Here is a 72,089-nt window from a genome sequence, read left to right as displayed (position 1 = left end):
ACTGAATTGATTTTTTTTTTCAATAAAAGTTAAAATAAAGCTGTAGTGTTGTTTTCTTTAGGCAACAAATTCTATCATTCTACCCTGTATAAGGGGGAGTGTTGAGCATTCACTCAGTCCTGAACGTAACGAAAGAGTAACGATCAAATAGGCAATGCCAGGTTGAATCAAATAAGAAGAGTAGAAAGTGAACCATTCGTTTACTTTTTCGACAGCCTTGTTTCTCTTTATCGTTTGCTCCTCACATTTCATATTTCTGACAAAGAAAGAATTGACGTTTTCTAGGTCCTAATTAGCGCTATGACAACAGCATATTCTTTTCCTTGTTTTGATTCTCACGTATATATCCATTGATATCTTATATATTATATGTTTTGATGTAGACTGATGTGGTTCGGTCAAACGAAAAATTGCAGTGACTAGTTTAAAACTTTTTCTTTTTTCTGTAACCAACAATTTTTTACAGAAATGATGAGAACCTATTTTAATGTGATGGACGGACAAAGCTTCTTATCCAGATGCAAGGACGAAAAATTTAACAAATACAAATTTAATCACAAATATGTTCAAATATATTAAAATAGAGAATGGATGAAATAAAATGTTTATATAATATATAATAATACATAATGCCTAGTTCTTGTTATTCTAGAAGATTCTATTCTAGAAAACACTAAATGCATTATTTTATACATTTCAATCTATAATATAAAGCTGAATGTGTGTGTGTGTGTGTGTGTGTGTGTGTGTGTGTGTGTGTGTGTGTGTGTGTGTGTGTGTGTGTGTGTGTGTGTGTGGTCACGAATATGGTTGACTATTTTAAAAAACTTTTTCTCTTGCCTGCAATCTGTTTCCTAAAGAAGAGATATTGTGTGCGTTTCCCTGCTTTATCGTTATTTTCATGGCAAGTGCTCGTCTGAGCTCCTCTTGCAAAACTGTCACAAAGAACACTCGTCTAACTGAAACCACTATCAATAATTTCCTCTACTCTTTATCTGTGCCTAAACCTAAACGTAGATTCCATGAACAAAGCTTCTTTCTTGGAACTTCACGCCTGTGGAACTCTCTTCCGATTTCCAGTTTACTAAAATATGGTCGTCTTCAAGTCCAATGTGAACAAGTTCTTGATAAGACGTTCCCTTAAGTAATTCAATTTACGAAATTTCCACTAATGATGGTTACTATGATATTATCCCATTTAATACAGTACACTCATTAACCCTTATCCTCGTGTGGTCTCCGGACCTTGATAAGTGGTGACTCCTTTGTAAAAAAAATACCATTGAACTTCTGCATGTCAGTACAATCAGGGAAGCAGAGGCCTGGGAGGAAATTCTAGCAGTTCGAGGGAATAAGCTATTTGAGTAGAAGGCTTTACGTCATCTGGGTACCTCTTCAGTGGAGGGGTGGAATTTTGTTTCTTGTCAAGTTTGTCGTGGGTGTGAAACGTCTCTTGCGCTGAGGTCAAGCGACTGACCTCTTATCATCTTCAAGAACCGTGCATCGTGATGTCTAGTTCTCCAAGAGACCTCCATATTAAATTCTGAACGCCTCTGTGTCGAATTCTTCTGAAAGCAAACCGCGAAGCTCGCATACGCCAGAAAGAGAAGACAACAATAAAAATTCTATTCTACTAAAAATTAATTTCACAAAAATGACAATCTTTTTCCAGATATGTACACGTTCAACTCTTCTTCGTAAATGGCATTCAGGCGTAATGGAGAGGGGGTGTGGTCAGGCGTTGGGAGCGGTGTTACTATCTCAAGATTCCACGCAATCTCTCTCCAATCTCTAATCTGTCTAAAAAAAAAAACTGGGCGCTTGTTTTTATATTCCCGGTGTCCTTATTCAACCAATCAGAGCCAGCTATGTATCTGGGGAAACCCCAGATACATTTGCGTGCGTGCACTTCAGCAATATTACCAGTTTTGTAATCTGGGACCAAAAATTACATCCGTTCGCATGACCTCCGGGGTTAATCCCTGTCATTCAGAAAGCCATAGTCTGAAGGTGTTCTCCATGCCAACAAGTACAATCTCGTTTCTACTTTATTCTGACGTTTCCTGTTATTGGATTTTTAAACAACAAAATATATCTCTGGCTTTCCAAACAATAAAATATATATATCTATATATTTCAATTCAAGTATTTTCGATATCCGCTATGGTCCGGGATTAATTTAAACAATTTTAGCATATATTTGCGATCTTGTAACTTTGTTTCTTAAGCACTCTAAGTTGACATAAGTTGGTCACTTAAGCTTACATACGCAGATCATGATGTTATAATCATGGAATAAGAGATGGGTTCGTGATCGGGTTCGAATCTCCCAACTGGTTGTAATTGTAACAGCTTGCACTGATGATTCCCAAAAGGATGAAACACTAGTGTTTCTAGGTATTTAAAAACAATGAGGGAAGGAGTGATAAATAAATTAACAGTTAGACATTTCTCTACTAGAACATACCTGTCTGTTTGTTTTTCTTTTCTTTACTCTTGTGGCTCCAGTCCTTTCTGCATTGCTCTCGGCTGTTAAAACTTCCATATATCTGAATAAAATAAAATACGCATCAAGTGCGTTTGAAAGCCAAATACAACGAAATATTAGGAAAATAAACAAATATTTTACTTGTTTGGAATTTATCACAAATAAATTTCAGAGGTATACTCCATCTTCAGTATGTTTTGTTTTGTTTCTTTTTTTCCTTTTCTTCTTCCTTGCCATGTCGTAAATTTGGAGAAAGAAGTCTGTTTGTAAAGAGCCGCGCGTTGTTTACATATATTCCTTTACCAGCAATGCTTCAAGAAAACTACCATTTATTTTCATATATATATATATATATATATATATATATATATATATATATATATATATCTGTAGTAGAATGGGGACAAAAATGGATGGTCACATTCAATGCTGCCAAGACTAAACTGGTTTCCTCCAATGATTACAAGAAACCTTCTATGCCACGAATAGCAATGGCCAGTGACTCCCTATCTGAGAGCACATCTTTCAAACTGCTTAGCCTAACGTTCACAGGAAACATGAGTTGGAACAATCACATTGAAAACATTGCCAGGGCCGCTGCGAAGAAGGTAGGTTCTGTCTACCGTGCTAAAAACTACTGACACCTGAAAGTATCCTTTACCTCTATAAGGCCACCATTCGCCCATGTATGGAGTATTGCTGTCACATTTGGTGCATCTGCTGCTAGTCTCTCACTCCTAGACAAGGTCCAAAAGAGAGTCGCGAATCTGATAGGTTCTGAACTGGCATCTAAGCTTTAGTCTCTGTCCCATCGACGAAATGTTGCATCCCTCTGCCTTTTCTACAAGTATTTTAGTGGTGAATGCTCTGACGAACTGCAGACACTTGTACCCCCACAACGTAAATACCCTCGACAAACTCGACAAGCAGCAAAATCCCACTCCTTCACAGTAGAGATCCCTAGATGCAAGAAAGCCTTTTACTCCAGTAGTTTCTTCCCCAGAACCGCGAGACTCTGGAATTCCATTCCAGGATCCTGCTTCCCAAACTGTACTGACATGTAGAAGTTCAAGTGCAACGTGAACCGACATCTTGCAGCCCAAATCCCAACATAGTGCCCCAGTAGTTGCTGTCCCTGATAGTAATCCCCTACACCAAAGTGGCAATTTGCCTTATTTTGGGTGAAAATGTAATAATATATATATACATACATATATATATATATATATATATATATATATATATATATATATATATATATATATATATATATATATTTACCAGTGTGCTAGAGTGCTCAATATATATACATACATATATATGTTTAAAGAAAAAATAGATCGTGCGAAAAAAGACAGTTTTTTTCGCACGATCTATGACTTTTTCTTTTATCACATTTTTATTTCAATTATCCTGAAGATGTCCTCTGAAACAAGGACGAAACGTTGATTTTTTAATAATTTCATTCGGTTTTTTTCTATTTTTTCTTTAAACATAACGTCAACCACCGCTGGTATATTTTTTTCATTCCTTATACATACATATATATATATATATATATATATATATATATATATATATATATATATATATATATATATACAGTGGGGATAATGAGTATTCGGTACATGCTGGAAAATTTTATTTTTCATTTTAATAAACACTTATAAAACGGAATTCAAAACAAAATTTTAACTGTATAAAGCTTGTATCATAACGAGAATATTACTCCTCGGGAAGTTAACAGATTCATTTTAGAAAAGATATCAAAACGAAAATTCTGTACAGTAACGAGGATGACCAATTTTTTAGTGGCCTTGTGCCTAATATTTTGTTTATTTCTGTTTTGTTTGTAAACTTTCAGATTGAATTAAAAATACATAACTCAAAGTGTAGTATCTTTTTTTTATTATTATTACATTTTCACCCCAAACAAGGCACATTGCCACTTTGTTGTAGGGGGCTACTATCAGGGGCAGCAACTACTGGGGCACTATGAAGGGATTTGGGCTGCAAGATGTCGGTTCACGTTGCACTTGAACTTCTGCATGTCAGTACAGTTTGGGAAGCAGGATCCTGGAATGGAATTCCAGAGTCTAGCGGTTCTGGGGAAGAAACTACAGGAGTAGAAAGATCTTTTACATCTAGGGATCTCTACTGTGTGGGGGTGGGATTTAGCTGCCTGTCGGGTTTGTCGAGGGTGTCTGCGTCGTGGGGGTACAAGTGTCTGCAGTTCGTCAGAGCATTCACCATTAAAATACTTGTAGAACAGGCAGAGGGATGCAACGTTTCGTCGATGGGACAGAGAGTGGGAGCGAGAGACTAGTAGTAGACGCACCAGCCCAGATGTGACAACAATACTCCATACATGGGCGAATGGTGGCCTTATAGAGATACAGGATACTTTCAGGTGTCAGTAGTTTTCTAGCACGGTAGAGAGAGCCTACCTTTTTCGCAGCGGCCCTGGCAATGCCTTCAATATAATTGTTCCTGCTCATGTTTCCTGTGAACGTTAGGCCAAGCAGTCTGATGATGTACTTTCAGAGAGGGAGTCACTGGCCAATGCTATTGGTGGCAGGGAAGGTTTCTTGTAATTATTGAAGGAAACCAGTTTAGTCTTGGCAGTATTGAATGTGACCATCCATTTATGTCCCCATTCCACTACAGATTGGAGGTCATCCTCTAGTGTTTTTGCCATTTCTTTAGATATGTGTTCATTTGTTTTCCTGTCATGCCTGTTATAGAGTGTAGTGTCATCAGCATATATACCCATCTCAGAGACAGTTTTGTCGGGGAGGTCATTTATGAATATCAGGAACAATAGAGGTCCAAGAATAGACCCCTGAGGCACTCCCGCATTTATATCATATTGTTTAAATGTTCGACCGTCGAGGACAACCTGGATTTTTCTCTTATCTAAGAAGGATTTAATTATGCTAAGTATTCTACCAGTGATACCGTATGATTTAATTTTCCTGAGGAGACCCTTGTGCCATACCCTGTTAAAAGCCTTAGATATATCTGGTCTCGGTTAATGGAGGAGAACTCCTTCATGACTGATACAGAGTGCCCCCTTTTGTAGAGCTGGTTCCCCCACATTAAAACCGATCTTGTGTCTAACTTTGTAGGAAGACAAGTAAACGAAAAAAAGAAAAAGATTGGCTAGTCGGAATCGAATTTGGTCTCTTTGGGGGATCTGATTTGAAAATCTGACAATGTTGATATGAATGTTAGATAATTAGAAGTTTCTGTATTCTCAGAGCACCTGCTGACGGACGGCTGCGGCTCCCCACGTAACCATGTTTTTTTTTATTCAGTATTGGGTACAGAAACTAGTTCTTAGTGACCTAGATAAAAGATCTGACCGTCAGCTGTCCATAATCCCAACCAGTAAAGCCAAGTTTACCCTCAGTACTCCCCCCCCTAAAAAAAGAATGCGGTAATCTTGCCTCGTTTCCATTCAAGAAATCGTCAAAGCCTAAAGAAGGAAACAAACACGTTCAGATGAATAAATGCACATCTCCATCGTTCAATAAATAAAGACAAATGGCGGCGAGGTCTTTGTTGAAGCACAGTTGGAGAAAAAAGAGAGTTGGGAAGGAATTTCGAAGCTAAGTTTAAAACAAGCACATAGATGCAAACTGCCGTGATGGGACAGAAGTTGGAGATTGACCGACAGTGCGGGACTTATTAGATTGTAGATTCTCTTTTTGACCCTGTTTAAGAGTGAGAATTTTGGCTTTGTATTTTGAGGGCGCTGGCAATGGTCTTGTTTTCATGACTTTGATCGGTAGAGAGCATACGTTATATGATGGCGCATCTCTGATCTCGCTTGTTGAACACTGCTTCCTCCTCCCCCGACCTGAACCAAGTGGACTACTTTATTTGGTCATATGTCGAGAACATGACCAACCTGGCCTCCCACAACATCAAAGTCACCAAAACCTATCAAAATGAGAGACTAGTGATTAATGCACAAATCCAGATGTGACAACAATATTCCATGCATGGGCGAATTGTGGCGAATCTAAAGATGCAAGATACTCTATTCATTACGTATATCTCGGTATCTCGGCGTATATATATATAGTAAAAAATAATTATGACAGCCCCTTTAAGAAATTCGTTTCTTATCGTTGAGCACTTTCAGTTGAATTAAAAAGTCGGTCAATTTAGCTCTTATGCAGAGATCATCGTATAACGATTAGATCACTGTCTGACTGACGTAAATGAACATTTAAAATTAAGATGTTTAAAATTCAACGTTATCCCACGCGGTTAATGGTAGCCGAATGGATACGGTCTCCGCTAATCAAGTCAGAGATGTTCCGGGGTTCGAATCGTTCGACTGGTGTTAATCGTGACACCCTGCACTGAAGATTCCTGAAAGGATGAAACACTAGTGTCTGTAGGTATTTAATTATTATAGTAAAAAATATATATATATATATATATATATATATATATATATATATTATCATATAAGGCGACCGTCAGATAAGACAAGGTACAAAATTGGAGCAAATTTTCATAAATTTATCCTACACCGGTTGGATAAGTTACACAGTCATAGTCATTCTGAAGCTAACTTTTTCTCACTGTCCCCCTTCTCCACCGACCTGAACCATGGCTACCGAGAGTAAAGAAGGCCGATGCACGTGACAGTGTAACGTCACTTCCTGATTAACTTGTAGGTATAGACAGCTTCCGGTATTCAACCACGTGGTGACGCTAACAGGCATAAAAATATGGCTACCGAATGTCCATGGCTGCCAATATGTGTTACCGATTGTCCATGTATGTTCTAAAGAGAAAAAACAATTCTCTATTTCGATAATAATTATTATAATTGCACATTGGGATAATTTTAATCCAACAAAATATAGTAAATGAACTATTTTTGAACCTTTAACTTCTATCGGAGAAAGTTGAATATTTCATTTTTTTTTTTTTACTGCAAACAATTTTTATACAATATTTTTCAGTCCATTCTTTTAATGATAAATTAAACTTTTCACTAAGTATTTCCAAATATTTTAAAGTTAGCATTTTTCATGGCATTTTTTTTTTTACGATCGGTGAATTTTCAATATTTTAGCACCCGGCGTAATTTATTTCTTTGAAATATATTTAAAACTTCAATTTTTTGTTTTTTATAACATTTTAACTGCAAATAATTTACATGACGGGTTTGTTTTACTATACACATTGATTTGTTGTTGTTATTATTATTATTATTATTATTATTATTATTATTATTATTATTATTGTTGTTGTTATCATTATTATTATTGTTATTATTATTATTGTTGTTGTTATTATTATTATTATTATTATAAGGGTGCTTGTACGCACGTGTATTTTAAATATTAGTTTCAAGTTAAATTAAATTTTGGGTGTGTATTACTGTTCACATAGATTCGAAAAAATTGTCAAAAAAAATATATAACAAATAAATGTTATCAAAGGTAAGATAAGTTACTTTTCTACATAACTGGATAAGTTTTTAGTGTTTTTATTTAATGTAAAGTGTTTATTTGGCTCGAAAACCATACAGTGTTTACCGATGTATTGGAAAAATGCAAATGGTGGCATGCTCGCTATTGAACACGGTAAGTTTGGGAAAATGAGTTTAAACAAAACAATTATACAAAATACTGTTAGAAACTCGCTCAATATATGTTACCGTGACATAGACGGACATATATTCGGTGGGTTTTTAACAGTATTTTGTATAATTTGTTGGTTTTAACTCATTTTCCCAAACTTACCGTGTGCAACAGCGAGCAAGCCAACATTTTTCTTTTTAAAATATATCGATAAACATTAATAATGACACGTTTTAAAGTGAGTAAACCCACAAAAACCTTTCCAGTTAGGCAGAAAAGTAACTTATCTTGCCTTTGATAACATTTATTTGTTATATATTTGTTATTTGACAACTTTTTCGAATCTATGTGTACAGTAAAACAAACCTAAAATTTAATTTAACTTGAAAATAATATTTAAAATACACGTGCGTACACTGCACAAGCACCCTTATTATTATCATAATAATAATAGTAATAATAATAAAACACTGGTGTAGATGACATCGACTGGCGCCACACCACACCAACTAGTTGTGAAGGGTCAGGGGGGACGGAAAGACCGAGGTGGGAGAGTACTAACCAAATCTCCACTGGAAGTGTGCAGTTCAAATTGGTACCTTGGGGAGACACTTTGTCACCCAAAACCCAGGAAACACCAATGGCTGATGCCAATGAGAAATCAATGACAACAGCTGTTGCGATAACGCGCAAACATCTGCACAAGTGGTCAAAAGGTGGAGAACACTGGAAATCTGGGGAGACTTGTTGTCACTTGGTCTCCATGGAACACCACAGGTTATTGTCAGTGAGCGATCACTGATGATGGCCTGTGAGACAACTAATACGCTATACATTTTGATGAAAAACATGGGGACAAAATGGACATAAAAGAACAGAAAAGCAAAACTTTAAATATAATTTCTGTATTTAAAGTAATAATTATTTAAATATTTCAACATATAATCTTGTGGGCAAAATCCAGCTCCCCAATAAGGGGCACTCTGAATAGGAACAAAACTAAAAAATTGTCTCAGCCATGAAAGATTTCTCCTCAATCGACCGAGGACAGAAAAAGGTAAAGTGTAGCATCAAAACAGATACTACACTGTGATCTTGGTCTGAAGGCCAAAAATATTTGTGTTTAATGTTTCTTTGATTGTTTGTTCCCTAAATTCATAATTCAGTTTTATCAGTATTAAATTGTATATTGCTTTAAAATTACTTAATTTTACATAGATAATATTTATATTTTATATTGAATAAAGTTCAGTTTCAGTATTAATCGAACTGTGTTCCTTTTTCTTTTTAAAAATGTTTTATTGATCTTTTGTCATATAGTACTGACAGTCTGACAGTCTAACACATCTTACCTACATTGCCTGCAGACATTTTTCAGTTAACAGGCCTTCTTCTTACTCTCGGCTGCCATGGCTGAACTACTACTGATAAACTACTTCGTCATACGTCATATGTCGAGAAACATCACCAACATGACCTCCCACAACACCAAAACCAATCTGATCGCCGCCATTTGATGAGTATTCACTGGGATCCCACGGCACTTGTGGAAAACGCATGCTCCCAGTTCTGACCCGTATCGAGGTGGTGATTGAGGCTGAAGGCGGATACATTGAATAGGTATCAGCTCTATTACATAATCAAGTTACCTAAATTGATTTTTTTCAATAAATGTTTTTAAGGCATAAAATTTATTGATACTTTTTTAAGGCGTAAAATTTATCGATAAGTGGTGACTTCCGTATGTTAAATAAATAAATACCATATATTTCGTCGTATGAGCAACCGTCAGATAAGACGAGGTACAAAATTGGAGCAAATTTTAATAAATCTTATCATATATCGGTTGTATTTGCTAAACTGCTAATTCATGAAACCATGTGTGTTTAGCCTAGGCTAGAGATTGCAACACCTGGTATCTTATGAAATATTGGTTTTCAAGATGATTTTTTAACTTCAAAGGGCCGTCTTATACGCCGAAATATACAGTACTAATTTTATTTTTATTTCAGACTATTATTCTCATCTTTATTAGTTGTTGTTTTTCATCTTTTATTGGTTGTTGGTTTTTAAAGATGGTTTTTTAAAACTTTAAAGGTCGTCTTATACGTCGAAATATACCGTAATTATAGACAACTAGTTGGCGTGAAAACGGTCTATCAAAAAATAACCCTGACACAATAAATTGATCCAAAATCCACCTTGACGCGGTCTTTAGATTTACAAACTTACTTATTCTTTACATAAGGAATCTGGGTGCTAGTGCACTTATTGATCCGCGCTATTTTTTAATAGTATTTTCAAGTTTAATTAAAGTTATATATTTGTTTTTATTAAATTGTAAGGTTCAAATACAGAATAGGTACAAAACACCATCAGTAACAATATAAGAAATGGCATTGCTTAATATTCAGATTCTGTATAAGCTCCCCTCTTTGGTAGAGCACTCTCGTAAATTATCTTACTCGCTACTTAATTTAGCTGAAATAATGCGAAGCTCGCGATTTGTTTACAAACAAACGTTTGAGCCCTCTACGAGTAGCGGACGAATGTTTATTTAAATAATCGTTCGGACAGGTTAATTTCGGCCACCGATTCCGTAGTCAAGGGGGTAGGACTGCCGACTGTCATCACGACGGTTCTAGGTTCGATCCTCGGCTTGGGAGAGGTGTTAGTCTAGCGGCACTGATGAGTTGTGATACAACGAAACAGGTCTGTATGTCGATGACTAAAATATATTTTATAAAGCTCCCCTCTTTGGTAGAGCACTCTCGTAAATTATCTTACTCGCTACTTAATTTAGCTGAAATAATGCGAAGCTCGCGATTTGTTTACAAACAAACGTTTGAGCCCTCTACGAGTAGCGGACGAATGTTTATTTAAATAATCGTTCGGACAGGTTAATTTCGGCCACCGATTCCGTAGTCAAGGGGGTAGGACTGCCGACTGTCATCACGACGGTTCTAGGTTCGATCCTCGGCTTGGGAGAGGTGTTAGTCTAGCGGCACTGATGAGTTGTGATACAACGAAACAGGTCTGTATGTCGATGACTAAAATATATTTTATAAAGCTCCCCTCTTTGGTAGAGCACTCTCGTAAATTATCTTACTCGCTACTTAATTTAGCTGAAATAATGCGAAGCTCGCGATTTGTTTACAAACAAACGTTTGAGCCCTCTACGAGTAGCGGACGAATGTTTATTTAAATAATCGTTCGGACAGGTTAATTTCGGCCACCGATTCCGTAGTCAAGGGGGTAGGACTGCCGACTGTCATCACGACGGTTCTAGGTTCGATCCTCGGCTTGGGAGAGGTGTTAGTCTAGCGGCACTGATGAGTTGTGATACAACGAAACAGGTCTGTATGTCGATGACTAAAATATATTTTATATATATATATATATATATATATTATACACCGTATATTTCGGCGTATAAGGCGACCGCCAGATAAGACGAGGTACTAAATTGGAGCAAACTTTCTTAAATTTATCATATAACGGTTGTATAAGACGACTGCTAATTCATGAAACCATGTTTGTTTAGTCTAGGCTAGAGATTGCAACACCCGGTATCTTATGAAATATTGTTTTTAAAGATTTTTTTTTTAAACTTTAAGTGTCGTCTTATTCGCCGAAATATACGGTATTTTCCATGAAGTACGTTTTACACGTGTTTTGTTGAATAGCGGAAGCAACTCATCAGAGAAAAAAATGCAATTCCTTAGAAAATAGTCGAAACGGGATGCAACTGACTTGGAATGTTAATAACAGAATTAAATATTCAAATCAAAACATGCATTAAATAACAAAAGCAACTCATCAGAGACAAAAATGCAATTCCTTAGAAAATAGTCGAAAAGGGATGCAACTGACTTGGAATGTTAATAACAGAATTAAATATTAAAATCAAAACATGCATTAAATAACAAAAGCAACTCATCAGAGACAAAAATGCAATTCCTTAGAAAATAGTCGAAACGGGATGTAACTGACTTGGAATGTTAATAACAGAATTAAATATTAAAATCAAAACATGCATTAAATAACAAAAGCAACTCATCAGAGACAAAAATGCAATTCCTTAGAAAATAGTCGAAACGGGATGCAACTGACTTGGAATGTTAATAACAGAATTAAATATTCAAATCAAAACATGCATTAAATAACAAAAGCAACTCATCAGAGACAAAAATGCAATTCCTTAGAAAATAGTCGAAAAGGGATGCAACTGACTTGGAATGTTAATAACAGAATTAAATATTAAAATCAAAACATGCATTAAATAACAAAAGCAACTCATCAGAGACAAAAATGCAATTCCTTAGAAAATAGTCGAAACGGGATGTAACTGACTTGGAATGTTAATAACAGAATTAAATATTAAAATCAAAACATGCATTAAATAACAAAAGCAACTCATCAGAGACAAAAATGCAATTCCTTAGAAAATAGTCGAAACGGGATGCAACTGACTTGGAATGTTAATAACAGAATTAAATATTCAAATCAAAACATGCATTAAATAACAAAAGCAACTCATCAGAGACAAAAATGCAATTCCTTAGAAAATAGTCGAAAAGGGATGTAACAGACTTGGAATGTTAATAACAGAATTAAATATTCAAATCAAAACATGCATTAAATAACAAAAGCAACTCATCAGAGACAAAAATGCAATTCCTTAGAAAATAGTCGAAAAGGGATGCAACTGACTTGGAATGTTAATAACAGAATTAAATATTAAAATCAAAACATGCATTAAATAACAAAAGCAACTCATCAGAGACAAAAATGCAATTCCTTAGAAAATAGTCGGAAAGGGATGCAACTGACTTGGAATGTTAATAACAGAATTAAATATTAAAATCAAAACATGCATTAAATAACAAAAGCAACTCATCAGAGACAAAAATGCAATTCCTTAGAAAATAGTCGGAAAGGGATGCAACTGACTTGGAATGTTAATAACAGAATTAAATATTCAAATCAAAACATGCATTAAATAACAAAAGCAACTCATCAGAGACAAAAATGCAATTCCTTAGAAAATAGTCGAAAAGGGATGCAACTGACTTGGAATGTTAATAACAGAATTAAATATTCAAATCAAAACATGCATTAAATAACAAAAGCAACTCACCAGAGACAAAAATGCAATTCCTTAGAAAATAGTCGGAAAGGGATGCAACTGACTTGGAATGTTAATAACAGAATTAAATATTCAAATCAAAACATGCATTAAATAACAAAAGCAACTCACCAGAGACAAAAATGCAATTCCTTAGAAAATAGTCGAAAAGGGATGCAACTGACTTGGAATGTTAATAACAGAATTAAATATTAAAATCAAAACATGCATTAAATAACAAAAGCAACTCATCAGAGACAAAAATGCAATTCCTTAGAAAATAGTCGGAAAGGGATGCAACTGACTTGGAATGTTAATAACAGAATTAAATATTCAAATCAAAACATGCATTAAATAACAAAAGCAACTCATCAGAGACAAAAATGCAATTCCTTAGAAAATAGTCGAAAAGGGATGCAACTGACTTGGAATGTTAATAACAGAATTAAATATTAAAATCAAAACATGCATTAAATAACAAAAGCAACTCATCAGAGAAAAAAATGCAATTCCTTAGAAAATAGTCGAAACGGGATGCAACTGACTTGGAATGTTAATAACAGAATTAAATATTCAAATCAAAACATGCATTAAATAACAAAAGCAACTCATCAGAGACAAAAATGCAATTCCTTAGAAAATAGTCGAAAAGGGATGCAACTGACTTGGAATGTTAATAACAGAATTAAATATTCAAATCAAAACATGCATTAAATAACAAAAGCAACTCATCAGAGACAAAAATGCAATTCCTTAGAAAATAGTCGAAAAGGGATGCAACTGACTTGGAATGTTAATAACAGAATTAAATATTCAAATCAAAACATGCATTAAATAACAAAAGCAACTCATCAGAGACAAAAATGCAATTCCTTAGAAAATAGTCGAAAAGGGATGCAACTGACTTGGAATGTTAATAACAGAATTAAATATTAAAATCAAAACATGCATTAAATAACAAAAGCAACTCATCAGAGACAAAAATGCAATTCCTTAGAAAATAGTCGGAAAGGGATGCAACTGACTTGGAATGTTAATAACAGAATTAAATATTAAAATCAAAACATGCATTAAATAACAAAAGCAACTCATCAGAGACAAAAATGCAATTCCTTAGAAAATAGTCGAAAAGGGATGCAACTGACTTGGAATGTTAATAACAGAATTAAATATTCAAATCAAAACATGCATTAAATAACAAAAGCAACTCATCAGAGACAAAAATGCAATTCCTTAGAAAATAGTCGGAAAGGGATGCAACTGACCTGGAATGTTAATAACAGAATTAAATATTCAAATCAAAACATGCATTAAATAACAAAAGCAACTCATCAGAGACAAAAATGCAATTCCTTAGAAAATAGTCGGAAAGGGATGCAACTGACTTGGAATGTTAATAACAGAATTAAATATTAAAATCAAAACATGCATTAAATAACAAAAGCAACTCATCAGAGACAAAAATGCAATTCCTTAGAAAATAGTCGAAACGGGATGCAACTGACTTGGAATGTTAATAACAGAATTAAATATTCAAATCAAAACATGCATTAAATAACAAAAGCAACTCATCAGAGACAAAAATGCAATTCCTTAGAAAATAGTCGAAAAGGGATGCAACTGACTTGGAATGTTAATAACAGAATTAAATATTAAAATCAAAACATGCATTAAATAACAAAAGCAACTCATGAGAGACAATAATGCAATTCCTTAGAAAATAGTCGAAACGGGATGCAACTGACTTGGAATGTTAATAACAGAATTAAATATTCAAATCAAAACATGCATTAAATAACAAAAGCAACTCATCAGAGACAATAATGCAATTCCTTAGAAAATAGTCGAAAAGGGATGCAACTGACTTGGAATGTTAATAACAGAATTAAATATTCAAATCAAAACATGCATTAAATAACAAAAGCAACTCATCAGAGACAAAAATGCAATTCCTTAGAAAATAGTCGGAAAGGGAAGCAACTGACTTGGAATGTTAATAACAGAATTAAATATTCAAATCAAAACATGCATTAAATAACAAAAGCAACTCATCAGAGACAAAAATGCAATTCCTTAGAAAATAGTCGAAAAGGGATGCAACTGACTTGGAATGTTAATAACAGAATTAAATATTCAAATCAAAACATGCATTAAATAACAAAAGCAACTCATCAGAGACAAAAATGCAATTCCTTAGAAAATAGTCGGAAAGGGAAGCAACTGACTTGGAATGTTAATAACAGAATTAAATATTAAAATCAAAACATGCATTAAATAACAAAAGCAACTCATCCGAGACAAAAATGCAATTCCTTAGAAAATAGTCGAAAAGGGATGCAACTGACTTGGAATGTTAATAACAGAATTAAATATTAAAATCAAAACATGCATTAAATAACAAAAGCAACTCATCAGAGACAAAAATGCAATTCCTTAGAAAATAGTCGAAAAGGGATGCAACTGACTTGGAATGTTAATAACAGAATTAAATATTCAAATCAAAACATGCATTAAATAACAAAAGCAACTCATCAGAGACAAAAATGCAATTCCTTAGAAAATAGTCGAAAAGGGATGCAACTGACTTGGAATGTTAATAACAGAATTAAATATTAAAATCAAAACATGCATTAAATAACAAAAGCAACTCATCAGAGACAAAAATGCAATTCCTTAGAAAATAGTCGAAAAGGGATGCAACTGACTTGGAATGTTAATAACAGAATTAAATATTCAAATCAAAACATGCATTAAATAACAAAAGCAACTCATCAGAGACAAAAATGCAATTCCTTAGAAAATAGTCGAAAAGGGAAGCAACTGACTTGGAATGTTAATAACAGAATTAAATATTCAAATCAAAACATGCATTAAATAACAAAAGCAACTCATCAGAGACAAAAATGCAATTCCTTAGAAAATAGTCGAAAAGGGATGCAACTGACTTGGAATGTTAATAACAGAATTAAATATTCAAATCAAAACATGCATTAAATAACAAAAGCAACTCATCAGAGACAAAAATGCAATTCCTTAGAAAATAGTCGAAAAGGGATGCAACTGACTTGGAATGTTAATAACAGAATTAAATATTCAAATCAAAACATGCATTAAATAACAAAAGGATTAAAACATACATTTTTGTCCCAAAAGTTCGTAAAAAACTGCAAAAAAATTGAAATTTTACTTGACACGTATTAACAACAACAACAACAACAACAACAACAACAACAACAAATCCTCAAAATAAAGACCATAATTTCTTTCAAGTTGATTTAACTCTCAGTGATTTCTCAATTTGCCAACTCCAAGCTCATCAGCCAATTCTCGGATGCCGATGAAGGTGCAATGTTCAACTCGGTGTGCAAGTTTCAACCATCCAACTTTAACGGCCGTCTCATTTATAAAAGTATATGTATATATATATATATATATATATATATATATATATATATATATATATATATATATATAAGAGTAGGTAGTAGTTTGCTTGAAACATTGTTGGTAAAGATATATATATATATTTAAAGCCAAAAACAATGCGGAGGAAAAGCTGAACGTCCGTGTATGTGTCTGGTCACGAGTAGGCTTCTATATGGTTGACTATTATAGAAAACTGATCACATATAATGATAGAAGATGTATCGGGACACAGGAACGGGTATGTTTGATTTGGCATAATGGTAATTCATTAAAATTGTGGGTTCTGCATATGCACCTGGTCCACAAATATATATATATATATATACATATATATATATACATATATATATATATATATATATATATATATATATATATATATATATATATATATATATATATATATGTAAATAAATGTTTAGAGGTACAGAATATATAGAAGTTTTAAAAATGTAATAGGCGGAAGTTTATTAACGGTTAAAAAACGATTAAAATATTGGCACAACAAGGGAGAAAAAGAAAAGAAAATGGTAATAATTTATTTTAGTGTCCCCGTACTTTTGGCACATTTAATAAGTTCCCCATTAGAACTCTTTATTTTCGACATAATATTTTTTAGGTTGCTATCGATTTTCTCCTGACGAGATGATAGCCGAAAGAGCTCTCGAGAAACTTCCGCCTATTACTTTTTTTAAAACTATATATATATATATATATATATATATATATATATATATATATATATGAGCAAACAGTTAATGAAATATGTGTTAAAAAACACTTTGAAATGAATTAAAAACATATTTAATCTGAAAAGGAAACACAAGATCAATGGATTTCATTTGTAAATTTGTAAAAACCAAGGAAATCTCGTAATTGGAATTTCCTTGTACACATTTTTGTGAATTATTTCATGGATTTCTGCCTTTGGTTTATTATGGACCATCTTCTTCCAATTACGGAAATGTTTACAAGGAAATTCCAATTACGGGATTTCCTTGGATTTTACTTGTACAAATGGAAATTCTTTTAACTTTCTTGAAGTTTTACATTTGGATTTTACCGTCACTGGATTTTTTATCTTCCACCAGACTATCATTTCATGTGTAATCACCTTTTTCTTCACCATATTCCCTCTGCTTCACTTTTTTTGTTTTCAAGTAAGATCTTTGACTTACTTGTTGTTTCATCAAATACTTTTTCATGCAAAATCCGTTCCCGCATTTTGCTAATTCCTACCCTCTGATGAGAAGGAAAGTATTTCTTCGAAACACCGCGGATTAAGGACTATCCATTTATCTAGTGTTTCCTTTTCAGATTAAATATGTTTTTAACTCATTTCAAAGTGTTTACCATATTTTATTAACTGTTTGCTCATATTATAAGCTCTATTTCCTATTTGTATTATCGAGCTTTTACATCTGCCTGAGATAACTTATAGAAGATGTATCGAGACACAGGAATGGGTATGTTTGATCTGGCATAATGATGATTCATTAAAATTGTGGGGTCTGCATATGCGCCTGGTCCACAAAGTATGGAAATAAAAAATTAAAAAAAAACGTTTACAAGTGTTTTTGATATAGATGTACATAATAATTCTTTGATAAGTATGTTTTAACTTAAATAAGGATGGTATAATAAAATTGTGGGGTCTGCGTTCACGCCTGACTTCCATAGAATGGAAATAGGCACAAATTTTAATAAAGACTTTTCATATCTATCTGCGTAAGTATACTTTGATAATTATGTTTCAGTTTGAAGAAATATGGTATAATAAAATTATGGGGTGTTCGTTCGCACCTGACCTCCATGGAATGGAAATATGTCACAAATCTTAACAAGGTTTTTTAATATACAGGGTGGTCAAAAAGTCAGGTTACACGTTAAAGGTAGAAAAAACAATATGATCCATTATAATCTCTATTCGTTTAATATTATTTCTTGGATGAAATTTTTCCACAACGTTGGATTGGCCGCCGTGGCCCAGTTGAATGGCCAGCCAGATCTCCGGATCTTACCCCTCCTGATTTCTGGCTTTGGGGCTATGTAAAGGATAGCGTTTATGGCAAGAAGCCTGATACAATAGCGTCTTTAAAGTTATTTATTGAAGAGGAGATTGCGCGGATATCAACTGACATGATTACACGTGTTACACAATCAGTGGTTAATCGCTTCCAGCGATTGATAGAGAGAAATGGACGACAATTAACAAAATAAACATATTTCATGTTTGTTTCATTTTATATTTCAATGTATGGACAGAGTGGAGGACGCTGGGGTAATGGAGGACAGAACGGCGGGAATACCGGTGGACAGACTGGGGGTCAGACTGGCGGACAAACTGGGGGAGGCATTTATGGTAACCGCGGTTAATGTAACCTAATATGATGCTTAAATTTGGATTTTTACGTTTTATTAGCAAAATATGTGTTCCCTCTGGAGAGCGCATATCTCTGCTAGTTTAACAATTTACAAAAGGCGAATACACCTGAAAATGTTATTTTTATTTATTTTTAATGGCAATCACAAACAACTGCATAAAAAATCTGCTACTTATATGAAAAATAAAATAAAATAAAAAATAAACTTACAACTCAATAAGACTTGTCAGTTGTTTATTTCAAATGTTTTTTGTTTTTTTTAAGAATTATGCAAATTAGATATTTCGTTTAGTTAGCGCACTTTCTCACTCGCTCTCTCTCTCTCTCTCTCTCTCTCTCTCTCTCTCTATATATATATATATATATATATATATATATATATATATATATATATATATATATATATATATATACTAGCAAAAGTACCCGTCGTTGACTGGATTCAAACACAGCCTACAGAAAATGGACTCTGATTTATGAAAGTATGATAGGTTATGAAAAGGAAGGGTTGTAAATTTGGGTTGAATTTGGGGGTATCAAAACCAAAGCAAAATATGATGAAAGTAAAAATAAAATAGATAAACCCCATAATTTATTATACCATACCTGTTCACACTGAAACACTTATCACAGTAGTCTGTGGATCTATATTAAAAAACCTTGTTAAACTTTGTGACATATTTCCATTCTATGGAGGTCAGGTGCGAACGAACACCCCATAATTTTATTATACCATATTTCTTCAAACTGAAACATAATTATCAAAGTATACTTACGCAGATAGATATGAAAAGAGGAATATTTGGCCGAAATGTCGTGAAAGAACAACTAAAAAAATGAGGATAATAGTCCACAATAAATAAATTAAATAAGTAATACTCATCTCAATAATGAATTCCAATTAAATAATATAAAACTAAAAATATGAAGTAAAAAATAACGGAAAGACAGTCCTTCCTAGATAAAAACATTTTTGTCATGATATTCATAATGAAAACATTATGTGCTTAACAGGTGCTTTATATCAAAAGTGTGTTGCGGGGCCGGTCGTCCGGGCAAAATCGACCCAACAACTAACAAGGTAGACACTGGCAAAAAGTAAACCGCAAAAAGGCAAAGACGCATGGCTTCTTTAAGGTAAGTGTATGTGAGCTAACCCTAACCCTAACCCGACAGACACAAGTTATTTGGTTAAAGACGAGGGTTCGCCTTTTATTTGCAAACGAAGCGAAAGCACGTATTTTCTCTATCTATATAAATGCCAAGTACGTCCAAGGATGGAATACTGCTGCCATATCTGGGCAGGAGCTGCTAAAAACAGCATATCCTGCCTTGACAGAGTACAAAATAGACTTTGTGGCTTAGTGGGGGATGCCCTTTTCTCTACCCTGCAACCTCTCTCCCACAGAAGAGACGTTGCGAGCCTATCCTTGTTTTATCGTTATTTTCATGGCAGGTGCTCGTCTGAACTCCAATCTCTGGCACCCCCCTCGCCAATCCTTCACGAAAAACACCCGTCTAGCCGAATCCACTGTGAAAGATTTCCCCCACTCTTTATCTGTGCCTAAATCAAAACGTAGATTCCATGAACAAAGCTTCTTTCTTAGAACTGCACGCCTGTGGAACTCTGTTTTTTTTTTTGTTTTTTTTTACACAGTGATCACCACTTATCAAGGCCCGGAAGCCACTCAGGGATAAGGGTTATTGCAAGTACATTACGTTAGTGAGGAGATTTGCTGAAATGTTTACTTAAGGGGCGGTTCATTAGGAATTTGTTAACATTGGACTTGAAGACATCCAAGTTGTAGTCCGGAGGGAAGCATGCAGCCGGAACAGAGTTCCACAGGCGTGCAGTTCTAAGAAAGAAGCTTTGTTCATGGAATCTGCGTTTTGATTTAGGCACAGATATAGAGTGGGGGAAATTTTTCACAGTGGATTCAGCTAGACGGGTGTTTTTCATGAAAGATTGGCGAGGGGGGACCAGAGATTGGAGTTCAGACGAGCATCTGCCATGGAAATAACGATAAAATAAGGACAGGCTCGCAACGTCTCTTCTGTGGGAGAGAGGTTGCAGGGTAGAGAAAAGGGCATCCCCCACTAAGCCACGAAGTCTATTTTGTACTCTGTCAAGGCAGGATAGGCTGTTTTTAGCAGCTCCTGCCCAGATATGGCAACAGTATTCCATCCTTGGACGAACTTGGCTTTTATATAGATAGAGAATTGCATCCGTAGTGAGATATCTTCTGGAGCGGTAGAAGGATCCCACCATCTTTCCAGCGACCTTGGCAATAGACTTGATGTACGTGTTCCATTTCAGATCAGGAGTAAAGGTCAAACCCAGAAGCTTGTCAAAACACGGGGCCTCACCCAGACGAGAGCCATCCATCACAATTGATGCCAGATGGGGATTAGAGCGTTGATGATGTAAGGATAGCAGTTTGGTTTTGGATGCATTAAAGGTTACCAGCCACATCTTCCCCCACTGAACCACGCGCTCGAGATCAGAGGAGAGAGAATCAGAGAGAACTTTGTCATTTACAGCCTTTGATGTGTTGCCGTAGATGGTCGTGTCATCAGCATAGATGTCAACGAATGATTTAAGTATGTGTTTAGGGAGGTCATTGTGTGACGGGACACCGGACGATGCCGGGTGTCCCGTTCAGCTAGGTGAAGATAAGAATGCTTATGGCCGGGGGGGCGTGCTGATACTGTGTCAAAGATTAAGACAGGCGGTTGTTCGGCAGACATGATATCTGTTTTAATGGCGGAAAAAAAGGAGATTATTCTTCTAGTTGGATCTGGTGAGAATGAGTTTTTAATTGATTCGGACAGTCTCGAGAATTGGGCTCCAAAATGTCTGCTCGGAGTCGGGGACCCCGCGGTGTGTTAACTCAGAGACCACCAAGCTAGTTTGACAGATATGTTCACAAAACAATAGAGAAAGAGAAAAGAATAAGATAACAGAGGGATAGAAAAAGAAATTCACAAGAGAAGAAAGAGGGGGGAATAGAAGATAATGGGGAAAAGGAAGGAAGATGCTTTTGATATAAACAACGATCGCCTACTCGAAAAAGGGTTAGAAGGGTTTTGGCAGTCTTTGGCTAGCGAGCAAAGCGTACACATCGGCTCTCGCCCCGCCTGGGGTGAGAGGCAGGGGCAGAAATCTCAGTAAGGACTAACTTAAAAAGATATTGTTCTTAGTTAGAGAGTTAACCTGAAATCTCAAGTATACAACCTGCATCACGAAGCGCGGATAACGAAAACATGACTTTAAACAAATGTAGAATGATTGCAAATAATTATTTTATTTGGTTTAAACGAAAATGACCTCAGAGTTTTTTCTTTGTTTTTCGATTGCCGGCATAAGTGAAGATGCAGTTTATTTCAGGTATGCCCTGACGCCAGACGACGAAGACACCGACACGAAACCAGATTGACGGCCGAAGAGGAAAATGTTGCCACACGGACTTGGGGTCATGCACGTTTAACGTGCCCTGAGCAGCGGAGGTATGTTTTCCAGGGACCAGTACGAGTCTGGTCACGCTGGAGGGGTCCACCACTAGACGACGCAGGCCCGGGACATCGTTCTCGTTACAACGTGATGCACGTGAGATGTCCCGTTACAACGTGATGCGCGTGACGCGTCCGTTACAATTGATGTAGATCAGGAAGAGAGTTGGGCCCAGGATTGACCCCTGAGGGACTCCAGCATTTATATTGCAGGCCTCCGATTTTTGTCCATTTACCACTACTCTTATGAGCCTATTGGAGAGAAATGATTTAATGATTGAGAAAACATTTCCAGTTATACCGTAGCTGGAAATCTTGTGAAGTAGACCCTTATGCCATACCTTGTCGAAGGCCTTTGATATGTCAAGAGCAATTGCCCTTGAAAGGAAGCCTTTGTCAAGAGATTCACTAATCCTGTGGGATATAACCGTCAGCACATCTGCGGTAGATCTTGCAGAGCGGAAACCATATTGTGTGTCACTAAGAAGGTTATTCCTGCTGAGGTGGTTGACTATTTCTCTATTTAATATGGATTCCAACAACTTACTCATAACACACAGGAGACTTATTGGTCTGTATTGAGAGGGAGATGACCTATCACCGGAATTCTTAAATACAGGGCAAACTGATGAGGTCTTCCAGAGAGTCGGAAAGCACTTCTCCTTAAGGCAGCGCTTAAATAGTTTCGTAAGTATGGGAGCAAGTTCTGGTTGAAGCTTTTTTAACACTATAATTGGGATGCCATCAGGGCCAGTTGCTTTACTGGAATCTAGGTTCTTTATTAGCTTGGCGACCTCATGCACGGATATTTGTATGTTACCTAGCTTGTTCTGTGTTATAGGAGGAAATATGGGGAGTTGATGGCCTTCGTCGCATAGGGTAGAATTAGCTGCAAAGTTCTTTGCAAATAGTTTGGCCTTGTCTGACGCTGACGAGATGACCTCTGATCCATTGATAATGGTTGGGATAGAACGCACACTTCTGTTCAGGATCCTATTTGTTATTTGCCAAAACTGGTGGGATCCAAGCCGCTGATCAGCTACCTTAGATTTAACAGACTGGGCATATAGCTCTCTTGCATTTTTTATTACTCTTTTACATTGGTTGCTGGCAGACCTAAAATTTCAAGTGCTTTCATTGAATTTACTATACTTCGATCGATCTTTGGATAGACACAGGTTTCATCATGAAAAATTAAATGGAGACGTACCCCTTGTGTGTGCATATACAGGGTGGAACGATATTGTAATTGTAATACCCTTTGCCAGAAAATCTATTATCATCCCTTTGTCTTGGTCTCCTGCCTTCAAGTTCTTAAAGGAAAGAAGTTTAATCTTAATTGCATTGGTTTTTACCATCCATTTACGGATCCATTTTAGTATGGACTTCAAGCAACCACAACATCCTTCTTACATGCCAATCTCTTTAAATTATTCAGAAAATACGAAATGTGACGTAATCCCCCATTGAGGAGCTTTAGAACTACGCTGAGATAGCTTATCATTTCCGGATGACGCCAGATAACCCGAGGATTTAAGATAGAAAAGATAAATATATATATTTTATTTCATGTCCAAATAGATATTGTTTTAAACCAGAGAAATATATTTTTACAGCTAAAAGTTGATGACAGGAAATTTCACGTATAACATTGTCTGGCCTTAGTGAACTCAAGGTCGGATGTCAGAATTGACATCTGGCCTTGGAAATCGTGAGACCCAAAATTCAGATTTCAGGTATGGGAATTGTGCCCACGAATGGATCTGGGGCTTTCGATTTCGTTGCGAAATCTTATTGGCTGGGGGTAGTTTCCACCCCATCCACATACCTTACCATATATACAACTGTCGTGCTAAAATTAGTCAGTTGGAGCTAGAGAAGAAGAGATCGCTTGTTGACTTCGAGAAGAACAGACTGTATAGAGACGTGACTCCTCCACCTTCCTCATCACAACCGTCTGTCACTGTGAAGAGATTTGAGACTTTGAAAAAAACTTACAAAAAACTGAATGATATTTGTAAAAACAAAAGTTGTGAAAATTAACACTGTAGATTAGACTACATGAGTTTGCCTGCTGCTTCGATATTCGCTTCCAGCATACCAGATTTGATGTAACAACCTCAAAGAAGACTAGACGACACGAGCCGAGAATTCAGATAAACAGAGAGAGGTTACAAAAAAAATTTTTAAAAAAATGCTTTTTTGTTTTATTTTGTCGATTAAATATATTGTTCAGGGCCATTATACTTTTAAAAGCCTTTAACGCATCCGACCCTTCAGCCCCGTTAAAGATAAATTTCCCAAGATCTCCGATTAACAGAAGGGTCCTATCACATCACATCTACTTCTATACAAATTTAAGAAGATTAGAACAACTTTGGAACGACATTCGAATAAGAACTCGAGATCATGGCTGTAGATGTAGGAATATCAATAAGTCTAAACTGGTTGAATATCATTGGAACCGTTAAAGATAACTTTCCAAATATCACAGATTAACAGAACGGTCCTATCACATCACATCTACTTCTATACAAGGTTTATAAGATTAGAACAACTTTGGAACGACATTCCAATAAGAACTCGAGATCATGGCTGTAGATGCATTAATATAAAAGTCAAAACTGGTAGCATATCATTGGGACCGTTAAAGATACATGTCCAGAGATCTCCGATTAACAGACGGGTCCTATCACATCACATCTACTTGTATACAAATTTAAGAAGATTAGAACAACTTTCAAACGACATTCGAATAAGAACTCGAGATCATGGCTGTAGATGCGGGAATATCAATAAGTCCAAACTGGTAGCTTATAATTGGGACCGTTAAAGATATATTTCCCAAGATCTGCGATTAACAGGAGGGTCGTATCACATCACATCTTATACTAAAGAAATTTAAGAAGATTAGAACAACTTTGGAACGACATTCGAATAAGAACTCGAGATCATGGTATACCACTATCAGCCGGTCACTGAGGTGTGACCGACAGACGTGTTACAGTAAATGTCTTAAAGCGGTCTCATGAAGATATGAAGATGGGCCAGTCATTAGGGTTTGTGTAGCAAGAAGAAAATCATACCTGAGATGTTGGATCTGGGTGTGGCTCCTTTCTTTTCTCAAGATGATCTCTTCACCCTGGTGGCATTCTGGTGGGAATCTTCATCTCTTTGTCCTCGGGGCCGCCTTTCGACTTCAGACATTTATGAAGGCATTCATGGCAGACACAAGAAAAACGATACGCGACACAATTGTAATATACATAAGGTATAACTAACTATTTTATTTTACAAAATATATATTACAATAAATATTACAATTAATTTTTACAATTAAAACTGGATAATAGGCTTTTCGAAGCTAACTAACCTACCCTAACTAGTGTTGAGGGAGGGGGTGCCCCCTCCCATGTACGGAGAGACAGACTATGCGTCCTCACATCATGGTGGTCGTGCAGGAAAGAGACAGAAAGATAGCAAGGGAATTATGGGAAGGGATTTCTTTGTATCTCTACGCTCATGGACAATTTACCACCCGTCCATGCTGCAGAGTGTGTTAGAAACAGTGGCACAAGGAAATAGTGCCACAACGTAAGGCAAACGAACGATGAAAACAGAAAAAACGAACACGTGAAAAATGGCTTAAATAAGCCTGTTTCGATATCAAAATTTAATAAATCGAAAAAAAAACATTTTACACCACGATTCGTACCCAAAACGTTTAGATAATGAACCAAGGCCTTAACCAACTGAGCTAAGGCGACGTTCACGAAATTTGTTCGGTTTTTCAACTATTTAAAGTAAATCAGGTCACGACGTCATCTGACGCATGCGTAGAATCGGTCATTGTCACGAGAGGACAATTTTTTTACCCCCCCCTGTCGAAAATTGTCGATTTGGGGGTGAAAAAGCTAACGTTTTTGGCCAATTTTTCGAGCAAAGGATGGAGCTTCGATGTGATACTGAATTTTCGTCGCGTCTGTCGAAAGTTTTTAGCAGACATCCAAGCATACGCACAAACATTCATACATACATACATTTTCGCTTTTATATATAATTGATAATTGCTGGTCTTTTAGTAAGAGAAAGAAAATGAATGTTGTTAACGAAATGAACTCATTTTATATATATATATATATATATATATATATATATATATATATATATATATACAGGATTGACGATGAAAGAGACATTTTTAACAAAAGATGGGAATTCCTTATTGAATGAACGTATAATACTGTTCTTTTACATCAGAAAGGTGAATCATTATTTATGATGGCGGAGGGGAACACATTACTTGGAAATGGGTTATACAAAGTTCATATTAAGATGATTCGACTTCGACTGACCATGTCAGCTCTTTCTGACCGACTCTACTGACTGCTCGAACCTGACTGCCCGACTGCTAATCCTAGCTCCCATTATTGAGAATTCCCTTTTTGCTATGACGTCAGATGTGTGGTTCCAAAACGTGACCAACTCACATGGCTAAGCACATGTTTTTCCAAAACACACTTCTGCAAACAAAGAATTCTCAACTAACCTATTTTTTTAACCTAACCTATTTTTTCACAATATATTTTTAATTAGTATTGTTCATTCTTTTTCGCTGACATTTTTAATTTAGTTTTCATAAAAGAATGAACAATCAATTCTTTTTACAAAACAAACAATATCTAATCTATTTATAATAGAATTTAACAATAGCGAAATACTAACATTCCAATTCTAAATCTATTTCTGAGCCTTGCTTACAAGGTTCGAGTCTCGGTCTATCCTAATCTCATTTTCCACTTATGTAATGTTTTTCTTATTTACAGGAAAAGGGGGCATCCCTTTTTCCTGTAACACAGTTCTTTTGCAATAGATGGGTAGTAATTTGAAATATCGAATTGTATAAAGGCACATCTATCTTTGTCCCGGAATTTACTAATGATGTCAATTTCGTCCTTGGAAATGTCGGTAAGGTTCTCTAGAATAAAAATGTTTTAATTAGTAGAAACGATTAAGAATCAAGCCGGACCTTTTGATGTTTCGATGGGGTCTCTTGACTCTGCAGAAATTACAGACTTACTAGGACTAAGGATGGAGTACTGCTGCCATATCTGGGCAGGAGCTGCTAAAAACACCTATCCTGCCTTGACAGAGTACAAAATAGACTTTGTAGCTTAGTGGGGGATGCCGTTTTCTCTTCCCTGCAACCTCTCCCACAGAAGGGACGTTGTGAGCCTGTCGTTGCTTTATCGTTATTTCCATGGCAAGTGCTCGTCTGAGCTCCAATCTCTGGTCCCCCCCTCGCAAATCTTTCATGAAAAACACCCGTCTAGCTGAATCCACTGTCAGTAATTTTCCCCACTCTTTATCTATGCCTAAATCAAAACGTAGATTCCATGAAACAAAGGTTCTTTCTTAGAAGTGTACGCCTGTGGAACTCTGTTCCGTTTGGCTGTTTCTCACCTGACTACAACTTGGATGTCTTCAAGTCCAACACAAACAAGTTCCTGATGAACTGCTCCCTTAAGTAAGACACTTTATCAAATCTCCATTACTAACAATTACTACGATACTATCCCATTGATTACTGTACACGCAATAACCCTTATCCCCGAGTGGCCTCTGCGCCTTGATAAGTAGTGACTACCATGTAAAAAAAAAGACTATACATCCTATAAACTCTAACTAAGGACACAGAAGTTGACACGATCTCATGGCAAGAAAGAAGAAAAAAAAGAAACAAAATACTGAGGATGGCGTGTGACTCCGAAATATATTTAAATTATAAATTTCAAACAAGTAAAATATTTATTTTCATAATATTGCGTTGTAATTTGGCTTTCAAGCGCGCCTGACGCGTATTTTATTTTATTCAAATTAAATCAATGCTTCTATAACGGAACTCACACCCTGACATATACAGATATATTTTTATTAATATACACAAATTGCCAAGGTTGTGACACTGGGAATGCTAATGTGTCGGACTTAATAAATTGTTGCTTCCCACAGAAGAAACCAATCCTCAAATGAAGTAAAATAAAAAGTTTTTTCTTTTGCCCTTTCTTTAAATTAATAATATTTTAATTTAAGTAAACAGAACACATCACCAACATGACCTCCAACAACACCAAAGCCAGTCTGATCTTTTTTCTTATGTCATATGATACTCCCCTCCTCTTTTTTTTAAATATTATGAAATTTTATTATTTTTTCTTTTTTTTACATAGGCGTCACCACTTATCAAGGCCGATAGGCCACTCAAGGATAAGGGTTAAAGAGTGTAGAGTAGTCAAAAGGACAATATAGTAATCGTTAGTAATGGAAATTTGGTAAATTTGATAACTTAAGTGGAACGGCTCATCAGAAACTTGTTCACGTTGGGCTTGAAGACAACCATATTATAGACAGCTGGAAAGCAGGAAAACGGAAGACAATTCCACAGGCGTGCAGTTCTAAGAAAGAAGCTTTGATCATGGAATCTATGTTTAGGTTTAGGCACAGATAAAAAGTGGGGGGAATTATTGATAATGTTTTCAGCTAGACGAGTGTTTCTCGTGAAAGTTTGGTGAGGGGGGACCATAGATTGAAGCTCAGTTGAACACTTTCCATGAAAATAATGATAAAGCAGAGACAAACTCGCAACATCTCTTCTGTGAGATAGAGGTTGCAGCGAAGAGAAAAGGACATCTCCCACCAGGCCACAAAATCTATTTTGAACCCTATCAAGGCAGGACAAGTCTTTTCTAGCAACTCCTGCCCATATGTGGCAACAGTATTCCATCCTTGGACGTATCTGGCTCTTATATCGATAGAGAATTGCATCAGCAGTGAGATATCTACTGGATCGATAGAAGGATCCGACCATTTTTCCAGTGGCCTTGGCAACAGATTTGATGTACGTATTCCATTTAAGATCAGGAGTAAAGGTCAAGCCCAGAAGCCTGTCAAAACTTGAGGTCTCCCCAAGACGAGAGCCATTCATTTTAATTGATGCCAGATGGGGATCAGAACGTTGATGATGTAAAGATTGAAAGTAACCAGACACTCCTTAAAGACTGGTTTCTTTTCTGGAAAGCAACATTTATGACGTCATCTGGCGAGGACTTGTGCTTTTAACCGACCATCTGTTCGAAACATTAGCATCTCCAGTGTTTCGCCCTTATTGTAGAGAACTCTAAGTTGATATAAGTCGGTCACTTAAGTTTACATGTGCAGATCATGATGTTATAATCATAAGACGACTTGATATAAATGCTAATTTCAACTGTATTTATCGCGGTTAAAGTTGTCCGTGTGGTTTGTTTCTTACTAATGGAATAAGAGATGGGTTCGTGATCGGGTTCAAAACTCCCAACTGGTTGTAATTGTAACAGCTTGCTCTGATGATTCCCGAAAGGATGAAACACTAGTGTTTCTCGGTATTTAAAAACAATTAATATATACATAAAGACACCAATCAAAGTTCCATACCACCAACGGACTTTATATACACCGGACATAGCAATAACTTGGTTGCAAATTAATTATGTAATGAGAGAAGGAGTGATAAATGAATAAACAGTTCAACATTTCTCTACTTGATCATACCCGTTTATTTGTTTGTTTTTCTTTTCTTTACTCTTGTGATTCCGGTCCTTTCTGCATTGTTTTTGACTTTTAAGACTTCCATATATTTGAATAAAATAAAATACGCATCAAGTAGGCGAGGACTTGTGCTTTTAATCGACCATCTGTCCGAAATATTAGCATCTCCAGTGTTTCGACCTTGGAAATCTGTTTCTTTCTTATTGTAGAACACTCTAAGTTGATATAAGTCGGTCACTTAAGCTTACATGCGCAGATCATGATGTTATAATCGCTTTATATAAATGTTAACTATTACATGTAATTTTTTTTTTTTGTTTTTTACACGGTGGTCAGCACTTATCAAGGCCCGGAATCCATTCAGGGATAAGGGTTATTGCAAGTACAGTACGCTAGTGTGGAGATTTGATGAAGTGTTTACTCAAGGGGGCAGTTCATTAGGAATTTGTTAACGTTGGACTTGAACACATCCAAGTTGTAGTCAGGTGGGAAGCAGGCAGACGGAACAGAGTTCCACAGGCGTGCAGTTCTAAGAAAGAAGCTTTGTTCATGGAATCCACGTTTTGATTTAAGCACAGATAAAGAGTGGGGGAAATTTTTCACAGTGGATTCAGCTATGCAGGTGTTTTTCGTGAAAGATTGGTGATATGCAGATAAACATTCCTTTTAATTAATTCGCTATTAGTTTTGTTTTCGGTTTTCTTATAGGACTAGCGAGGGGTACCCGGCATTGCCCGGGTGTTTGGAGGTGTGTGTTGGGGAGGTGGGGGGGTTAAAAACCGTTGGCCGGGTGTTTGGAGGTGTAAAAGAAAAAAAAAGTTTTAGTAGGAAGGTAGGCTTGAACCTGGAAGCTATGACGCAAAGGTGAAAAGGAAATGCGGAAAAAAACCTGAGACCTCTAATTGAAGGAGATCACATGCATTAAGATTTTAATTAATGCTTTGCGCTATTCACAAACCCAGAGGTTATCTAAAACTACCGCAAAAGGAACCCATTATTATATTCAATCGACTATGGTTTTCTTGGCCCTGCTGGTGCCAAAATGTTCATTGTATGTTTTGTTGCGATCCAATACGATAATCGATCTTAATGGCATATCTTGCTATTGATTGATCGATCGATAGGGAATAACCGGAATCTTCGTTACCCCTTTTTTACTATTCAAGCACATTTCGACTTTTTGCATAGTATATAATTCTGCAAGACAGACTACAAAAGAAAATAAAAGAAAAATCAACATTTGCTAAGCAAATATTGAAATAAAAAATATCAAAAATATATTCTTCATGAAGAGATAAAAGCGAATCAAACTTTTTTTTTTTTTTGAAAAAACAAAGCATGACTTTGATTTCAAATCAGGAATTATAAGCAAACCTCTCAACGAAGTAACAGCAACGTTTTCAATTAAGGAATTCGACTGCAGTGTTTATGCAAACAAAGCTAATACCGGTGAGAGGAATTGATAAGCGTGTTAAGTTAAGGGTTATAAAGTGAAATTGACAGGAAGTTAAGTGGCGTGATGTTTGACCTAGTTTTGCGCTGCAAGCCAGTTACTGTTCCGCCCGCCCCATCATTCGCTTTTCAAAAACGCAGCGATGGAAAAATAGCTGGTAAAATTCGGGTAAATTAAATACACATGCGACCTCCGTTCTTAACTCATAGATATTACGATTTAGACGTGATATAAAAAGTTTTAAGAAGAAGCGAGCCGACCGAGAAGGCTGACGAAAAAAGCCTTTTGCAGACATATACAAAAAGTGCACACACACACACACACACACGTTCGCTTTTATATTATAGATGATCATCGTTAGTTAAGTATTACGTGTAATTATATTCATGCACATATTCTACATGATTTATACTTGCGTAATATTTGTGTAAAAAAATCTATAGTTAACTCAAAACTCTTTCTATATATATATTTATGTATGCATATATATATATATATATATATATATATATATATTTGTTTAAAAATTTGGCGAACAAAACTCCTCTGTCCGTTTTACGGCTACAGACATCAAACTTAATATATAGGGTATTTGAACCAATGCAAAACTTTATATTTGAGTTTTAAATCGGTGCAAAAATGCGAAAATAAAAAAAAAATTAAATTTGCCAGGTGAATATCGAACGACAGCATTATGTATGGCCTCGTAGTTTTTATGAAAAGGATAGAGGTGGGAAAGGATGCCATAGAGGCCAGAACCAAGAATACATGAAATGAATAATGTTGGAAGTGTGTAGATTATAATTAAAGACAGACGAATGTTGAAGATTGAGAACCGACTTTATTTACTACAAACAATTTGTATTAGGAGAGGCAAAGTGTTCGTAGCATGGAATGTGATTTAACAATGAATGTTCGTAAAATGTTTGTAGGTATGTATGAATTGACAAGGAATGAATGTTCGTAACCTGTTACTTATCGTTTTCTTTTTTTTTTTTTACACAGTGATCACCACTTATCAAGGCCCGGAAGCCACTCAGGGATAAGGGTTATTGCAAGTACATTACGTTTTTCACAGTGGATTCAGTTAGACGGTTGTTTTTCGTGAAACATTGGCGAGGGTGAAACAAAAATGTAGTAGGCAAAAAAAAATAAATAAATAAATAAATGTTCTGTCAGCAACAGTACAACTTCAAAATAGTCAATATCGCCCACCTCCAGAAGAGAGGGAATTCTTGTCCGTGATAACCGTGGTAAAAGAAGACACACTCCAATCGCCAGAAACACCCACACACACAGTTTGCAGGACACTGCCGACTCGTCTCTAGCCTCCTGCTTTTATAGTGGCCGGGAATTATCCATTTGCATAATCACATGAGACAGAAACGTGATTTTCCGAGAGTTGCATGGGGTAAATGCTAATAAAAAAACCCGGACGCCATCTTGGAATTCTCTTTTTCCCCCCAACTGGTGACACAACAGACGTACCCGAGGTAAGCTCTTTTTCCCCTCATTTTAGTTATTGCTACTTCTGCTACACTCCCCCCTGATCTCATGATCACAAATGGGGCAGGGGGGCAGTCGTCTCTGTCTGGTACTTCTCCGAAGAACCGGAGGCAGCACTTCCTCCCTGCCATCCTCCTCATCGCCATTATTGCCACCAGTCTGCTCCATAGGCGGTGTTTCACAATCAGGGCAGGGGGGCAGTATTCGTTTCTGTCGGGTACTCCTTCGTAGAGGCAAGACGGGTGGTCCTTGCTCCGCTTCTTCAGTATGTACATTATATGGCTCAAAATCCTCTTCGTCGTCCTGCATCATACTCTCTGTCTTTTCAGAAGACATCATACTGTCTGAGTCTCCCTCTTTCTCCGATGTAACAACATAATGGCGAGGGCGCAAATCCTTCACGTGACGAGGCACACCGTCCACCAAAATCGACTGAGGGCTGATCACCTTGGTCACCTCACCCTTGCCGAACCTCGTGGTACATCGATTTTGCGGTCTTCTGACCCATACGCGATCTCCAACCTGGTAAAAGCTGTTCTTGGGACCTGGGGACGCAGTTGCGAGATTGGTCTCCTTTACTCGAACTTCGTATTGATAAATCCTGTTGGCAGGCGCAGTGGAGGGAGATGTGTCGTCTCTTGGTGTGATGTTATACCAGTAGACAGCCTCCTGTATGGGACAACACATTCTAGCCGCTATTCGTTTCACTGTACGATGACATCGCTCCGCTATGCCATTCCCGGCTGGAGCGTATGCACAACGGAATCGCAAGTGAACTCCCCATTTACATGCAAATGCTTGGAACATATTGCTGCAGAAAGCTGTGTCATTGTCTAAAAGGAGTTCATGCGGCGTGCCACGCTCGAGGAACACTGCCTCCAACTGATGAATCACGCTTGCCGAGTCCTGCCTTGCCAATTTCCTCCAAATGGAGAAACGCGATGGACCACAGTCTGTTAAAGTTAAAAAATGGAAGGTGCCATAATGCGTGATATCCATTCCAATTCTCTGCCAATTCTCGTTAACTTCCAGCTTTCCCTTTTCCCACCTGACTGGCGCTGGGTCAATGGACTGACATTCCTCGCATTTCTGTATGACCGTTCTGACAGTTGCTTTTGTCGTGGTTGGACATCTTCTCCTGACAAAGTAGGTAGTGTGTCGCACCCCCGGATGTCCACTATCTTTGTGAATAGCCATGATTTGACTCTCATCCAGCTCGTCTGTGTGGACCGCGCCTATCACTGGGTCAAGACCGTTTTTCTTTTTCATTGCCTCAAACCACCGCTGTGGCACTCGTGTCAGTCGGTCAGCAATGTTTCGTGCTGATGGAACCAGCGTCACATCCACTGTCAGCCCGTACTCTTTCACGAGCTCCTTAAGAGTGCTTAATCGCCTCCTAATAAGCATCTCGCTTGCTGCTTTGGTGCGTACTCGCGCCTTTCCAGTTAGCGTGTCCGAGACCCAATGGTATACGCAAACAGAATCTGTCTTTATGTGTAGCACCTTGCTCTGCCACTGGAGAGCCAAATTGATGCCTTTCAATACGGCATCCAGTTCAGCCAAGTTGATATGTTGAGAGTCATCTTCAGGTCGCAGCCAACATGCATCTTCCAACACAGTTTCACACATCTCCAAGGCTGCCCCAATTGCTAGGGAGCTAGCATCGACCCATACATTCAGCTCTTTGCCGTCCACACACCAATTTCCCTGTGCCGGATCGTTCTGCTGTGCAGATTTTAAGGTTTCGAACATCATACGATGTAGTACGGCGTCCCTTGCTTCATCATCCCAGTCCTTCGTTACCGAACTTACTCTCCTTCTGAGTATTCCGCAAGCCACACGAAGCCAACCGCACACCGGAAAGTGCCCGACAAGTCGACCACACAGGGAAAAGATTGTTCGTCGCGTAACAATACTGGGAGCCTCCGGAATTGCATTTCCTTGCTTCCACCGCAGTTCATTGCGTTCCATCCTGACTGCCAATCCCAGCACCCGTGCACCGTCCTTCAACTGCTCCGGGTTCTTGCACTCCAACCCGAACTGCGCAAGGTGTTCTCTCACACGGGTCGCGGGCACCACGTCTTCATTGACAAAAATGTCATCAATGTAAGCAGATGCTGCGCGGCTTATAACTTCTTCCTGAGATAGTACTTCGCTGACAATTGCTCTCATTATCAAGGGAGCCACATTCAAACCAAACCCCAGACGGGTCAGACAGTATTTTTTCCCATCGATTTCCACAGTCTGGTATGGCCACAGTGTCTCATGGACCCGGACTTGTAGGTATGCTCTTCTGAGGTCCAGTAGAGACACGTTAGCACCTTTTTGTCTCCACTCACGCAGCTTAGCCGCACAAACATCTGCGTTGGCCGTAAATGCGTCTACGTAATGATTTAGCTCCCGGTAGTCCATTACTGGGCGCACTTTGGCTTTGTTCTGCTGTATCACAGCCATCAGGGGAATTAGACCTTTGGGGGGTCCCAATTTATCCTCTGGGTATGGCACGAGCCAACCATTATCTATCCAGGTGTGGAGCTCCTGCGTGTATTCTTCACGAATTTCTGCTGGCACTGGGTACTCTGACACTCGATTATGCAGCCTTTCAGGGGGGTGGTCCACAGACCATTTCCACAATGCGGTCCACGTTCGGTTTTGATGGTCAAAGGTAGCAGTGAAATCTGGTTCATCGATAGAAATGGCTGCGCATTTAATACTTTTCCTGGCGCCCAGCCGCACTGATCCTGTAGGCTTGACAACGACACCTCCTAGAGCTTTTATGGCGTCGATCCCTAGAAGCAAGTCAAATCCCAGTGGCTTGCCATGCACCACCAACACATCGACTCTGGCAGACACACCTTCATCAGTGGATACAGAGACCGTTCCAACACCGCAGCACGCATGGGACATTCCACCAATTGTGTTGACATTTACGTTTGTTTTTCTCCAAGACCAGCACCTGTCTGCATGTAAAATTGTCCTGGAGCATCCTGTATCAATAAGCGCCAAACATCGCGTCCCGTCAACATGGATGCTTATCACCGGGAGCGTCGTGTTCACATCTTGGTTGGGAAGGAGACTGGCGCTTATGCGTCCTCCCCTTGCTCGTTTCCCGAGCAGTTCCGAGCCCAGTGTCCACTCTCACCGCAACGGTAACACCGTGTTCCACGTTTTCGACAGTCCCTTGCAAGGTGGCCTTTAACATTGCATTTGAAACAGGTCACGTTAACAGGATTATTCTGGGCCCTGTTGTTGGGTGAGCGTGTGGCCGCAACCACATCCTGATTTTGTTCGCCAGTCGTCGTCAAAATTCTCGCTCTCGACATTAGCTCCCCCATGGTCAGGGCTTTGATGTTCGGCACCTGTTGAAGAGCAATTGAGATGGTGTCAGGGAATCCAGTGACAAAAATTAATTTTGTGAGTCTCTCTGAGCTTTCTCCTGTGAATCCGGCCAATCTAACCAACTTTTTTTTTTTTTTTTTTTTTTTTTTACACAGTGATCACCACTTATCAAGGCCCGGAAGCCACTCAGGGATAAGGGTTATTGTAAGTACATCACGTTAGTGAGGAGATTTTATGAAGTGTTTAATTAGGGGGGCGGTTCATTAGGAATTTGTTAACATTAGACTTGAAGACATCCAAGTTGTAGTCCGGAGGGAAGCAGGCAGACGGAACAGAGTTCCACAGGCGTGCAGTTCTAAGAAAGAAGCTTTGCTCATGAAATCCGCGTTTTGATTTAGGCACAGATATAGAGTGGGGGAAATTTTTCACAGTGGATTCAGCTAGACGGGTGTTTTTCGTGAAAGATTGGCGAGGGGGGACCAGGGATTGGAGTTCAGACGAGCACCTGCCATGAAAATAACGATAAAACAAAGATAGGCTCGCAACGTCTCTTCTGTGGGAGAGGGGTTGCAGGGTAGAGAAAAGGGCATCCCCCACTAAACCACGAAGTCTATTTTGTACTCTGTCAAGGCATGATAGGCTGTTTTTGGCAGCTCCTGCCCAGATATGGCAACAGTATTCCATCCTTGGCCGTACTTGGCTTTTATATAGATAGAGAATTGCATCAGTAGTGAGATATCTTGAGTGAGATAACTGCCTGATCTTGTTGGCGTACACATCCACACGTTCACCAGCCCATCTAACCATAGTTATTTTTCTATATGCTGCAAACGCGTCATCAGTAAATGCCTCCTTTAATCGAGCCTCAATCTGATCTATTTTCTTTTGATCGTCCTCCTCCATTTCCATGTAGAGGGCCAGCGCATCGCCTTCCAGGTATAAAGGTAGCAGACTCGCTACGTCATCCACCTGCTGAAGTTGTGCGACAAGTCTCACTTTTTTCAGCCACGCTACAACGTCTCCCTCGCCAGAGAACGGCTTGATAATATCACTGCTTATCCGCACCTTTGCCATATTCGGGCCGAAATAGCTTGAAACAAAAATGTAGTAGGCAAAAAAAAATAAATAAATAAATAAATGTTCTGTCAGCAACAGTACAACTTCAAAATAGTCAATATCGCCCACCTCCAGAAGAGAGGGAATTCCTGTCCGTGATAACCGTGGTAAAAGAAGACACACTCCAATCGCCAGAAACACCCACACACACAGTTTGCAGGACACTGCCGACTCGTCTCTAGCCTCCTGCTTTTATAGTGGCCGGGAATTATCCATTTGCATAATCACATGAGACAGAAACGTGATTTTCCGAGAGTTGCATGGGGTAAATGCTAATAAAAACCCCCGGACGCCATCTTGGAATTCTCTTTTTCCCCCCAACTGGTGACACAACAGACGTACCCGAGGTAAGCTCTTTTTCCCCTCATTTTAGTTATTGCTACTTCTGCTACAGAGGGGGGACCAGATATTGGAGCTCAGACCAGCACCTGTCATGGAAATAACAATAAAACAAGGATAGGCTCGCAACGTCTCTTCTATGGGAGAGAGGTTGCAGGGTAGAGAAAAGGGCATCCCCCACTAAGCTACGAAGTCTATTTTGTACTCTGTCAAGGCAGGATAGGCTGTTTTTAGCAGCTCCTGCCCAGATATGGCAACAGTATTCCATCCTTGGACGTACTTGGCTTTTATATAGATAGAGAATTGCATCAGTAGTGAGATATCTTCTGGAGCGGTAGAAGGATCCCACCATCTTTCCGTATTTTTTGGACGATGGAGAGGGTTAGGGTAGGCAGGTCATCCTGCTGTCGGTGATGCGTGTCCTGGCTTGTAACTGGAAGGCGAGTGACCTCTTTCATCAGCGCTAGCAGCCCAGCGTCTTCGTCTTCTTTCTCCTCCTCTCTTCTTTGGTTTGTGTTAATTAGACATCGTTTAGAATTGAAGGCGTTTAGCCCATAACATGAGAGCATAGTCGGCTTCAGTTCACTGGTGCCTTATTTCTTTTTCTTCATCATCTCTTTAGGCCGGGTGGGAGAATCCGTCTGTGCGTTCACTGACGCAGCAGGGCGAATCTCCTCTTCCCACTTTTCGGTTCCCTCAAATACCCTCATTTTATAGTGGCAAACTGGCTCCCAGCGACTGTGATATTTGAAGTGTTTATTTTAGGCACGGAGCTCTGTCATTGGTCGGTAATTATTTTGTGGTTATCTTATTTTTTTCTTCCCAAGCGGAAGCGATGCGTGGAGCCATGTGCAAAAGACCATTTTTCATTTTGTCTCTCATGGTGGATGCGTTAACATCCGGTTCGCTGCTAATTCTCATCATGTTCCCACATATGAATATGCATGCGTAACGTAATAGCTATTGGTTTGTGTTTTAATTTTTAGCCTTGCAACAAACATGTCTTCATAGCTCCAGTATAATCGTCAAAGGAAAAAGTAAATCGTAAGCTAAATGTTTTGGTTTCGATTCTCGGTGATGGCGCAGAAGTCATCTTTTTTTTAACTTTTTAAATCATAACTATATATATGATATAAGGTACTTGTACAGTTTAATCAAGACATTAAAAAATGAAAATATCGAGAAAAAAAGTTTAAATTTTACGTATCCTTTATAGAATGAAGTTCTCCGAAAAAAATTTCATTTAATTTCATCAAGTAGTTTTTTTGTTTTTTTTACAGCGAAAAAACAATTTGTTACAATACCGAGCAAAAGGTTCGATTTTTAGGAAGAAAAGCTAGTAATAAAGATGGGGGGGAGTGTCGGCACTTTAAACTGAGTTATCTCTCGTGGCGTTTCTAAAATCCAAACCAAAATTTTTTTTAAATCCAAGATGTCTGCCTTTAACGCGCTGTCATAAAAACGTGTTTTTCCGCTGTAAAAAAAAAAAAAACTACTCGGTTAAATTAAGTGAATTTTTTTTTTCGGAGATCTTCAGTTCAAAACGGATACGTATAATATAACCTTTTTTCGATATTTTCATTTTTTTTATTGTCTTGGTTAAACTGTACAAGTACCTAATATAATAATAAATACGAAATCTGCATCAACACTATTAGACTTAAGCGTATATTATGACCGGGCAATGCCAGGCAGCCTGCTAGTATATATATATATATATATATATATATATATATATATATATATATATATATATATATATATATATATATATATATATATATATATATAATTTAAAGGAGATTAGAATAATAGTCTAAAGAGCTAAGTGTATTTTAATGTAACAGTGAAATTACTAGTTTAATTAAAATACAGGAAATGCTCGTTGTAATTTAGATATATAATAAGCTCGATAGTTAAATGTCCTAGAGCTAATTCAATATTAAGTAATGTGATTTACAATTTAAAATTTAAAAAAAAAAAAAAAATTTTTAAATTTAAAAATCAAATTTTAATTAAATTAAAAATCAGTTTCATAAGAAGGAACAACAACAAAGTCAATTATCCGTACGATCGTTTCGGAAATCCGTGCTTTTTATTTGTGGTATACATGAAGTTATGTAGAACAATTATATATAGTTTTTTTGGTAAGCACGGTCTCCTCATCAGCAAATTTAGGAGGATTTTTATTGAATTTAAAAGACACCATAAATAAACCTAGCATAAAAAGTAAGGCAGATGAATCTGAAAAAATTGAAATAAAAGGTTTGGATTTAAAATTTATAAGAAAATTCATATGGGTTAGAGATAGAAATGAGTAGAAAAATATATATTTTTTGAATTTACATAATAAATTTGATTTTAAAATATATAGAGATAGTTACCTTTTAGTTTTTCTTTTTTTGAAATCAGGAACTGTGTTTAAAGTAGTCATTTAGATGTTTGCTATAGCTTTTTATTTTATTGAATGATGAATTTTAAAAGGGCGACGCTCGTGCAGTAAATTGTTTCGTTAGCGTATTTTGATTTAAAGACGCTACAGTTAATATATATAGAGAGAATATTTATTTTGCAAGTTTTTAAGGGGAGATAATTGTCATGTGTTATTGACTTTATTTATTATTTGATTTACGGGTCTAAGGGAGGTAATTGGTCTAACTTAATTTATTAAAAAAAAAAAATTGTAATCTATTTTTACTAATGAGTAATTTTTAATGATTTAAGGTTGTTTATATTTATTAAATTTAAACCAACGTTTATGATTACATGTCAGAAGCTCGTGTCTTGAATTTACTAGTTTGGTTGTACTTTTTATATCTTCATATTTAAAAATTTTTAGGGTTTCTTTTGTACATAGTGCACAAAATTTATCTCCTGGTTTATATGATTTGCAAGTCTCAATTATTTGCCATTTTAAGTTGAAAGAAATATTGCTATTTTTTAGTTGCCAAATATAGTTGGATGAACCATAGGATCTCCTTGTGTCTATTCTTACGTTTACGGGTTTTAGTTTGCTGCTTATTTGTATTATTATCTAATATTTGTAGTTTGGTTTTATCTTTTTTTGTCTCTTGGTTATTTTTCTTAACTCGTATACGGGAAGACATTGCCATATTATATGTTATTACGCTCTTAATAGGTTTATTTTTAATGCAGTTTATGTTTCTATCATATATGCTAGTATATATATATATATATACATATATATATATATATATATATATATATATATATATATATATAAACTCTTCTAAACTAAAAAGAAACAAGAAAAAGAAAAATAACTCAGTGACTATCATTCGTTATTTACCACGACCGTCTAGCTCTATTTGAGTGGGGCGTTATTTAGTTAGTTGGATGAACGGATTTCAACTAAAGCTTCGCTGCCTACACAGTCAACGTAAGCATAACACAGACGAAACAAAATGTTTTTGTTCAACAATGAAGGGAAGTAAGTAGCAATGACTATTGGACGTCGTCTAAGGGAGATAACTCTAAAATCAATTTTTATGTATATGTATTTTTATTTGTTTTTACGTAAGCAGTAATGTGTTCCTATTTACAATTTTGGCCTTTTGGCCAAGATCAAAGTGTAGTATCTGTTCTTCAGATGCTGCCATTCCATTTCTTGTTCTCTTTCTGAGACAGTTTTTATTTTTGTACCTTTTCTCCACGTTAAAAAACGACCCTAGTGTCTAACTCTGTCCCGTGGGGAGGCATTGTAAATGGGTACAATGCCTCCCCACGGGACAGAGTTAGACACCAGGGTCGTTTTTTTAATGTGGAGAAAAGGAACAAAAATAAAAATTGTCTCAGTCGTGAAGGATTTCTCCTCCACTGACAGAGAACAAGAAATTGAAGTGTAGATCGGAAGAACAGATACTACACTTTGATCTTGTGTTCACATAAGCAGTAATGTGTTGCTACACAGTCACGACCATGTTTCGGTTAGCTAGTTTTTAGTTTTTCAGTTTTTATTTAAACATTACACTTAGTCATAGAATGGTAGATTATGATTTCCAAAAAGAGGAAAGCGGCATAAGTAAATAAGAGCAGGAAAATAGGTTTGGTGAATTAGCAATGACTTTGTATCTTTTTTTTTATTTATTTATTTTTTTTATTTTTTTTTTATTTATTTTTTTTTTTATTTTTTTTTATTTTTTTTTTTTTTTTTTTTATTTATTTTTTTTATTTAGGTTTGGTGAATTAGCAATGACTTTGTATCTTTTTTTTATTTATTTATTTTTTTTATTTATTTTTTTTTATTTATTTTTTTATTTTTTATTTATTTTTTTTTATTTATTCATTTTTTTATTTATTTTTTTTATTAATTTTTTTTATTTATTTTTTTTTATTTATTTTTTTATTTATTTTTTTTTATTTATTTATTTTTTTATTTATTTATTTTTATTTATTTTTTTTATTTATTTATTTTTTATTTATTTATTTTTTATTTTTTTTTTTATTCATTTTTTTTTATTTTTTTTTTTATTTATTTTTTTTATTTATTTTTTTTTATTTATTTATTTTTTTTTTAATTTATTTTCTTTTTAATTTTTTTTTTTATTACATTTTCACCCCAAACAAGGCACACTGCCACCCTAGTGTAGGGGGCTACTATCAGGGGAAACATCTACTGGGGTACTATGTAGGGATTTGGGCAGCAAGATGTCGGTTCACGTTACACTTGAACTTCTGCACGTCAGTACTGTTGAGGAAGCAGGGACCTGGAATGGAATTCCAGAGTCTAGCGGTTCTGGGGGAGAAACTATTGGAGTAAAAAGATCTTTTACATCTAGGGATCTCTACAGTGTGGGGGTGGGATTTAGCTGCCTGTCGGGTTTGTCGAGGGTGCTACACACTGGCAATCCCTAGATATAGAAGATCTTTCTACTCCACTAGTTTCTTCCCCAGAACCGCTAGACTTTGGAATTCCATTCCGGCTCCCTGCTTCCCCAACAGTACTGACGTGCAGAAGTTTAAGTGTAACGTGAACCGATAGCTTACTGCTCAACTCCCTACATAGTACCCCAGTAGCTTATGTCCCTGATAGTAGCCCCTTACACCAAAGTGGTAATGTGACTTGTTTGGAGTGAAAATGTAACAAAAAAATGAAATTAAAAAAATTATTTAACTTCAAAATTTAGCTGAATTTGTCAGCTTCCGAATGTCGCCGTGAAAAGATTTTTCATTATAACATTTTTTTTTCATGTGCACATTTTTTTTTTTTTTTTTCCTTTTGGAAATTAACTTTCAAATACAATCCAAACGTAGTCGGAAACCTTCAAAAGATTATGAGAAACCGGCTTGTAAAACTTTGTCCCTTTATTTATTTATTGATTTATTTATTTATTTTATTATTTATTTATTTATTTTTTTTTTATTTACTTTTTTATCATTTTTTTATTTATTTATTTTCATTATTTATTTTTTATTTATTTTATTTTTTATTATTTATTTTATTTATTTATTTATTTATTTATTTCAATTTTTTATTATTTATTTTTTTTATTTATTTTTTTATTAATTATTTATTTTTCATTTATTTATTTTATTATTATTATTTTTTATTTATTTTTTATTATTATTTATTTTTATTATTATTTATTTTATTTATTTATTTATTTATTTTTAATATTATTATTTTTATTATTTTTATTTTTTTCGGACATTTTTGCCCGTACTTATGTATCTATTTACTATGCCTCCCCACGGGACAGAGTTAGACACCAGGGTCGTTTTTTAACGTGGAGAAAAGGTACAAAAATAAAAATTGTCTCAGTCGTGAAGAATTTCTCCTCCACCGAAAGAGAACAAGAAAATGAAAAGAACAGATACTACACTTTGATCTTGACCAAAAGTAACATTGGCGAAACGAAATCTTTTTATTGAACAATAAAGGGGAAGTAACTAGCAACGGATTGTGCACGTCATCTAAGGGAGGTAACTCTAAAATCAATTGTATAACAATTTTTAAACTTCAAAGTAAAAACGAAAACTTAATTTTAATCGGTTAAGTATATAATAAAGGAATAAAGGTGCTTGTGCAGTTTAGCAAACGCATCAAAATACGAAGATAAAGAAAAATATTTATGATGTACGTGCCCGTTATGGAATGAAGTTATCATTTTAAAATTTCGGGCATTCCGGCATATCCCTCGAGACATTTCATTGTTGCATAACCTCCCCTGTTTTCTAGACGGTGATAGACGATTCGGCGTCCCCTGACGAAACATATTCCAACAGATATTATGTAATATATGATACGTAATATTATAGTATCATTTTTAATTATTTATTAACATCTTATATGAAAATAAGTGGAACACTGGAACACTATGAACAATATGAACAATTCTTATTTTTATTTTTAAAAAATGTGTAATTTTATTCCTTGTTAAGCTAACTTTCCATTTTATATGAAACATTATTTAAAGTAAATAAATATGTTTTTACAAAAAATATAATTCTTACACTAAACTACTTATGACAATACAAATACTACTACTACTAATACTACTACTACTACTACTACTAATAATAATAATAATAATAATAATAATAATAATAATAATAATGAGGGAAGACGTGGCTGGTTACCTTTAATGCATCTAAAACCAAACTCCTGTCCTTGCATCATTGCTCTGATCCCCATCTGGCATCAATTGGGATGGGTGGCTCTCGTCTGGGAGAGGCCCCGTGTTTTGACAAGCTTCTGGGTTTGACCTTTACTCCTGATCTGAAATGGAACACGTACATCAAGTCTGTTGCCAAGGCCGCTGGAAAGATGGTGGGATCCTTCTACCACTCCAGAAGATATCTCACTACTGATGCAATTCTCTATCTATATAAAAGCCAAGTACGTCCAAGGATGGAATACTACTGCCATATCTGGGCAGGAGCTGCTAAAAACAGCCTATCCTGCCTTGACAGAATACAAAATAGACTTCGTGGCTTAGTGGGGGATGCCCTTTTCTCTACCCTGCAACCTCTCTCCCACAGAAGAGACGTTGCGAGCCTATCCTTGTTTTATCATTATCGTTTCCATGGCAGGTGCTCGTCTGAACTCCAATCTCTGGTACCCCCTCGCCAATCTTTCACGAAAAACACCCGTCTAGCTGAATCCACTGTGAAAAATTTCCCCACACTCTTTATCTGTGCCTAAATCAAAACGCGGATTCCATGAACAAAGCTTCTTTCGTAGAACTGCACGCCTGTGGAACTCTGTTCCGTCTGCCTGCTTCCCACCTGACTACAACTTGGATGTGTTCAAGTCCAACGTTAACAAATTCCTAATGAACCGCTCCCTTAATAAACACTTCATCAAATCTCCACACTAACGTAATGTACTTGCAATAACCCTTATCCCTGAGTGGCTTCCGGGCCTTGATAAGTGGTGACCACTGTGTAAAAAAAAAAAAAATAAAAAATAAAATAATAATAATAATAATAATAATAATAATATCTGTAAGTCCTCTATATCTCTCCTATACCCTTCCCTATCCCTCCCATTATCCAATCACCCCCCCACACACACACACACACAAAAGAATGATGCCAAATAGCCAAGAAGGGCCAAGGATGATGAAAAGACCGAGGAGAGAGCACCGCTGGATAAGTGCGAAGAGAACTGGGACCTTGGGGCGGTTTATTGACACTCAAATTCCAGTGGAAATCGATGGTGGGCGGCTGTTGCGATAATGCAAATTCACTTGCAAATGTTATCAAAAGAGGTTAAGAGCACTGGAAAACTGGAGGGACTTGTCACTTAGCTTCCAGAGAACACCGTAGACTATTTTAAAGGAGAGATCCTTTATGACCTGTGTGAAAGCCCCTTGTGAGCCAATAATAATAATAATTCGTTTAAGAATGTGAGGAATTTCTTCAGTTAGAAGCTGTTGAGGGGGGGGGTGCTTGTTTTTTTTTTTTGTTTGTTGTTTTACAAAGGAAAAACAAATTTTAGTGACATCAACGAGAGGGGGGGGCGCCACTGAAGATAAGTCCGTCTAACTATTGAAGTTTGTCAAACCGCACATGAAGTTCTAATAATGTTATTACTAAATTTTGAAATGATTTCTTCAAAGACAAGTTTTTAGTTTTGTGTACGGAAATTGCGTCGGTGTGGACAACATATGTACGCACAATCGAAACGTTCCTTGTACAGCCACTTTAAATATTTGTGGCGAGTCGCTACAGTAGTTTATTAGGTAATTGTGGGCTGGTAGACCAACACAAAACCTACTTGTGCGTACAACAATGGCCACCACTTATAACATAAAATATCGTATTTAAATTTTTTGTAAATAAGTAGCTTTCCAGATACTGAGCAATGTAATACTTTATGTTATAAGTGGTGGCCATTGTTGTACGCGCAAGCGCGCATACGTTTGCGTGCGCGTGAGGCAAACATCTGGCCGCAAAAATATGCGGCAAAATTATGAACAAATATGGCCGCCGCGTTACATTACTACATGAAACGTGCTGAAAAGTACATTTTCAGTATCGTGAAAACTAGTTGCCGGCTCCAATTCTAAATGCGATATTCGTTTTCAGCATACCTGAAAACCACTTGGCCACAATAAACATTTATTTGAAGCTTCTTTTAAATGGTACAAAAGTTATGATGATAATATTAAATTAGATTACAACAATTACTTGGCCTTCGGGACAAGATCAAAGTGTAGTATCTGTTCCGGCAGATACTGCAGGCTATGACTAGCAAAGACCAGATGTGGGGGCAACCCTACATGCCTGACCTTTAACCAGCTCCCATTTCCCACCTCTCGGGAGCTGGTCCCCTTTTTCCCTTCCCCCTCCCTTCACTCCTCACATTAAAAATCGGCCTTGTGCCTAATTTGCTCGGTGGGGGAGCAAATAAACACCATCTGTTCCGGCAGATACTGCAAGCTATGACTAGCTATGACTAGCAAAGACCAGATGTGGGGGCAACCCCACATGCCTGACCATTAACCAGCTCCCATTTCCCACCTCTCGGGAGCTGGTCCCCTTTTTCCCTTCCCCCTCCCTTCACTCCTCACATTAAAAATCGGCCTTGTGCCTAATTTGCTCGGTGGGGGAGCAAATAAATACCATCTGTTCCTCAGATGCTGCACTTCTATTTCTTGTTCTCTTTCAGTGGAGGAGAAATCCTTCACGACTGAGACAATTTTTATTTTTGTACCTTTTCTCCACGTTAAAAAACGACCCTGGTGTCTAACTCTGTCCCGTGGGGAGGCATAGTAAATAGGTACATCGGGTTATATAGGGGGGGGGTAAATCTGTTTTGTGCGTTGGAGGTACTTAAAGAAAATGAAAGAAGTAGAGGAAGGAAAAAAGAAAGAAAGGAAGACGGAAAAAAGAAAGAAAGAATTCTTGGCCTTCATTTGTGGATTTGGTCCTCTTATCTTGCTCTGCACGTGACAGTCATTTTCTTTGCGGTAGTCCTATTTGCTTTCGGTAGTCTCTCTCTCTCTCTCTCTCTCTCTCTCTCTCTCTCTCTCTCTCTCTCTCTCTCTCTAAATCGAAGTACAAAAAAAAAAAAAAGAAAAATAGTGTCAAGACAATTAAATTACGATCAAAAGGTCATCCATTAAGATTTGGATATTTATTTGTGAAAATTGAAAACAACGAAAACAAACAAACAAAAAATCCTGATCACATTCCAGTGCCTTTTGACTGTTTATTTATTTAATTTATTTATTTATTTATTTGTTTGTTTGTTTTTTACGAAGACTTACGTCAAAACTTAAGACTAAAACAGTCAAACGTCCGTTCAGATTGCAATACTGATTAAAAATTATGGCGACAAAGTAAGTGTTCATTTATTTTTGTTTTCATTTTTTTTTTTTTTTTTTGGTAAATTTTCAGATTAGGTCCACCTCCATAATTTTCTTTTAAATGACGACTTCTGTAGGTTTTGGACTATGCTGAATATTCAGCTCGAAAAACAGTGTTTACCGATGTATTGGAAAATTAAAAATGGCGCTCGACTTTCTTGAACACGGTAAGTTTGGGAAAATGAGTAAAAAATAAAAAATTATACAACATATTGTTAAAACCCAACCGAATATATGTTCGCCTATGTCACGGTAATATATATTGAGCTAGTTTCTATCAGTATTTTGTATATTTTTTATTTTTTAACTCATTTTCCCAAACTTACCGTGTTCAGGAGAGAGTCGGGCGCCATTTTAAATTTCCAATACATCGGTAAACACTATGTTTTTCGAGCTGAATAAACATGTTACATTAAATAAAAAACATTTAAAAACATATCCAGTTAGGTAAAAAGTAACTTATCTTGCCTTTGATAACATTTATTTGTTATACATTTGTTTGTTTTTTTGACAACTTTTTCGAATCTGTGTGTACAGTAATACAAACCCATTCATACTTCGCGCATGTTTTTTTTTTATTATTTATTATATTTTCTTCACTAAATATTATTTTTGTTACATTTATTTTTTTCATACACGTTCAAATAATGCTCCTGGATATGACCTTAAACTATATCCAGTGGTGAGGCCCCATCTTGCGGACTTTGGGGAGTGTGGAGCCACCCTTTAATTGCCATTTCTCCCAGGTCCACTCTGACCCAGAGTGGTAGTACCTGTTAGGGTCCCAACTATGGCTTAAATAGAAAACGACTTGAAAACAACAAATATATTCTATTAAAAAAATTTCTTTCCAATCTTTGGATTCGGCATTAAATAACTTGAAAAAGGGTTGTTATGCCGTAAAACAACCAACCAACCAATCAAATATGATTTCGGCTCTTTTTTTTTTTTTTTTTTTTTTTTTTTTGCCTCAAATAGTACCTTCAAAAAAGTTTTGAAAATAAAATAAAAACAACACGAAATAAAAGTATGAATCAAATTTAATTCAAGAAAAAAAATAATAAAATACACGCTCGATTTAAAAAAAAAAAAAAAAAAAGTGTATGGGATATATAAGAAAAAGTGAAAGAAAACCTTAGGGAGCATCCATTAAATTAAAACCAGTTTACGCAGGGTCCACGTTCCTCGTGAAGAAGTACCTTACTTTTAGCTAGAAATTTCTACTCAATGATTTTTCGTAATTTTAATTTGGATATATTACTATTTTCGGGTTTGTATTACTGTACACATAGATTCGAAAAAGTTGTCAAAAAAACAAATATATAACAAATAAATGTTATCAAAGGCAAGATAAGTTACTTTTCTACCTAACTGGATATATTTTTCGTGTTTTTATTCAATGTAACATGTTTATTCAGCTCGAAAAACATACAATGTTTACCGATGTATTGGAAAATTCAAAATGGTGACCGACACTCTCTTTAACACGGTAAGTTCAGGAAAAGATGTTATAAATAATAAACTAGACAAAATACTGTTAGAAATTCGCTCATTATATGTTACCGTGATATAAGTTGACATATGGGCGCCATTTTGAATTTTCCAATACATCGGTAAACACTGCATGTTTTTCGAGCTGAATAAACATGTTACATTGAATAAAAACACGAAAAATATATCCAGTTTGGAAGAAAAGTAACTTTTGATAACATTTATTTGTTATATATTTGTTTTTTGACAACTTCTTCGAATCTGTGTACAGTAATACAAACCCATTTTATATTTTTTGGTTGTTTGTTTTTTTTTTTTTTCACCCACTTATAATAAAAATATATTTTTTAAAAAATTTTTAATACGTAAACATTTTTATCAATTAATTTTTTGGTATTTGTACAGTTTAATCAAGACATTAAAAAATGAAAATATCGAAAAAAAAAAAAAGTTATATTTTACGTATCCGGAAAAAAAATTGGTCAGTTTTTACGACGTGACCCAGTGTATTATAAGTACCTCAACCTCCCCATGTTAAGAATGGCTTTCGGAATAAACACCCCGCAACCTCGAAAGCTGTTCGTAACATGAGGGGTTTATTCCGAAATCTGTTCTTAACATGGGGAGGTTAAGGTGTTTATAATACGCTGGGGCACGTCGTAAAAAATTTCACTTGATTTGATCGAGTAATTTTTTTTACAGCGAAAAAACAATTTATGATACCGAGCAAAACGTAGCCATGTTTCGATTTTTAGGAAGAAAAGCTATGGTTTAACATTAGGAGAGGGATCTCTGCGCGTTGGACCGAGTTATCTCCCCGTGGCGTGTTAAAAAAATCCAAACATGGCTCCTTTGAGCGCGCTGTCATAAAAACGTGTTTTTCCGCTGTAAAACAAAAAACAAAAACAAAAAAAAAACTATTCGATTAAATTAAGTGAATTTTTTTTTTTTTCAGAGAACTTATACATACAACGGATACAATATAACTTTTTTTTCTTTTTTTTTTTCGATATTTTCATTTTTTAATATGTTGATTAAACTGCACAAGTACCAATTTTTTTAATCGTATATCTTTTCAAATAACTCTGCTTATTTAAGTTAATATCTTATATATTTTCTCAAACTGTTTAGGTATTTTAAAAATAAATTTATTTACAGAAACATGAAAAAAATAAAACCATGAACGTGTCACATTTTTTTACTGTTTTAGCAGTTTTTTAAAAACGTGAATGTGTCACATTTTTTACTGTTTTAGCAGTTTTTTAAAAACGTGAATGTGCAACAGAAAATAGTTATCAGTTTTAAACTGTGATTTTTTTTTTTTTCACATATGTAAAAAAAAAAAAAAAAAGTAAATTTTTCCATTACGGCCACCTCCACAATTTTTTTTAAATGACGACTTTTTGAGGTTTTCGACTATGCTGAATACGAAAATCTTATTTAAATTTTGCAGAGACAAGTAGCTTTCGATACATAAAGACCTGTATTACGCACTGTAATTCACTGGCCGCCATGTTGGTACGCGCGTGCGATAAACAAATCTACTCATCTGAGCTCCAATCTATACCTCCTCACCAAACTTTCACATAAAACACTCGTCTACCTGAAACCTATAAGTGGTGGCCATTGTTGTACGCGCAAGCGCGCATACGTTTGCGTGCGCGTGAGGCAAACATCTGGCCGCAAAAATATGCGGCAAAATTATGAACAAATATGGCCGCCGCGTTACATTACTACATGAAACGTGCTGAAAAGTACATTTTCAGTATCGTGAAAACTAGTTGCCGGCTCCAATTCTAAATGCGATATTCGTTTTCAGCATACCTGAAAACCGCTTGGCCACAATAAACATTTATTTAAAGCTTCTTTTAAATGGTACAAAAGTTATGATGATAATATTAAATTAGATTACAACAATTACTTGGCCTTCGGGCCGGGATGAAAGTGTAGTATCTGTTCCGGCAGATACTGCAAGCTATGACTAGCTATGACTAGCAAAGACCAGATGTGGGGGCAACCCCGTATGCCTGACCTTTAACCAGCTCCCATTTCCCACCTCTCGGGAGCTGGTCCCCTTTTTCCCTTCCCCCTCCCTTCACTCCTCACATTAATAATTGGCCTTGTGCCTAATTTGCTCGGTGGGGGAGCAAATAAATACCATCTGTTCTTCAGATGCTGCACTTCTATTTCTTGTTCTCTTTCAGTGGAGGAGAAATCCTTCACGACTGAGACAATTTTTATTTTTGTACCTTTTCTCCACGTTAAAAAACGACCCTGGTGTCTAACTCTGTCCCGTGGGGAGGCATAGTAAATAGGTACATCGGGTTATATAGGGGGGGGGTAAATCTGTTTTGTGCGTTGGAGGTACTTAAAGAAAATGAAAGAAGTAGAGGAAGGAAAAAAGAAAGAAAGGAAGACGGAAAAAAGAAAGAAAGAATTCTTGGCCTTCATTTGTGGATTTGGTCCTCTTATCTTGCTCTGCACGTGACAGTCATTTTCTTTGCGGTAGTCCTATTTGCTTTCGGTAGTCTCTCTCTCTCTCTCTCTCTCTCTCTCTCTCTCTAAATCGAAGTACAAAAAAAAAAAAAAGAAAAATAGTGTCAAGACAATTAAATTACGATCAAAAGGTCATCCATTAAGATTTGGATATTTATTTGTGAAAATTGAAAACAACGAAAACAAACAAACAAAAAATCCTGATCACATTCCAGTGCCTTTTGACTGTTTATTTATTTATTTTATTTATTTATTTATTTATTTGTTTTTACGAAGACTTACGTCAAAACTTAAGACTAAAAACAGTCAAACGTCCGTTCAGATTGCAATACTGATTAAAAATTATGGCGACAAAGTAAGTGTTCATTTATTTAAACCCCCCCCCTTTTGTTTTCATTTTCTTTTTTGGTAAATTTTCAGATTAGGTCCACCTCCATAATTTTCTTTTAAATGACGACTTCTGTAGGTTTTGGACTATGCTGAATACGAAAATCGCATTGAAATTTTGCAGAAATAATTAGTTATCGAGATATAAAAAGTTGTATTACGCATTGTATTCTTTAGCGGCCATCTTTTTTACGCGCGAGCGCCATAAACAACTCTACTCATCTATGACTGACACTGCACGCGCGTAAAAAAAGATGGCCACCAAAGAATACAATGCATAATACAACTTTTTATATCTCGATAACTACTTATTTCTGCAAAATTTAAATGCGGTTTTCGTATTCAGCATAGTCGAAAATTTATAAAAGGTGTCATTGAAAAGAAAATTATGGCGGTGGACCTAATCTAAAAAAAAATACCTTTTTTTTTTTTTTTTTTTTTAACGGAAACCGAGTTAAGCAACGTTTGTATCCCTATGGCTTTTTGGTTTTTATCCAGAATTCAACCTAAGAATTAAAAAAGGGGTATTTTTTACGACCTGCCCCAGCGTAGTAAACACCTCCAACCACACATGTTAAGAACCGCTTTCGGAATAACCACCCCAACCTTCTCATGTTTAAAACGACTTTCAAGGCTGGGGGGGGGGTATTCCGAAAGCCGTTCTTAACATAGAGAGGTGTTTATAATACACTGGGACTGGGACACGTCGTAAAATATTACCAAAACAAATACAGAAATTTGGGTACTTGTTAAGATATAGTCGACGAATCGATTTTTTTTTTTTTAAAGCAAAATCAATATTACCTACTTATTTGTCATGTCGGAAATAGTAATATATCCAAAAAATACGAAAAATCATGGAGTAGAACAACTGCTATTGTATTTTTAGTAAAAAAAAAAAAAAAAAAAAAACTATCACTATAAAAACAAATATTGCAGAAAGTATTCTTTTCAGAGTTATGTCCCCCTGCCTTTAGCCTCCTACTGCCTTACCCAATTTTCCGTAAGAATTACTTTTGACACTTCAGGAGGAGCGTGAACCCTGCGTAAACGAGTTTTAATTAATGACTGCTACCCTGGGGTTTTCTTTCATTTTCTTTGTAAAAAATCTCATACACTTTTTGGGGTTTGTATTACTGTACTCATAAATTCGAAGAAGTTGTCAAAAAAAAAAAAAATATATATATATATATATATATATATATATATATATATATATATATATAAATATATATATAACAAATAAATGTTATCAACGGGACAATTTTTTTAATGTTTTTATTCAATGTAACCTGTTTATTCAGCTCGAAAAACATAGTGTTTACCGATGTATTGGAAAATTAAAAATGGCGCTCGACTTTCTTGAATACGGTAAGTTTGGGAAAATGAGTACAAAATAAAAAATTCTACAACATATTGTTAAAACCCAACCGAATATATGTTCGCCTATGTCACGGTAATATATATTGAGCTAGTTTCTATCAGTATTTTGTATATTTTTTATTTTTTAACTCATTTTCCCAAACTTACCGTGTTCAGGAGAGAGTCGGGCGCCATTTTAAATTTTCCAATACATCGGTAAACACTATGTTTTTCGAGCTGAATAAACATGTTACATCAAATAAAAAACATTTAAAAACATATCCAGTTAGGTAAAGTAACTTATCTTGCCTTTGATAACATTTATTTGTTATGTATTTGTTTTTTGACAACTTTTTTGAATCTATGTGTACAGTAATACAAACCCATTCATACTTCGCATGTTTTTTTTAAATTTTTTTTTTTATTATTATATTTTCTTCACTAAATATTATTTTTGTTACATTTATTTTTTTCATACACGTTCAAATAATGCTCCTGGATATGACCTTAAACTATATCCAGTGGTGACTGGTGAGGCCCCATCTTGCGGACTTTGGGGAGTGTGGAGCCACCCTTTAATTGCTATTTCTCCCAGGTCCACTCTGACCCAGAGTGGTAGTACCTGTTAGGGTCCCAACTATGGCTTAAATAGAAAACGACTTGAAAACAACAAATATATTCTATTAAAAAAATGTCTTTCTAATCTTTGGATTCGGCATTAAATAACTTGAAAAAGGTTGTTATGCCGTAAAACAACCAACCAACCAATCAAATATGATTTCGGCTTTTTTTTTTTTTTGCCTCAAATAGTACCTTCAAAAAAGTTTTGAAAATAAAATAAAAACAACACGAAATAAAAATATGAATCAAATTTAATTTTGTATTTGTACAGTTTAATCAAGACATTAAAAAATGAAAATATCGAAAAAAAAAAAAAAAAGTTATATTTTACGTATCCGGAAAAAAATTGGTCAGTTTTTACGACTTGACCCAGTGCCTCAACCTCCCCATGTTAAGAATGGCTTTCGGAATAAACACCCCGCAACCTCGAAAGCCGTTCTTAACATGAGGGGTTTATTCCGAAAGCTGTTCTTAACATAGGGAGGTTAGGGTGTTTGGGGCACGTCGTAAAAAATTTCACTTGATTTGATCGAGTAATTTTTTTTACAGCGAAAAAACAATTTATGATACCGAGCAAAACGTAGCCATGTTTCGATTTTTAGGAAGAAAAGCTATGGTTTAACATTAGGAGAGGGATCTCTGCGCGTTGGACCGAGTTATCTCCCCGTGGCGTGTTAAAAAAATCCAAACATGGCTCCTCTGAGCGCGCTGTCATAAAAACGTGTTTTTCCGCTGTAAAAAAAAAAAAAACTATTCGATTAAATTAAGTGAATTTTTTTTTTTTTCAGAGAACTTATACATACAACGGATACAATATAACTTTTTTTTCTTTTTTTTTCGATATTTTCATTTTTTAATATGTTGATTAAACTGCACAAGTACCAATTTTTTTAATCGTATATCTTTTCAAATAACTCTGCTTATTTAAGTTAATATCTTATATATTTTCTCAAACTGTTTAGGTATTTTAAAAATAAATTTATTTACAGAAACATGAAAAAAATAAAACCATGAACGTGTCACATTTTTTACTGTTTTAGCAGTTTTTTAAAAACGTGAATGTGCAACAGAAAATAGTTATCAGTTTTAAACTGATTTTTTTTTTTTTTTCACATATGTAAAAAAAAAAAGAAAAGTAAATTTTTACATTACGGCCACCTCCACAATTTTTTTTAAATGACGACTTTTTGAGGTTTTCGACTATGCTGAATACGAAAATCTTATTTAAATTTTGCAGAGACAAGTAGCTTTCGATACATAAAGACCTGTATTACGCACTGTAATTCACTGGCCGCCATGTTGGTACGCGCGTGCGATAAACAAATCTACTCATCTGAGCTCCAATCTATACCTCCTCACCAAACTTTCACATAAAACACTCGTCTACCTGAAACCACTATCAATAGTTTCCCCCACTCTTTATCTGTGCCTAAACCTGAATGTAGATTCCATGAAAAAAGCTTCTTTCTTAGGATTGCACGCCTGCGGAACTCCGTTTCGTTTGCCTGCTTTCCAACTGAATACCATATGGTTGTCTTCAAGTCCAACGTAAACAAATTCTTGATGAATTGTCCCTTTTTTAAATAATCCAATTTACCAAATTTCCATGACTAACAATTAATACGATATTGCCCCATTAACTACTGTACACTCTTTAACCTTTATCCTTGAGTGAACTCCGGGCCTTGATAAAAGGTGACTCCTATGTAAAAAAAAAAAAAAAAAAAAAAAAAAAAGTTAATTCCTATCAAGTTCAGTACGATCACAAAATCGTCAATCATCAAGAAGACTACGTAGATCCAAATACAGGTGCGCACACCCAATAAATTGAGAGGACAAAGTTAGCAAGATTGAGATTTTTAAGAAAAAGCGAGGAATTCCACAGCATCTGCTCAAGTCACCCTTAGATGAAGTACAACCGTGGACGTCTTTTAGCTGGGGATGAAGTATCTACTCCAGTCTCACTTGGATGAACACTGCTGGTGTGTTTTGAAAGGAGATCAAAATCACTTTGTAGCAATCTTAAAGGACATTAAACAAGTTTTTGTTAATATTCTTTTTACTAAATTAATGATTCAATTTTACAATAAATAAATGGATAAATAAGTTTTTAATTTTTTTTTTTTTACTAAATTAGTGATTCAATTTTACAATAAATAAATGGATAAGTTTTTGTTAATTAATTTTTTACTAAATTAATGATTCAATTTTACAATATGATATGGATAAATAATAAGTTCTTGTTAATCAATATTTTTTTTTTTACAAAATTAGTGAAAATTAAATTTTGCAATAAATAAATGGATAAGTTTTTGTTAATTAATTTTTTTTTTTTACTAAATTAATGATTCAATTTTACAATAAATAAATGGATAAATAAGTTTTTAATTTTTTTTTTACTAAATTAGTGATTCAATTTTACAATAAATAAATGGATAAGTTTTTGTTAATTAATTTTTTTTTTTTACTAAATTAATGATTCAATTTTGCAATAAATAAATGGATAAATAAGTTTTTAATTTTTTTTTTTTTACTAAATTAGGGATTCAATTTTACAATAAATAAATGGATAAGTTTTTGTTAATTAATTTTTTTTTTTTTACTAAATTAATGATTCAATTTTGCAATAAATAAATGGATAAATAAGTTTTTAATTTTTTTTTTTTTTTTTTTACTAAATTAGTGATTCAATTTTACAATAAATAAATGGATAAGTTTTTGTTAATTAATTTTTTTTTTTTACTAAATTAGGGATTCAATTTTGAAATATTGATGACCAAAGTTAATTCAGATTGTTTAAGGTTTTTTGTTTGTTTTTTATATGGATTTTTTCATGTTTTATTGAATAAAATAATTTTTCTATCACGTTAGACCCGAAAAATGGGGTAGGAATCACACGATAGTAGTACCAGTTTTTTTTTTTTTTTAGTACAGTTTGAAAGGTTGAACTCCCCAAACTCTCTCTCTCTCTCTAATATATATATATATATATATATATATATATATATATATATATATATATATATACACACACCAACTTTTAGTCATTCAATGAATTTAAAAATTTATGACGTGAAATGTTTGAATCTTATTCTGAAGTATATATATATATATATATATATATATATATATATATATATACATTAAACAAGTTTTTGTTAATATTTTTTTTTTACTAAATTAATGAAAATTCAATTTTGCAATATTGACGACCAAAGTTAATTTGGATTGTTTAAAGTTAGTTCTATGGATTTTTCAGCATGTTTTATAGAAAAGAATAAAATAATTTCAAGAATTGTTTGTTTTTTTTTTCTATCCTCCTTTGGTAAGAATCACCTTAGACCCGAAAAATAGGGTAAGAATAACGCTATAGTAGAACTTTGGGCGAAAGAATCACACGATATCAGAACCAGAAAGTCTTTATCATGTACATACTCGTCACAGAACGAAAATGTCATATTCTAAAAATCACGTAAATTGATCAAGTAGTTTTTTTGTATAGTATACCGTAGCCATTACAAGGTTGGCTTTAAAATCTCGATAGTTCGAATTGAGTTGTCTCCCTTTATTTATTAAATATGGCAGATCATGGTACACCATTCTCGCTTCCTCATAAAATTTGATTTTCTTAGATAAAAAAAATATATATTTGATCAATTTACGTGATTTTTTGAACATGACATCTTCGTTCTCGGTCGTACATCAAAAAATTTTTTGTTTGTTTTTTAATTAGGTTGAATTCTGGACTTGCACAGTTTTTTAAAGTGCAAATGAAATACATTTATTTGTGGTTCTTCCAAAACCACACGTTTCATTATCTTTGCAAAAGTCTTTTTGCGCACACACGTTTTACAACGCTGTGCCATATAACATGTGCTTTTTAAAAGTCTCTCTCCCCGCCACTTAACGCTGTCTCAAAATATCTTGTATTAACTGTCACACTATTTAGTTCTTGAAATTAGTTGTATAGCATAACATTACGTAACCTGCTTTTGTTTATCTAATTTAATCCCTGCCTTTTTGCCTTCTTTCCCGTAAGCGACCATAAACACAAACATTGCAAATGGCTGCTAGCTTCGTAAGTACTTTCGCGTTGTCATTTTTTTATACTTTATATTTTTATCATTTACTAACTCTTCAAAAAAATTGCATACCAGATAACACAAATAACTTTTGGGTGCTTGTTCGGAATAATAACGAAAATCAAATAACTTGAATTTCAGCTAAAAGCAATGTTATCATCTTAAATGCCATGTCGAAATAAGTAACATATTCAAAAATTACGAAAAACGATAAAGTAGAGACTTAATTATCAATGAAAATTGCTTTTGAAGAAAATTGCAAGTTTGAAATGACAGTAGAGTGGGGAGGCAACTTCAATAATGGCAGATCACTGGATCGTGAAAGTTAACGTTTTATGTAATAATGTAGTAATATGTTCCAAATTTCGACATGACAATTAAGTAACTAAACAAACTCACTTAGCAACAAAATCACACCCCTTCACTGTTGAAGTCCCTAAATGCTAGAAAGTTTTCTACTCTAATAGTTTTTTTCTCTCTAACAGCTAAACTTTGGAATTCCCTTCCTGCTACCTGCTTCTTTGAGTGTACTGATATGCAGAAGTTTAAATGTAATGTAAACAAATATCTTGTTAATCTTTCCTAGACATGGCCCCAAGTAGTAGCCCTTTACGTTCAAGTGGCGATATGTCTTGGTAGGGCTGAACGTGAGTAAAAAAAAAAAAAAAAAAGTTATACGTTACGTTGGCGTTTTTTTTTTGTTTTTGTTTTTTTTTTTATCTGCCTCCCCACGAGGGCAGAGTTAGAAATGAAGTCGGTTTTTAATGTGTGTGTGGGGGGGGGGGTTATTTATTTGCTTCCTCACTGAGCAAATTAGGCACAGGGCTGTTTTTTAATGTGAAGAGGGGAGGAAGGGGGACCAGCTCCCCCGAGGGGAACCGAATTGTGACAATTGGTATGAAGGGTTTCCCCTACATTGACCAAAAGTTTTCAAAAGGTATGACATTATGAGGATGAAAATTCCAAAGAGAAATAACACTTTATGACCCTCGACCGAAATAGGTATGAAGTGTATTTAAATGTAATGTGAACCAACATCTTGTTCATCTTTCCTAGGCATGGTCACAAATAGTAACTTCTTACGTCCAAGATTGAATGTGATAGATGAAGACCTCACTCTATACAATGCATGAAGCCACTTGAAATTTTTTATGGAAATCACTCCAGACAAGGCATGAAGCCACTTGAAATTTTTTATGGAAATCACTCCAGACAAGGCATTAAGCCACTAGAAATGTCTTATGTGACGGTGAAAGTTTCCGTTGCGGGTCATTCATATTTTTCTGAATTTTCAATGGTGTATTTGTTCCCCAAAAAAATTTATTGTGACGAAAAGAAACAAAACACAGTAATGTGGAATTTGATAATGAAGCAAGGGTTGTCTGGACATGAATAAAAAAAAAATATATGATTGCCACAGATGGGCTCGTATCTCTCTCTCTCTCTCTCTCTCTCTCTCTCTCTCTCTCTCTCTCTCTCTCTTGGGCACGGTTTTAATAAGAATTTTCACACTATTAACCAAGCTCCAACCTCTTTCCCATCACCACAGATGCATCCTGTACTTGTTTTACAAATACTTTAACGAAATGTACTTTGGTGAATTTGTAGCACCGGTGCCCTCTCAACGTAAAGACTCCCGATTAACTCGACCAGCAACAAAATCCCACGCCTTCACTGTAATTCCAGAAAAATTCCTACTTTAATAGTTTATTTTTTGAACTGCTAGACTTCAGAATTCCTTTCCTGTTTCCTGTTTCTCCAACTGCACTAATATGCACTACTGATGCAATTCTCTATGTGTATAAAAGCCAAGTACGTCCAAGAATGGAGTACTGCGGCCATATCTGGGTAGGAGCTGCTTAAAACAGCCTATCCTGCCTTGACAGAGTACAAAATAGGCTTCGTGGCTTAGTGGGGGATGCCCTTTTCTCTACCCAGCAACCTCTCTCCCACAGAAGAAACGTTGCAAGCCTGTCTTTGTTTTATCGTTATTTCCATGGCAGGTGCTCGTCTGAGCTCCAATCCCTCGTCCCCCCTCGCCAATCTTTCACGAGAAACACCCGTCTAGCTGAATCCACTGTCAATAATTTTCCCCACTCTTTATCTGTGCCTAAATCCAAACGTAGATTCCATGAGCAAAGCTTTCTTAGAACTGCACGCCAGTGGAACTCTCTGCCGCTTGCCTGTTTCCCACCTGACAACTTGGACTGACGTAATTGAACATTTAAAAAAAAATAAAAAAATGTTTAAATTCGACGTTATTTCACGCGGTTAATGGTAGCCGAATGGATTAGGTCTTCGCTAAACCGAGCCAGAGATGTCTCGTGATGCGGGGTTCAAATCGTTCGACTGGTATTAATCGTGACACCCTGCACTGAAGATTCCCGAAAGGATGAAACACTAGTCTCTGTAGGTATTTAATAATTATTATAGTAAAAAAAAAATAATTATATATATATATATATATATATATATATATACACCCAGTGTTTATCTGTGCCTAAATCCAAACGTAGATTCCATGAGCAAAGCTTCTTTCTTAGAACTGCACGCCAGTGGAACTCTCGGCCGCATGCCTGTTTCCCACCTTACTACAACTTGGACGTCTTCAAGTCCAACATAAACAAACTCTTGACAAACCGCCCCCTTAAGTAAGACACTCTATCAAAACCCCCAATACTAATGATTACTACAATACTATCTCATTGATTACTGTACATGCAATAATCCTTATCCCTGAGTGGCCTTCAGGCCTTGATAAATCGTGACCCCCCATGTAAAAAAAAAAAAAAAGTTTAAATGTTGTGTGAACAGACGATCCATAATTCACAATATCCCCTTTATGTATAAACGTCGATTTGCTCTGTTAGGACTCAAAATGGAGTACTGCTGCCACATCTGGGCAGGACCTGCTAGAAGCAGCTCATCCTGTCTTGACAGAGTTCAAAATAGACCGTAGCTTCCAAATCATTCATTTTGCTGATGACACTACCATCTATGGAAGCACAACAAAGGCCATAAATGACTAAGTCATATACCATCCACTATGACTATGCAATCCCTACAGCCACGTACCTAGAAAACGGAGCTATAAAACCCGACATTGTAATATGGGACAAGAAGGAGAAGGAAGCAACCTTGGTGGAAGTTAGTGTCCCGAATGATGCTGGGTTAAACAGAGCTGAGAGGGAAAAGATTACCAAATACCAGGGTCTTATGTATGACATGAAAAGAAACTGGAACCTTAAGAAGATCTCTATCATTCCAGTAATTATAGGAGCAACCGGACTTATGAAAAAGAACTTTACAAACTATCTTACAAATATACCAGGTAAACCAAGTGCAAAGGAGATTCAAACAATTGCACTTAAAGGGACGGTTAGAATCTGTCAATAATTTCCCACACTTTTTATTTGTGCCTAAACCTAAACGTAGATTCCATGAACAAAGCTTCTTTCTTAGAACTGCACGCCTGTGGAACTCTCTGCCTTTTGCCTACTTTCCAGCTGACTACAATCTGATTGCCTTCAAGTCCAATGTAAACAAGTTCTTGATGGACCGTCCCCCTAATTAATCCAATTTACAAAATTCCCACGACTTATGTTTACTACGCTATAATTACATTGACTAATGTATACCCATTAACCCTTACCCTTGAGTGGCCTCTCTACCAATCCAAGTTATGACAACAGGACCATTGCCAGCGCCCTCAAAATGCATCGCTGGATTGCCATGAATAACAGACGTGACCAGGGTGATGGAAACAAAGTTTCCAGCCACGGTTATAGTCTTTGATGTGATTTCAAGTGAGGGCCTTTGTTGTGCTTCCATAGATGGTAGTGTCATCAGCAAAAATGTCTATGAATGATTTAGAAGATCATTAATGTAGATCAGGAAGAGAGTTGGGCCCAGGATGGACTCCTGAGGGACCCCAGCATTAATACTATGAGCTTCTGATTTCTGCCCATCAACAACTACTCTTAAGAACCTATAAGAGAGAAATGATTTAATGTATTGAGAGGGAGATGACTAATCACCTGAATTCTTAACTATGGGGCATACTGACAAGGTTTTCCAGGGTGTTGAGAAGATAGAAGCTTGGTTTTAGATGCATTATAAGTTCTCGTTCCTATCTTAACGGACTATTGTCCTCAGATTTCTTGATGTTTATTTACTTAATGGCCCGTGATTTGTCTAATGGTTGTGGGTAGGGTTGGTTATGGTCTTTGGTGTCGTTTCAAGTGAGGGCCACATCATACCACCTCAATCTCAAAATACAAATAAAAATACAATAACTGATTTAAACAAAAACAAATATAAGTACTTTTTTTTTTCAAAGTAATAAAGAAATCTGAAAATATGCAAAAAAAAAAAAAAGAAAATTCGGGTTTGCATTACTGTACACATAGATTCGAAAAAGTTGTCAAAAAACAAATATATAACAAATAAATGTTATCAAAGGCAAGATAAGTTACTTTTCTACCTAACTGGATAATTTTCTAGTGTTTTTATTTAATGTAACATTTTTATTCAGCTCGAAAAACATACAGTGTTTACCGATGTATCGGAAAATTCAAAATGGCGCTCAACTATCTCTCTTTGAGATGATAAGTTTGGGAAAAGGATTTGAAAATAAAAAAAAATATGCAAAATACTGTTTAAAACCCACCGAATATATGTCAGCCTATGTTACGGTAACATATATCGAGGAAGTTTCTAACAGTAGTTTGTCTAGTTTTTTATTTATAACTCTTTTTCCAAACCTTACCGTGTCTAAGAGAGAGTTGGATGCCATTTTAAATTTTCCAACACATCGGTAAACACTATGTTTTTTCGAGCTGAATAAACATGTTACATTAAATAAAAAACATTAGAAACTTATGCAGTTAGGTAGAAAAGTAACTTATCTTTCCTTCGGTAACATTTATTTGTTATGTTTGTTTTTTGACAACTTTTCCGAATCTGTGTACAGTAATACAAACCCCTTTTGTGCCTGCCCTGTTCTTTAAACATATTTTATTAAGAAGGTAAAACAATTAGCTTTCCTAAACCCTTTATGTTGGGTGAATTATTATATTTTGAATGTTGTTGTGCTCTGTCAATCTACTGACTTTCGTCATTACTATTAATATCTGTCAAAGAAGAAATTAAGGTCTACTGTTTGACCTGCCATGTGTCCACCATTGGACTGAATCAACAGAGGACTCATGGAGGCTACCCGACTTGCATGAGTATCAGTTTATTAAATTGTTAGGTGAAAGTACAGAATAGTTACAAAACAACCTAACCTCCCTATGCTAAGAATGGTTTTCTAAATAATAACGTTATTATTTCAGCACGGTCCGTATTTTGCAGGAGTATCAATTTATTAAATTGTTAGGTGAAAGTACAGAATAGTTACAAAACAACCTAACCTCCCTATGTCAAGAATGGTTTTCTTAATAATAACGTTATTTCAGCACGGTCAGTATTTTGCATGAGTATCAATTTATTAAATTGTTAGGTGAGAGTACAGAATAGTTACAAAACAACCTCCGCTCCCTATGCTAAGAATGGTTTTCTTAATAACGTTATTATTTCAGCATAGTCAGTATTCTGCATGAGTACCAATTAAATTGTTAGGTGAAAGTTGTGTAGTTTAACGGGTCCTTCTGCAGTTTAATTAACCGTTTTTCCGTAAGTAACGTGCCGACATTTTCCGAGTAGAATACCGTTTAACATTTCACAGAAATTCTGTGTTTACATTTGGGAGCTGCGTCCACCACAACACCCCCTCCCCAAATGTAAACACAGAATTTCTGTGAAATGTTCAACCGCATTCTACTCGGTAAATGTCGCCGCGTTATTTATCTTTACCACATGTACGGCAAAAATATGCTGTGCTTGCGTCTACAACAATGGTCACAACTCATAACGTAAAGAATTACATTGCTCAATATCCAGAAAGCTACTTATTTGCGGAAATTTAAATGAAATATTTTTTTTTTTCAGCATACCGGAAAACTTATAAAAATCGTTATTTTAAAAGGAAAATGTTCAGCTGGAAATCAAATAATTTTTTTATAAATATGGACAAATATGGCCGCCGCGTTACATTACTATACAAAACATGCAGAAAAGTATCTTTTCAATATCACGAAAACTAGTTGCTGGCGCCGATTTTAAATGTGATATTTGTTTTCAGCATACCTGAAACCCATTGAAAACAAGTTTTTTAAGGTAGGTTTTGTGTTGGTCTATCAGGCAACAATTAGCATAGACTTTAAAGGTAAACGTGTTCAATGACACTTCTGCATTACCCGAATGGCGCCATTGTTAGGGAGGGGCGATAACTCCAATTTCGTTTTGTCAAAAATCACTGCAAGCAAATAGCAAAGAAGATTTTTCTTTTCCGAACACAAAAATATTTGAAAACCAATTTATTTAATTATTGCATAAAAATGTATAAATATATGAATTGTAAAAACATTTATTGAAAAGTCTGCGTAAGAAAATATCATTTTATTAAAACAAGTTTGGCGCTTCTACACTATTGGGACGAAATTTTGTAGTCGATAAATGGAGTTTTCAGATTAAAAAAAAAACAACAAAAAACACTGGTTTCTACTGATTTTTGTCAATTCTTTTGTAAGGTAGGTTTTGGGTTGGTTTATCAGGCCACAATTATCGAATTTATTCCGAAATTGAATTTAATTTAATTTTCTTTTCCTGTTTTAGTTTGGTCCGTGGAAGTTTGTCCGTCATCAATAACAGCATTAATTATGTTCCGATGGGTTCTTGGACGCTAAATCGCGTTCAGGACGTTTACAACAAAGTCAAAGATACGTCACCGAATGTGGTGTCGAAGTCTCTCGACAGAGTCGAATCAGTGGTCCAGCAATTCATTGCAAATCCCGAAGAAACGACGTTCGGTAAGTGACAACCATTTCCGTTGCATATTATTTCGGCATTCCGGCATATTTCTCGAGATATTGCGTTCTTGTATTTCTTCTCATACCAAAAATCTTAATATTTTGTCCAAACATATAAGTAAGCAGTTTTGAAGAATAGCGGAAATATTGTATCAATTATGTGCTTCCATACCTCGATTGACAGACCTGCCGCCATCTTTGAAACTTAGGGTCTCGTTTTATGTACCATTACCGAAGTTTGACGTTCTGATCTACACGCAGGGGGCATAACTCCGAAAAAAAAATTTTTCGATTACTTATGTCATGTAATGGCTGCAATATTTTTTGTCTGTAATGATAGACTAGGTGTATCAGAATTTTTGTAGGAATTTTTGACACCCCTAACACGTTCTGATCTACACGCAGGGGACAATATAGATCTTATTCATGCTGACCCTTTGGGTTTTGGCGATCCAGAATAATAGGCGACTTGAAATCCGCCGGAGATGGTGTCAGATAAAAACTTTGCATTGATATAGAAATGGGTGTTTGTTAAGCAAAAATCATATTACGTACTTACTTGTCATGCCAAAAATAGTAATATATCCATAAATTACGAAAATTATCGAGTAGAAAGTTATTTATAGTTAAAAGTAATTTTTGTGGAAACTTGGGTAAAATTGCCTTTTCTTAGACGTTGTAAAGTAGGCAGTAGGAGTCTACACGCAGGGGACATAACTCCGAAAAAAATATTTTCGATTACTTATGTCATGTAATGGCTGCAATATTTTTTGTCTGTAATGATAGACTAGGTGTATCAGAATTTTTGTAGGAATTTTTGACACCCCTAACACGAAACTGCGAATAAAATATAAAAAAAACTCGTAATTTCTCTTTTAAAAGTGGGTTGTTTATTTTCTTTATGGATTATACTTCCAAAATAAACTATTAAAGTTGTATAAAAAGTAATAGAAATATTTTTTTTTATTTTTTAAAAAACAGTAATGAAATTAATTGAATGTTACGAGTTCAGTATTTTTCAATTTTTAAACTTTAAAAATCTATCAAAATTTTTCTATTGATTCTCTTTTTACGATATTTTCAGGGTCAATGTGAAATTTTATGCTCTTTCCAATAAACCGAATATAATATTTTAGACAAACGTTTTTTTTTTAATTCACGCCCCCCCATTTTGAAATGTCTATTAAAAAGTAAATAATTAATTTACTCACCAAAGTTTTATATATAACAAATTGAAGATAAAAAATCAATAAATAATATATTCAAATTTAAAACAAAAAAGTGTTTTTTATAAATTTACCTGTAAAGTCAGAAGTTTAAAACCTTTTTTTTTTTAATAATCACGTTGTTGTTTTTTTTTTTGTTTTTTGGGTTTTTTTTTTTTTAATGAAACCTTGGTCCTTGCTCCTTTAATTGAAAAAAAATGAGGGTTTAAATTACATTTTTCGAGTAGTTATAAGCTTGGAAAGACAGGGGGTCGAATTATTCAATATTTTTCACAAAGTTTCTGACACACCTAGTTCTGATCCCCATCTGGCATCAATTGAAATGAATGGCTCTCGTCTTACGGAGTTTTGACAAGCTTCTGGGCTTGACCTTTACTCCTGATCTGAAATGGAACATGTACATTAAATCTGTTGCCAAGGCCGCTGGAAAAATGGTGGGATCCTTCTATTGATCCAGTAGATATCTCACTGCTGATACAATTCTCTATCTATATAAGAGCCAGGTATGTCCAAGGATGGAGTACTGTTGACACATTTGGGCAGGAGCTGCTAGAAAGGACTTATCCTGCCTTGATAGAGTTTAAAATAGACTTTGTAGCCTCTGGCAAATGCTCGACTGAGCTTCAGTCTATGGCCTCCTCTTGCCAAACTTTCATGTAAAACCCTTGTCTAGCTGAAAACACTATCAATAATCCCGCCACTCTGTGCCTAAACCTAAATGTAGATGCACTGAACAAAGATTCTTTCTTAGAACTGCACGCCTGTGGAACTGTCTTCCGTTCTCCTGCTTTCCAGCTGACTACAATCTGATTGCCTTCAAGTCCAATGTAAACAAGTTCTTGATGAGCCATTCCACTTAAGTTAACAAATTTACCTTATTTCTATTACTAACAATTACTATATTATTCAATTGACTACTGTACACTCTTAGATCTTATCCTCGAGTGGTCTCTGGTCTTGATGTGGTTATGCCTATGTAAAAAAAAATGTAGGGATTTGGACAGCAAGATGTCGGTTCACGTTACACTTGAACTTCTGCATGTCAGTACAATTGGGGTAGCAGGTACCTGGAATGGATTTCCAAAGTCTAGCGGTTCTGGGGAAGAAACTACTGGAGTAGAAAGATCTTTTGCATCTAGGGATCTCTACTGTGTGGGGGTGGGATTTAGCTGCCTGTCGAGGGTGTTTACGTTGTGGGGGCACAAGTGCTTGCAGTTCATCATTCACCGTTAAAATACTTGTAGAAAAGGCAGAGATGCTACATTTCATCGATGGGACAGAGGCTGAAGCTTGGATCACAGTTCAGGACCTATCAGATTAACGACTCTTTTGAACCTTGTCAAGGAGCGAGAGACTAGTAGCAGATGACCAGCCCAAATATGACAACAATACTCCATACATGGGCGAATGGTGGCCTTATAGAGGTACAGGATACTTTCGGGTGTTAGTAGTTTTCTAGCATGGTAGAGAGAGCCTAACTTCCTTGCAGCGGTCATGGCAGTGCTTTCAATGTAATTGCTCCAGCTCATGTTTCCCGTGAACGTCAGGCCAAGGAGCTTGAAAGATGTCCTTTCAGATGTGCTTCCATACCTCAATTGACAGACCTGCCGCCATCTTTGAAACTTAGGGTCTCGTTTTACACACCATTACCGAAGTTTGACATATGATACTTTTCTGTAAAAAAAAAAAAAAAAACTTTTAATATTTCACATAAAATAGAAAGTCACAAGAAATAAATATTACATGTAATGATTTTTTTAACTAATTTATTTGATCTAACAATGTTTTATAAAATCTAATATATAAAAACCTATATGTCTGTCTGTCTGCCTGTCTGTCTCCATATTTTCAAACTCTATCTCCTCCGAACCTAAAATTTGCAGAGCAGCGCTAGAGGCCCCAAATGATTGGAATTTTATGGGTCTTTAGCTGGTTAAAATAGTTTTTAAGGGGTCAAAAATCTATATATATGAAAGGCAAATTTCGTGTATGTCTGGCAAAGGTTTTTCTCGCACACGCACCCGGGGGGGGTTACTATTACTTAGAACTGTTTATATAGGCCGTAGATAATAATATGTAGGATTTGAGAACGCATGTAGCGGCTAGATTTATTTACGTCGATTTTTACAATCTGTTGCCAAGGCTGCTGGAAAAATGATGGGATCCTTCTATCACTCCAGTAGATATCTCACTGCTGATGCAATTCTCTATCTGTATAAGAGCCAAGTAGATCCAAGGATGAAGTACTCTTGCCACATTTGGGCAGGAGCTACTGGAAAGATCTTATCCTGCCTCGACAGAGTTCAAAATAGACTTCGTAGCCTCGTAAGGGATGTTCTTTTTCTCTTCCCTACAACCTCTATCTCACAGAAGAGACGTCGCAAGCCTGTCTCTTCTATATCATTATTTTCATGGCAAGTGCTCGTCTGAGCTCCAATCTATGGTCCTCCCTCGCCAAACTTTCGTGTAAAACACTCGTCCAACTTAAACCACTATCAATAATTTCCCCCACTCTTTATTTGTACCTAAACCTAGATGTAGATTCCATGAACAACCCTTTTTTCATAGAACTGCATGCCTGTGGAACATTTTTCCGTTTCCTGCTTTCCAACAAACCGAAACCAAAACTTATGAATATATATATATATATATATATATATATATATATATATATATATATAAAATTACAATTAATTTACATTTTTTGGATTTTACCGTCATTGGATTATTTACCTTTCACCAGACTATCCATTCACGTGAAATCACCTTTTTCTTCACCATATTCCTTCTGCTTCACTTTTTGTTTTCAAGTAAGATCTTTGACTTACTCGCAGTTTCATCAAATACTTTTGTATGCAAAATCCGATCCCGCATTTTGCTAATTTCTACGTTCTTATGAGAAGGAAAGTATTTCTTTGAAACTCCGCGGATTAAGGACTGTCCACTTATTAAGTGTCTCCTTTTCAGATTAAATATGTTTTAACTCATTTCAAAGTGTTTTTAACATGTTTTATTAACTACTAGCGAGGGGTACCCGGCGTTGCCCGGGTGTTTGTAGGTGTGTGTGGAAACCCCGGAGGGGGGGGGTAAAAAAAACCGTAAGTATGAGGATCGAACCCGAACCCTTGAGGCAAAGTTGTAAATTAAAGTGTGAAAAAAAAAAACGTGTGACGTTAACCATTGCTCCACCACAAGATGCTAATGGAAACACGTTTGAATTTATTTAATTACTTGGATTTGGCAGGTGCCCGTTTTAATGAGTTAATGAGGTCAAGTTTGACTGCGGGGCGGGAACGCTTCCCAAGATGTTATAACCCTAACCCACATGTGGCGAGCGACAAATGTTGAATATTTATCTTGCCGAAATCGAGCAAATTAAGTAGACAGGCGAGCTTCGTTGTTAACTGTGAGATATTACGATTTATATGTGCTATAAAAAGTTTTTTAAAAAGTTGTGAAGCGAGCGACCGCTTCTTTGAAAAAAGCCTTTTGTACACATACAGAAAAAGGAACACACATACATACATTTTCGCTTTTATATTTATTGATTTGCTCTTACACACACACACACACACACACACACACACATATATATATATATAATTTGAGTTCCTACAGTATAATCAAAACTGAAACCGAAACTTATGAAGAATTCTTGGTAAAATTATTTTTTACAAAAAATGGAAGGTCATAATTAAATGACAGTCACTCGGAAGAAAAAAAGATGTAAGCATGACACAAAATAAATAACACACACGCCATGCTATTGAAATATAGACTAGCAGGACCTGTGGAAATTCCACAGGGGACTCATTCATATGTAATATATTGATGTTGGCACTCTGTAGATCTTCACTGTAAATGGTATTATTGTAGCTCTTTTGTTAAAACTGCAAAAGTATTTATCTAAGCTAGTATAGACGTCCGGCGTAGCCCGGTCATAAAGTACGCTTAAATATGATATTTTAATTCTTGCAGATTTCGTATATATTATTATAGAGTTAATGTTCTGTCGATTTTTATGTGTTATAAAGTTGTGATTTCAAAAATAAAAAATATATATCCATATGACTTGAATCGAAACCGAAATAAAAACTTATGAAAAAATAATAAATATATATATATATATATATATATATATATATATATATATGGCGATTAAGCCATTTTTTATTTTATAACTTACTAACTAGCTCTACCTACGTATTGAGCACTGTTGAAGTAAATACTTAAAGTTTACGCATAAATTTATACTTTCGTATATTAATTTTATGTGAGTAAATGAAGTAGTTATATATATATATATATATATATATATATATATAATTATTTACTATAATAATTAAATACCTACAGACACTAGTGTTTCAACCTTTCGGGAATCTTCAGTGCAGAGTGTCAAAAAAAAAGGCAGACATATATGTATTTTTTTCTTATTATTATTACACTTTCACCCCAAACAAGGCACGTTGCCACTTTGATGTAGGGGGCTACTATAAGGGACATACGTTGCAGGCGTACTATGTAGGGAGTTGAGCAGCAAGATGTCTGTTTACATTACACTTGAACTTCTGCATGTCAGTACAGTTGGGGAAGCAGGAACCTGGAAGGGAATTCCAAAGTTTAGCAGTTCTGAGGAAGAAACTATTAGAGTAGAAGGCTTTCTTACATCTAGGGATCTCAACTGTGAAGGGGTGGGACTTTGCTGCTTGTCGGTTTTGTTGGGGGTATTTTCGTCGAAGGGATACAAGAGTGCCTACTACAACCTTGTTTTTTTGTTTTTTTTGCTCAACACACATCTCTAAACACCCGGACAATGCCGGGCACCCAGGCTAGTTAAAAAATAACCAAAAATTGAATTATTATGCAATTTCTGAAGCCATGAGTAGACACCTTAAAAGTGTAACCATGGGTTTTCAGATATGTGGAACTGATAAGGATGGGAGGGTTACGAGGTCAACTCTGGTTGTTGAGATAAAAGGCATCGTTCAAAATACGAGTGTATTCGATGCCTTCCATAACAAAGACAAAATGTGTTTGTTAGCGATAAAGGAATGGGGTCAAAAGATCACATATGCCTATCATTGACCCGTCAGCTATTAAAGTGGTAAAAGGGGAGATAAGTATGTCCCCTAATTTCGCAATCTTCAAGGTGTTTGTATCTAGTGAAAACGTAATTTCCCCCCACTTTTCCGTAGAAATTACTTTTAACTATAAATAATCTTATTTTGATGAATTTTCGTAATTTTTTAATATAGTACTATTTTCGACATGACAATTAAGTATTGTTGTTGTTTTTGCAAAAACAACATATTTTTAAAAATTAAGTACGGATTTTTGCTTTTTTTTTTTTTTTTGCAAACCGGATATAATTTTAAAAATTAAGTAAGTATTGTTATTTTTTTGCAAAAACAACATATTAAAAATAAGTGTTGTTTTTCTTTCTTTTTTTTTTTTTAGAATGTATGAAGAAGGTTAGGGTTAGGATAAGGTTAATTGAAAAAAAAAAAACAAAGTGACGCATGCATGGTCCACAGTGAACGAGGCATAAAAAAATATCTACGTTCACCATTTGTCCACCCACCCAAAAGTCCCCAGGGGACGTCAAATCCTGGTGAAAATGAACAAACGGTGCAGTTTTAGGCCTTAACATATGTAAATTTGAGTTCTGCACCATGAAAAAAAAGAAATGACTAAGTCCATTATTTGTCCCCCTTTCCCCATTTAGCCCCAAAAGTCCTCAAGGCCTTAACACGTTTAAATTTGAGTTCAGCACCATGCAAAACTGCTAA

At 35.6% G+C, this 72,089-nt stretch overlaps 1 long non-coding RNA gene and 1 other non-coding gene across 2 annotated transcripts; both read left to right on the top strand.

The window, feature by feature from the left end:
• The first annotated feature begins 41,444 nt into the window (after nt 1–41,444).
• LOC145271782 (U2 spliceosomal RNA) lies at nt 41,445–41,641 on the top strand. The gene has a single exon (XR_013866119.1). It is a non-coding gene; the product is annotated as a U2 spliceosomal RNA (small nuclear RNA).
• Nucleotides 41,642–51,786: 10,145 nt separating this feature from the next.
• Nucleotides 51,787–65,079, top strand: LOC145271138 (uncharacterized). Its single transcript, XR_013865705.1, has 2 exons — nt 51,787–52,063; nt 64,878–65,079. It is a non-coding gene; the product is annotated as an uncharacterized LOC145271138 (long non-coding RNA).
• The last annotated feature ends 7,010 nt before the right edge of the window (nt 65,080–72,089 follow it).

This window comes from Euprymna scolopes, chromosome 46, assembly GCF_053919585.1.
Source record: "Euprymna scolopes isolate OS-2025 chromosome 46, ASM5391958v1, whole genome shotgun sequence".
In the NCBI taxonomy this organism is placed as follows: Eukaryota; Metazoa; Mollusca; class Cephalopoda; order Sepiida; family Sepiolidae; genus Euprymna; species Euprymna scolopes.
Note: the sequence above shows the minus strand (reverse complement) of the source record. Positions and strands in the feature narration are given on the sequence as shown.